General features: G+C 49.4%; 2 long non-coding RNA genes and 2 other non-coding genes across 6 annotated transcripts; 1 reads left to right on the top strand and 3 right to left on the bottom strand.

The window, feature by feature from the left end:
* Positions 1–18405: 18405 nt before the first annotated feature.
* On the bottom strand, positions 18406–20849 carry LOC119961361. The gene is made up of 3 exons (XR_005459648.1): positions 20732–20849; positions 19951–20057; positions 18406–18466 (listed from the first exon to the last, which is right to left on the bottom strand). It is a non-coding gene; the product is annotated as an uncharacterized LOC119961361 (long non-coding RNA).
* Positions 20850–23763: 2914 nt separating this feature from the next.
* trnar-acg lies at positions 23764–23836 on the top strand. Its single transcript has one exon. It is a non-coding gene; the product is annotated as a tRNA-Arg (tRNA).
* A 1703-nt stretch (positions 23837–25539) lies between these two features.
* trnap-ugg lies at positions 25540–25629 on the bottom strand. Its single transcript is given in 2 exon segments — positions 25540–25575; positions 25594–25629. It is a non-coding gene; the product is annotated as a tRNA-Pro (tRNA).
* A 371-nt stretch (positions 25630–26000) lies between these two features.
* On the bottom strand, positions 26001–35775 carry LOC119961356. Of its 3 annotated transcripts, XR_005459647.1 has the most exons (8): positions 35675–35775; positions 32440–32553; positions 30600–30723; positions 29628–29723; positions 28226–29511; positions 27794–28140; positions 26654–26948; positions 26001–26508 (listed from the first exon to the last, which is right to left on the bottom strand). It is a non-coding gene; the product is annotated as an uncharacterized LOC119961356 (long non-coding RNA). The 3 variants fall into 3 exon arrangements; XR_005459646.1 differs by having other exon boundaries at positions 27794–29511; positions 32433–32553; XR_005459645.1 differs by having other exon boundaries at positions 27794–29511.
* Between the last annotated feature and the right edge of the window lie 31790 nt (positions 35776–67565).

The following is a 67565-nucleotide window of genomic DNA, read 5'->3' as shown; positions in this document are numbered from 1 at the left end:
CTCATCCGAGTGTCCAGCTCCTCGAAGCGGCTCTGCCACTTCATGTGGAGTGCCTCGTGCACCTCCACCTTTGCCCCGATGACTGTGGCCTCCTCCTCCCTCGCGGCCATCTCCTGCTGCAGATCTTAATCGACGCCTCTTGGATCGCCTGGGCTCCCACCAACCTGGTGGCCGTCGCGTTCATGGACTCTAAGAGTTCCACTTTCATCTCCGTGAAAAAACGGAGGAGAGCGGCCTGCTGCTCCTCCGCCCATTTCTTCCACTCCTCCGGTGCACCGCCGGCCGCCATTTTGATTTTCTTCCCCGCTTTTTTTGGGGAGCTGCTGCCGTTTTTCTTGCCGCTCCACTCCGGGTACCGACCATAAAATCGGTCTAGTTCTCCTCAGGGGACCTTCCCCCACCGGGATTCGTTTTTTCAGCGCCGTTGGGGCCCTCCAATTGGCCCAAAAACACCTTTGTTGCAGGAGCTTCCAAATGTGCGGCTTAGCTAGTCATAGCCGCAACCGGAAGTCCGTTTCCGGGTGGGTTTGTCTGTTGGGTATGGGTGTGGGGAACGTTGGGGGTATGTGCTTTATATGTTCTCTTCTGTACGGGGCTGGGGGTTGGGGTGAAACTGGATTTTGAGGAGCTGTGTCAGAAGGGTGGGGTGTGGCAGTGTGAAAGCACGGGCTTTCCTCTGGATGTCCGCGCTGCGGGGCGGGGGGGCGGAGCTGGAGGTGGGGGCGTGGCCTTCACTGGTTTTCTTTCCCCCGCTGAAGCAGTGCCAAGGAGGTGTGGCAAGAGGGGGATGACCCCATGCCGGGAGGAGATGGGTTTTGGCGGGAGCTGCTGGGTCAGCAGAAGTCAGCTGACTCATGGAAGTACCATGGAGGGTGTGTCGCGGCTAGGAGGGGTCCTAGCGTGGGGGGGTGGGGGGGGGGGTACCGGGTTGCTGCTGGAATGGCCAGGAAGGAGCTGGTGTGGGCCGGGTGGGGTAGAAGAGAGGCGTTATCGCCATGGGGAACGGGTCAGGCGGGGCGAGCTGGCCTGGGACGAGCAGTCGATAAGCTATGGCTAGCCGGCAGGGGAGAGGGGCAGGTTGCCCTCTGATCCGGCTTGATTACCTGGAACGTGAGGGACTGAATGGGCCGGTTAAGAGAACTAGGGTATTTCTCATCTGAAGGGGCTGAAGGCGGACGTGGCTATGCTCCAGGAGACCCACTTGAAGGTGGCGGACCAGGTTCGTCTGAGGAAGGGGTGGGTGGGGTAGGGTTTTCACTCAGGATTTGATGCGAAGAACCGGGGGGTGGCGATTCTGGTGGGGAAGAGGGTGGCGTTCGAGGCGGCTGAGGTGGTGTCGGACAAGGAGGGCAGATATATTATGGTGAAGGGTAGGCTGCAAGGAGAGAAGGTGGTGCTGGTTAATGTATATGCCCCGAATTGGGATGATGCCGGCTTCATGAGGCGCTTGTTGGGCCGCATTCCGGACCTGGAGGCGGGGGGCCTGATCATGGGGGGGAGACTTTAACACAGTGCTGGATCCCCCACTGGACCGGTCCAGTTCAAGGATGGGTAGGAGACTGGCGGCGGCCAAAGTGCTGAGGGGGTTTATGAACCAGATGGGAGGGGTGGATCCCTGGAGGTTTGGGAGACCGAGAGCGCGGGAGTATTCCTTTTTCTCCCATGTCCATAGGGTCTATTCCCGAATAGATTTTTTCATCTTGAGCAGGGAATTGATCCCGAAGGTGCAGGATGCAGAGTATTCGGCCATAGCGATTTCAGACCATGCTCCGCACTGGGTTGATCTGGAGATGGGGGAGGCGTGGGACCAGCGCCCGCTCTGGCGCCTGGATGTGGGGATGCTGGCTGATGGGGAGGGTGTAGGAGGGTCCGGGGAAGTATTGCAGGGTACCTGGATACCAACGACACGGGGGAGGTCCGGGTGGGGATGGTCTGGGAGGCTCTGAAAGCAGTGATCCGGGGGAGCTGATCTCCATCCGGGCCCATAGGGAAAGGAGGGAGAGGAAGGAGAGGGAGAGACTGGTGAGGGAGCTCCTGGATGTGGACAGGAGATACGTGGAGGCACCGGAGGAGGGGTTGCATGGTGGAACGGCGCAGTTTGCAGGCCAAATTTGACTTGTTGACCACCAGAAAGGCGGAGACACAGTGGAGGAGGTCACATATTGAGTATGGGGAGAAGGCGAGCAGGATGTTGGCGCATCTGCTCCGCAGGCGAGATGCGGCTAGGAAAATTGGTGGAGTGACGGATAGGGGTGGAATGTAGTGCAGAAGGGGACAGAAGTAATGGGATCTTTAGGGACTTCTACGAGGAACTGTACCGGTGAGAACCTCCGATGGGGAGAGGGGGGATGGAGAGCTTCATGAACAGGCTATGTTTCCCAAGGGTTCAAGAGGAGCTGGTAGAGGGGCTGGGGGCGCCGATAGAGTTGGAGGAGCTAGTCAGGGGGATTGGACAAAGGCAGTCAGGTAAGGCGCCGGGGCCGGACGGGTTCCCGGTGGAATTTTATAAAAAGTATGCGGATCTGGTGGGCCCCGTGTTGGTGCGAGCCTTCAATGAGGCATGGGGGGGGGGGGGGGCTTTTGCCCCCGACGATGTCGCGGGCACTGATCTCTCTGATCCTGAAGCGGGATAAGGACCCCTTGCAGTGTGGATCATACAGGCCTATCTCGCTCCTCAATGTTGACGCTAAGTTGCTGGCGAAGATCCCGGCCACCAGGATAGAGGACTGTGTGCCAGGGGTGATACACGAGGATCAGACAGGATTTGGCAAGGGACGGCAGCTCAACACGAATGTGCGGAGACTGCTAAATGTTATTACGATGCCGGCAGTGGAGGGGGAGGCGGAGATAGTGGTGGCGCTGGATGCGGAGAAAGCGTTTGATAGAGTTGAGTGGGGGTACCTGTGGGAGGTGCTGGAGCGGTTCGGATTCGGGGAGGGATTCATCAAATGGGTGAGGCTGCTCTACGAGGCTCCGATGGCAAGTGTAGTTATCAATGGAAGGAGATCGGAGTACTTTAGACTCTACCGTGGGTCCAGGCAGGGGTGCCCCCTGTCCCCCTTGCTCTTTGCACTGGCGATTGAACCTTTGGCTATGGCGTTGAGGGAGTCAGGGAGATGGAGGGGTCTGGTGCGGGGTGGGGAGGAACATCGTGTATCGCTGTATGCGGGCGACCTGCTGTTGTATGTGGCAGATCCAGAAGGGGGAATGCCGGGGGTGATGGAGCTGTTAGCGGAATTTGGGGGCTTCTCGGGCTATAAGTTAAATTTAGGCAAGAGTGAGGTATTTGTAGTACACCCGGGTGATCCGGAGGAGGGAATTGGGAGACTCCCATTTAAGAGGGCCGTGAAGAGTTTCAGATACCTGAGGGTGCAGGTGGCCAGGAGTTGGGGGACTTTCCATAAGCTTAATTTTACCAGGCTGGTGGAGCAGATGGAGGAGGAATTTAAAAGGTGGGACATGGTACCGCTATCGTTGGCGGGAAGAGTGCACTCCGTCAAAATGACGGTTCTCCCGAGGTTCTTGTTCCTTTTTCAGTGTTTGCCCATCTTTATCCCTAGGGCCTTTTTTAGAAGGGTGACTAGCAGCATCATGAGCTTTGTTTGGGCGCATGGGACCCCGAGGGTGAAGAGGGTCTTCTTGGAGCGGGGTAGAGATGGGGGGGGGGGCTGGCGTTACCCAATCTCTCGGGGTATTATTGGGCGGCCAATGTGTCGATGGTGCGCAAGTGGGTAATGGAGGGGGAGGGGGCAGCATGGAAACGGATGGAGAGGGCGTCCTGTGGAGATACAAGCCTGGGGACCCTGGTAACGGCGCCGTGGCCGCTCCCTCCTACGAGGTATACCACGAGTCCGGTGGTGGCGGCTCCCCTCAAGATTTGGGGGCAGTGGAGGCGACATAGGGGAGAAGTGGGGGGCTCGATGGAGGCTCCGTTAAGGGGGAACCATAGGTTCGTCCCGGGGAACATTGATGGGGGATTTCAGGGTTGGCACAGAGCGGGCATCAGACAGCTGATGGGAGGTTTGCGAGCCTGGGGGAGTTGGAAGAGAAATTTGGGCTCCCCCGGGGAACATGTTCAGGTATCTGCAGGTAAAGGCATTTGCTAGGCGGCAGGTGGAGGGATTCCCTTCGCTTCCCGCGAGGGGGGTGAGCGACAGGGTGCTTTCGGGGGTCTGGGTCGGAGAGGGGAAGATATCTGATATCTACAAGGTTATGCAGGAGGCAGAGGAGGCATCAGTAGAGGAGCTGAAAGCTAAGTGGGAGGGGGAACTGGGGGAACAGATCGAAGACGGGACATGGGCTGATGCTCTGGAGAGGGTTAATTCTTCCTCCTCGTGTCCGCGGCTTAGCCTCATCCAATTCAAGGTGCTGCACCGGGCCCACATGACTGGGACGAGGATGAGTAGGTTCTTTGGGGGTGAAGACAGGTGTGTCAGGTGCTCGGGGAGTCCAGCGAACCATGCCCATATGTTCTGGGCATGCCCGGCACTGGAGGAGTTCTGGAAGGGGGTGGCGAGGACGGTGTCGAGGGTGGTGGGATCCAGGGTCAAGCCAGGATGGGGACTCGCGATTTTTGGGGTTGGGGTGGAGCCGGGAGTGCAGGAGGCGAAAGAGGCTGGTGTGCTGGCCTTTGCGTCCCTAGTAGCCCGGCGAAGGATCTTGCGACAATGGAAGGATGCGAGGCCCCCAAGCGTGGAGACCTGGATCAATGACATGGCGGGTTTCATTAAGCTAGAGAAGGCCAAATTCGCCCTGAGAGGGTCGGTACAAGGGTTCTTTAGGCGGTGGCAACCTTTTCTCGACTTTCTAGCTCAACGATAGGGTACAGGGACAGTAGCAGCAGCAACCCGGAGGGGAGGTGGGAGAAGGGGGGTGGGGGGGGGGGGGGGGGGGGGGGGCTGAGGGAGCTGCCGTTCCGGTTAGTTGGGGACAGTTTCAGGTACCTGGGAATACAAGTGGCGCGGGATTGGGGTCGACTGCACAAGCTGAACCTGTCCCGGCTGGTAGATCAAATGCGAGGGGAGTTCCGAAGGTGGGATGCGCTCCCGCTGTCGTTAGCTGGGAGAGTACAGACAGTTAAAATGACGGTCCTCCCGAGGTTCTTATTCGTGTTCCAATGTCTCTCCATTTTCATTCCACGTTCCTTTTTTAAGAGGGTAAGCAAGATCATTTTGGGCTTTGCATAGGCGGGCAAATCGTCGCGTGTGAAGAGGGTGATGCTCGAGCAGAACCGGGGGGGAAGGGGGGCTTCCACTGCCGAATTTCAGCAACTATTATTCGGCGGCTCACGTAGCCATGATAAGGAAGTAGGTGGTGGGGGAGGGTTGGCTTGGGAGCGGGTGGAGGCAACCTCGTGTAGGGGTACCAGTCTGGGGGCGTTGGTGACGGCACCTCTGCCGTTCCCGCCAGCGCGCTTCTCCACCAGCCCCGTAGTGGTGGCGACCCTTCGGATCTGGGGACAGTGGAGGAGGCACGTGGGAGCAACGGGAGCATCGGTCTGGTCCCCGATATGTTACAGCCATCGGTTTGCCCCGGGGAGGTTGGACGGGGGTTCTGGGTATGGCAGAGGGCTGGGATTGAGCGGATGGTGATTTGTTTTTGGAAGGGAGCTTCCCGAGCTTGAGGGCGCTGGAGGCCAAGTTTGGGTTGACGAGGGGGAATGAATTCCGGGATATTCAGATGTGGGACTTTTTGCGCAGGCAGGTGCCATCTTTTCCACTCTCGCCTCTAAAGGGGATCCAAGATCGGGTAGTGTCGAGAGGATGGGTGGGGGAGGGAAGTGTCTCGGATATTTACAAGGAGCTCATGGGGGCGGAGGAGATGCAGACCGAGGAGCTGAGGCATAAATGGGAGGAGCAGTTGGGAGGGGAGATTGAGGAAGGCCTGTGGGTGTACACGCTGAGCAGGGTTAATGGGACTGCAACATGTGCCAGGCTTGGCCAGATTCAATTTAAGGTCGTCCACCGGGCCCCACATGACAGTGTCCCGGATGGGCAGATTCTTCGGCATAGAGGACAGGTGTGTAAAGTGGCTGAGAGGACCGGCAGACCATGTCCACATGTTTTGGGCATGTCCAAAACTGAGGAGATACTGGCAGGGATCCGAGGGCATCATGTCCAGAGTATTTAACACGAGGTTGGCAATGAGTCCAGAGGTGGCGATTTTTGGGGTTTCAGGGGCCCCGGAAGTCCAGGGGGAGAAAGAGGCCGACGTTTTGGCCTTTGCTTCCCTGGTAGCCCGGGGACGGATACTTCTAGCTTTGAGGGACTCAAAGCCTCCGAGGTCGGAAGGCTGGCTGTCAGATATGGCGAGTTTCCTTGGCTTAGAGAAAATCAAGTTTGCCTTGAGAGGGTCGTGGTTAGGGTTCGCCCGGAGGTGGCAACCATTTATTGACTTATTTGCGGATAATTGATCGTCAGCAGGGCGGGCGGGGGGGGGGGGGGGGGGGGGGGGGGGGGGGGGGTTAGGGTAATGTGTATAGGGGGTCATTTAGGCAGATCTGGGTGGGGTGGACTACGGCAATTGCACTATGTACTTTGTTTACTGCACAGCCCTTTTTTTTCATGTTCTGTAATTCTACTGTTTCGAATGCTGGAAAATACCTCATTAAAATTGTTTGTTTAAAAAAATGTTTCAACACACTGCGTATTTAACACAAATCTAATTTATTTGACTTTTAGCCAGAATATTAGCCCCTGTAAATGGGCCGGAGTTTGTTATCAGCAGAAAGAGACTCATATAAACATGGCTCAGTCCTGAATGTGAGGAACAGCAAAACCCAAATCATTATGGTTACTTGTGGCTTCGTTGGTGTCTCCGCAGGGAGGATGACTGAGTGAATCCCTTCCCACACTGGGAGCAGGCGAATGGCCTCTCCCCAGTGTGAATTCTCTGATGTACAGCGAGGTGAGATGAGTGTCTGAACCCAGTCCCGCAGTGAGAGCACCTAAACGGTCTCTCGTCAGTGTGAATACGTTGATGGCTCATTAGATTCCCAGAACCTTTGTTGCACTTCCCGCAGTCTGGACATTGAAACGGTCTCTCGTCAGTGTGAACCCGCTGGTGTCTCAGCAGGTCCGATGACTTAGTAAATCCCTTCCCACACTGGGAGCAGGTGAACGGTCTCTCCCCAGTGTGAACTCGCTGGTGCTGCTGCAGAGCGGATGACTGAGTGAATCCTTTCCCACACTTGGAGCAGGTGAATGGTCTCTCCCCAGTGTGAACTCGCTGGTGGGTCTGCAGAGCGGATGACTGAGTGAATCCCTTCCCACACTTGGTGCAGGCAAATGGCCTCTCCCCAGTGTGAATTCGCTGATGGACAGTGAGGTGAGATGATTTTCTGAACCCAGTCCCACAGTGAGAACACCTGAACAGTCTCTCCTCAGTGTGAACACGTTGATGGTGCATCAGATTCCCAGAACTTTTATAGCACTTCCCGCAGTCTGGACATTGGAACGGTCTCTCATCAGTGTGAACCCACTTGTGTGTCTGCAGGTGGGATGACCGAGTGAAACCCTTCCCACACTTGGAGCAGGTGAATGGTCTCTCCCCAGTGTGACTGTGTTGATGAGTTGCCAGCTGGGATGAGGAAGTGAATCCTTTCCCACAGTCCACACATTTCCACGGTTTCTCCTCCGTGTGACTGCATTTGTGGCTTGTGAGGCCTGATGATTGACTGAATCCTCGTCCACACACACACGTGTACGGTTTCTCCCCACTGTGAACGATGCTTTTTCCTTCCATGTTTAAAGTACGATGATATTCAGGATATGATAAATTGAGGACTCTGTCAGATCCTGATGTGATGCTTGGTTTGAGTTTTCGGACTTTGAAGCCTCCCTTTCGAACACCCTGTGAAACTGATTAAAAAGAAAAAATAGAGAGTGAGAGAGAACCCACAAAAACACAAAGGCAGGTTGTGAAATTGAGCTGAATGAATCTCATCATTTGTGGGGCCGGCTCTGGGAAAAAGCGACCATGAAAACTGCTGGATTGTTATAAAAACTGAACTGGCCTCTTTGGGAGGAGAGAGAAAGAGGTGAAGAGGGATTTTGTATATCTACAAGACATATTAAGAGAGGAGTTGGCAAAGCAAATTCGATCTGAGCTTCATCAAGTGTAATATCGATAGTGGAACTATGCACCTGGTGGCACGGTGATTAGCACTGCTGCCTCACAGCGCCAGGAACTCGGGTTCAATTCCGGCCTTGGTGACTGTCTGTGTGGAGTTTTCACTTTCTCCTCGTGTCTGTGTGGGTTTCCACCCAGTGCTCAGGTTTCCTCCAGCAGTCCAAAGAAGGGAATGTTAGGTGGATTGGCCTTGATAAATTGTCCCTTAGTGTCCAGGGATGTGCAGGTTAGGTGGGGCTATGGGGTTACAGGGACAGGGTAGGGGTTTGGGCCTAGGCAGGATGCCCTTTCAGAGAATCAGTGCAGACTTGATGGGCCGAATGGCCTCCTTCTGCACTATAGGAATTCTATGGTTCTAATTCTATTCTGTGAATCTTTATAAAGCTCGGGTGTAGAAGTCAACTATTTCCTAACACACCTAATAGGTAAAAGATAGCTATTTAGGATAAATATTAAGCCCCAGTTTTACCCATTGAGGAAATGAAGAATTTCAACATTCTCATAACCTCAGGTCATCTCAAAACATCCAGCTTACAAAACAGAATCCTTTTTACTGTCCTAATGGTTTTCCAGTGACCCAAAATTAATATCTTTACTGTCCTAATCACGTTCCGGAGTCACACAAATATTTTTTACTGTCCCAATGATTTCCCAGACACCCAGGTATGAATCTCACCAAGGCAGAAGGTAAAATTTGAATTCATTGAAAGTTTACTGATGACCATGAAGCTATTGTTGGTTGTTGTAAATATCCACCTGGTTCACTCCTGTCCTTCAGTGAAGGAATATCAATGATCTAGACGTTGGTGTACAGGGAACAATTTCAAAGTTTGCGGATGATACAAAACAAAAGTACTCAGTATCCTGGGATTTATTATTCTGCTGCACAGTGGTTAGCACCGCTGCCTCACAGCACCTGGGACCTGGGTTCAATACTAGCTTTGGGTGGCTGCCTGTGTGGAGTTTGCATGTTCTCCCGTGTCTGCATGAGTTTTCTCTGGGTGCTGCGGTTCCCAAAAATATCCATTGACCAGTCCTCTCTGTTTCCTATTACTCGGCCAATATTGTATCCATGTTGCTCCTGTTTCTTTTATTCCATGAACTATAGCTTTGCTCACAAGTCTTTTGAAAGTCCATGTACACCACATCTGCAGCATTACCCCCCCTCAGGGGCTGGTTTAGCTCACCAGGCTAAATCGCTGGCTTTTAAAGCAGACCAAGCAGGCCAGCAGCACGGTTCGATTCCCATACCAGCCGCGCCGGAATGTGGCGACTAGGGGCTTTTCATAGTAACTTCATTGAAGCCTACTTGTGCCAATAAGCGATTTTCATTAACGCCTTTTGTTAGCTCCTCAAAAAACTCCAGCAAGTTAGTTAAACATTTTTAGAATGAACCTAAAGAAGGGAAAGCGCAGGTTAGGGAGAAGGTTAATACTGTCAACATTCAGAACAACACAGACATTAAAGGAATAATTAATCTCAAAGACTATCTCTTGTAGTTTGTGTGACGGGGTTTGCTGACCCAAGTTTAAAGAACTTAAATGGTACCAGTTTTTTAACTTAAATAATTCTACTTAAATCTGGATTGACTGGGAGGATTTGGATCAGTGTGACAGTATTTCAGAACCAGTGTTCAGTCTACTCAGCAGCAGCAGGCTAAATCTCTCCTCAAAACCCACATTGAAATCTGCATGTTCTCCCCGTGTTTGCGTGGGTTTCCTCCGGGTGCTCCAGTTTCCTCCCACAAGTCCCGAAAGACGTGCTGCTCGGTGGATTGGACATTCTGGATTCTCCCTCAGAGTACCCGAACAGGCACCAGAATATGGCAACTAGGGCCTTTCACAGTAACTTAATTGCAGTGTTAATGTAAGCCTACTTGTGACAATAATAATAAAGATGATAAAAGTCCGCTCCCATTCCCTATACCAACGACCCTAACCTAAGCATGTTTTCTGAGCACTAAGGGGCAATTTAGTGTGGTTAATCCGGTCTTCGGCTGATCAGTTACCATACAAGCTGTGATGCAGTAAGATAGGTTGCTTTCTGTGGTGCATCTGTAATAATTTATAAGAGTCAATGTGGATGGGGTGGCACAATGGTTAACACTGCTGCCTCATGACGCTGAGTACCCAGGTTTGATCCCAGCCCTGGGTGTTTGCACATTCTCCCTGTGCCTGTGTGGGTTTCACCCCCACAACACAAAGATGTGCAGGGTAGGTGGATTGGCCACAGTAAATTGCCCCTTAATTGGAAAAAAAACAATTGGGTACTCTAAATTTTAAAAAAGGACTCAATGCGGACTAACCAAATGTACTTAGTTGCCTGTGGAATATATGAAGTACATCTAAAGTTCATCATTTCAGTATTTCACTGAGGACCAGAACCATGTAAGGATTTGACTGTCTGTATTATTGCTGCGCTGTAAATAAAATTAGTAAAAGACGATTTATTGTTGGCAGTTTGATTATCTAGTATCTGAAAGCCACAAGATTCAATATTTAGTCAACAAGGTGAATAAGGAAACATATCAGGGCCCAATACTCCAGCTAGATATTCACAGGAGAAAGGCTGTTATCAAACACCTCGAATGGACAGGACAGAGAAAGATCCCAACTGTAAGAAACACTCAAATCATTTGTAAATATCTTTCAAATGCTGACAAGTTGCAGCTGTCAGTTTCCATCACATGGAAGTTAATGGAAGGTTAGAGAACGATTATTCTAGAACTAAAAAACACGAGTTAGATCACAGCGAGAGTACTGAGTACAGTTCTGGTCACCACATTACAGGAAGAATGTGATTGTACTGGAGAGAGTACGGAAGAGATTACTCTGGATGTTTCCAGGGTTGGGGAATTTTAACTGAGGAAAGATTGGATGGACTGGGATTGTTTTCTGTGGAACAGAGGAGGCTGAGTGGACATTTAATTGAGGCGTATAAAATCATGAGGGTCCCAGATATAGTGGATCAGAAGGCAGAAGGACCTATTTCATTAACAGACAGGTCAGTAACCGGGGGGTAGAGATGTAGTATCTATTGGAAGGATTAGAGGGGAATTGAAGATTTTCTTCACCCAGGAGTGAGGTAGGGGTCTGGAACTCTGAAAGGGAGGTAGAGACAGAAACCCTCATCACATTTAAAGACACCCTGATGTGGAGTTTCTGTGACTTGCAGGACTACAGACCAAGAGGCAGAAAGTGGACTGGATAAACCATTTTCAGCTAACACAGACACAATGAGTTGAATGGCCTCCTCTGTGCTGTAAATTTCTAGGATTCTGTGATGACAAGTGATCCTCGAGTTTTTATCCAAGACAGACCTCAGCCCAGTCAGTTCCGCCAAGTGTTGATGTGATGGATCAAGTTAAGAGGTGTCAGGTACCAGGAGCAGTGATTCAAATGGAAATATCAGTAAATCCTGATATAGTTTATCTGTATGTGGTTCCATTTTAATAACTTCTCCAGAATGTGATCGTCACCCTGGTTTTCATTTGATTTGATTTATTTCTAATAATCTTTATTGTCACAAGTTGGCTTACATTAACACTGCAATGACGTTACTGTGAAAAGCCTCTAATCCGCCACATTCCGGGCCTGTTTGGGTACACCGAGGGAGAATTCAGAATGTCCTAATTACCTAATTGCACGTCTTTCGGGGTTGTGGAGGAAACCAGAGCACCCGGAGGAAACCCACACAGCACAGGGAGAACGGGAAGACTCTGCAAAGACAGTGGCCCAAGTCAGGAATTGAACCTGGTGGTGTGACGCAACAGTGCTCAGCACTGTGCTGCCCACACTGCTGGCCTTGCTTTGCATCATATAAAAATTGTCAATACATCTGGTTCAAAACAGAATTTCAGGTCTTAATGTCTTGTTTGATTTTACTTTGCTGTGTTTAAATCCTCCCCTTGTAACCTCCTGTAAAAGGAGTTTCCAGAATCTATTACTGTCAGCCCTGCTGAGTGGACAGGGATCACCGCGCATGCTCCCTGCTGCACCATATGAGGATGGTGGTGGTTAACTGGGGAAAGGCTTTGCAGGAAAACCTTCCCACTCGGTGCAAACTGGGGAGCAGTAATTTCTTGTTTTAGCTTTGAGGCCCACACTGGGTGTGTGAAGCCTCCCCTCCCACCCACTGCCCCTAACGCTGCCTCCGCCTATCCGCCTCCTTCCCGCCTGAAGATGAGACAATCAAGCGTATGTCCCTGGACATGAGCCGCACTGCGCATGCTCCACATCACAATGCCCTGGGGAGTGATTGACGGCAGGTCCAGACCAATAGGAAGAGGGGGCGTGACTGGAGGACCGAGCAGGAACGGCTGGTTCGCCAACCAATCAGAGTGAATAAGGGGCGGGGCTGATCGTGGACCTCCCTTATTGGCTGAGACTCCGCATAATTTTTTCTTCCTGTTGGCCACGTGAGGTGGGTTCCAGAATCTCATTTCCTGCGTGAGAGGTGTTGACCAATGGGAAGACTTGGAGGATCGGATGGACTCTGGTCCTCCAGCCAATCAGACTGTGGGCTTTGAGTGATTGAAGATTGAGCTTCACACAGACTAAAACTTCTTCCTGAGTCAAACTTTTGAATAAAACAGTTTCTTTCCACTTCAATGGACTTTTTTTAAGAGTCCATTGACCCTTCTACAGAACTCTTACAACAAGGAACAACAAACGTTAACTCTGTTTCACTCGCCACAGATGTGGCATGGTCGCACAGTGGTTAGCACTGCTACATCACAGCACCAGCGACCTGGGTTCAATTACAGCCTGGTGTGACTGTGGCATTTGCACGTTCTCCCTGTGTCTGTGTAGGTTCCCTCCGGGTGCTCCAGTTTTCTCCAAAGATGTGCAGGTTGGGTGGATTGACCATGCTAAATTGCCCGTTAGTGTCCAAAAAAAGGTTAGGTGGAGTTACTGGGTTACCGGGATAGAGTGGAGGCATGGTCTTAAATAGGGTGCTTTTCCAAGGGCCGATGCAGGCTCAATGGATGGAATGGCCTCCTTCTGCATTGTAAATTCTCTGGTTCTGGAGGATTTTCTCTCACAGTTTGATCCGATGTGTCTGTCTGCTGGTATTTTCCGGCAGTAGCAAAGTGGTTAGCACTGTTGCTTCACAGCGCCAGGATTCTGAGTTAAATTTGCGTTGGGTCTGCACGTCCATCCTCGTCTGTGTGGGTTTCCTCCAGGTGCTCCGGTTTCCTCCCACAAATCCAGAAAGATGTGCTTGTTAGGTAATGTGGACATTTTGAATTCTCTCTCCGTGTACCCGAACCGGCACCGGATTGTGGCGACTAGGGGCTTTTCACGGTAACTTCATTGCACTGTTAATGTCAGCCTACTTGTGACAATAACAAAGAATATTATTAATACGTGTTTGGGTATTTTAGAGAGCAGCTAGACCCTCCTTGGTTCTACCTGTTATCCCCTCAGCTATTCCATCTGTTTTGGTTAATGTGTCTGGACTCTGAGTTCTTCCAGTCTGTCTCCAATTCTCCTTCCTGTCTCGTGTACAGGGCCGGCTCAAGGCACCGGCAACTCGGGCAGTCGCCCGGGGCGCCATGTGCTAGGGGGCGCCAGACTCGGGTCCCGCGCATGCGCAGTTGGGCCGGTGCCAACCAGCGCATGCGCGGTGGCCGCCCTCCCCCAGGGCGGCCCCGCCCCCCCGCCACCCCCTCGGGTCCGCCCCCCACCTCGGGTCCGCCCCCCCGCCCCGCCCTCGGGTCCGCCCCGCCCTCGGGTCCGCCCCCCCCGCCCCCGCCCTCGGGTCCGCCCCGCCCTCGGGTCCGCCCCGCCCTCGGGTCCGCCCCGCCCCGCCCTCGGGTCCGCCCCGCCCTCGGGACCGCCCCCCCTCGGGTCCGCCCCCCCCTCGGGTCCGCCCCCCCAGGCCCCCATTCGGGTCCGCCCCCCCTCGGGTCCGCCCCCCCCCCGTCCCCCCTCGGGTCCGCCCCCCCCCCTTCGGGTCCGCCCCCCCGCCCCCTCCTCGGGTCCTCCCCCCCCATGCCTCCCCCTCGGGTCCGCCCCCCCGCCCCTCCTCGGCCCCGCCCCCCGCCCCTCCTCGGCCCCGCCCCCCCCGCCCCTCCTCGGCCCCTCCCCTCCTCGGCCCCCCCCAATGCCCCCCCATGGCCCCGCCCCTCCTCGCCCCCCCCCCATGCCCCCCCCCCATCCCCCAAGGGCGCCGAAGTTCAGCTTGCCCGGGGCGACAGCAACCCTAGGGCCGGCGCTGCTCGTGTATATGGGTCCAGGTAGCTTGGTGTTGTCATTTGTGTTGTCTAGTTGTCTGTCTGACGCCAGCAGGTATTGTTGTCTCTCGATAATGACTGTGCTGCTACCCTTGTCTTCTGGTTTTATGAACATATCCGTGTTGGATCCAAGCCCACGAATTGTCTGCCTTTCTCTCTGGGTAAGATTCTGTTTGTCTCTTGTATTTCACTGTGACAGGGCAAAGACCTGATTGAAGGGATTCAAACATGGGAGTTCTGGGAAAGATGGGCAAGGATTTGGGAGGTGACAACATGTTCAAAGAATTTGGAGAGGAGAGGGAGGTTGAAGATGGGGCAGTAATTTGTAAGGATGGCATGGTCAAGGGTTTGTTTTATTGAGGAGGGGGTGATGATGGCAGATTTGAAGGACAGAGGGATAGTACCTGGAGAGAGAGAAATATTGACAATATCCGTGGACACAGGGTAGTTGGCTGATCAGTAGCTTAGTGGGAATAGGGTCGATGGAGCAGGAGCTGGGTCTCATGGACAAGATGAGCTCGGAGAGGGCATGAGGGGAGATGGGAGAGAAAGTAGTGAAAGATGTGAGTTCAGGACTCGGGAAAGGATTACTTTTGAGACAGTTTGGTCCGGTGGGCTCGTGGAAGGGAGGGAAGCAGCAGAGGCAGTTGATCGGATTTACTCGATCTCAGTCACAAAGAAGCTCCACACGCTCCTCACACTTCTTGCTGGAGGTGAGGATGGAAGAGACAGGGGAGAGCGAGAGAACTTCAAAAGGAACTAACTTGTGTCAGAATAATTAAAAAGTTTCAACACACTGCGTATTTAACACAAATCTAATTTATTTGACTTTTAGGCAGAATATTAGCCCCTGTAAATGGGCTGGAGTTTGTTATCAGCAGAAAGAGACCCAAATGAACATGGTTCAGTTCTGAATGTGAAGAACAGCAAAATCCAATCACTGTGGTTACTTGTGGCCTCGTTGGTGTTTCAGCAGGTTGAAAGACTGAGTGAATCCCTTCCCAAACTTGGAGCAGGTGAACGGCCTATACCTTGCGTGAATTCGCTGGTGCATTTGCATGTTGGATAACTGAGTGAATCCCTTCCCACACTTGGAGCAGGTGAATGGCCTCTCCCCAGTGTGAATTCGCTGATGTGCAGTGAGGTCAGACGATCGCCTGAACCCAGTCCTGCAGTGAGAGCACCTGAATGGTCTCTCGTCAGTGTGAACACGTTGATGGCTCATCAGTTCCCCAGAACTTTTATAGCACTTCCCGCATTCTGGACATTGAAACGGTCTCTCATCAGTGTGAACTCGCTGGTGACTCAGCAGGTTGGATGACCGAGTGAATCCTTTCCCACACTGGGAGCAGGTGAATGGCCTCTCCCCAGTGTGAACTCGCTGATGTTCAGTGAGGTCAGACGATCGCCTAAACCCAGTCCCGCAGTGAGAGCACCTGAATGGTCTCTCGTCAGTGTGAACACGTTGATGGAGCATCAGTTCCCCAGAACTTTTATAGCACTTCCCGCAGTCTGGACATTGAAACGGTCTCTCATCAGTGTGAACTCGCTGGTGATTCAGCAGGTTGGATGACTGAGTGAATCCTTTCCCACACTGGGAGCAGGTGAATGGTCTCTCCCCAGTGTGAATTCGCTGATGTTCAGTGAGGTCAGATGATCGTCTGAACCCAGTCCCGCATTGAGAGCACCTGAACGGTTTCTCATCAGTGTGAACACGTTGATGGCGAATCAGATCCCCAGGACTTTTATAGCTCTTCACACAGTCTGGACATTGGTACGGTCTCTTATCAGTGTGAACCCGCTGGTGACTCAGCAGGTGGGATGAAATAGTAAATTCCTTCCCACACTTGGAGCAGGTGAATGGTCTCTCCCCAGTGTGAACTCGCTGGTGTCTCAGCAGGTGGGATGAATTAGTAAATCCCTTCCCACACTTGGAGCAGGTGAATGGTCTCTCCCCAGTGTGACTGCGTCGATGAGTTTCCAGCAGGGATGGGTAAGTGAATCCTTTCCCACAGTCCGCACATTTCCAGGGTTTCTCCTCGCTGTGACTGCATTTATGGCTTGTGAGGCCTGATGATCGAGCGAATCCTCGTCCACACACACAACACGTGTACGGTTTCCCCGCACTGTGAAAAATGCTTTCATGTTCCATGATATTCCGGATATGATAAATTGAAGTCTCTGTCAGATCCTGATGTTATGCTTAGTTTGAGTTTCCGGACTTTGAAGCCTCCCCTTCGAACACCCTGTGAAACTGATTTAAAACAGAAAATAGGGAGTGAGAGAGAACCCACAAAAACACAAAGGCAGGTTGTGAAATTGAGCTGAATGAATCTGGCCATTTGTGGGGCCGACACTGGGAAAAAGTGACCATGAAAACTGCTGGATTGTCATAAAAACCCAACTGGCCTCTTTGGGAGGAGAGAGAAAGAGGTGAAGAGGGATTTTGTATATCTACAAGCCAGATTAAAGAGAATAGATGGCAAAGCAAATTCGATCTTGAGCTTCATGGACAGTAATATTGATGCCAAAACTATGCTTCTGGTGGCACGTGGTTAGCACGGTTGCCTCACAGTGCCAGGGACCTGGGTTAAATTCCGGCCTTGATGACTGTGTGGAATTTGCACTTTCTCCCCATGTCTGCGTGGGTTTCCACCCGGTGCTCAGGTTTCCTCCAACAGTCCAAAGAAGGGCAAGTTAGGTGGATTGACCTTGATAAATTGCCCCTTAGTGTCCAGGGATGTGCAGGTTAGGTTGTGCTGTGGGGTTACAGGGACAGGGTAGTGGTGTGGGTCTGGACAGGCTGCCCGTCCAGAGAGTCGGTGTAGACTCGATGGGCTGAATGGCCTCCTTCTGCACTGTAGGAATTCTATGGTTCTAATTCTATTCAATGAATCTTTCTAAAGCTCTGGTCACCACTCTTCAGGAAGAATGTGAAGGTTCTTGGAGAAGGGGCAGAAAATTGCCAGAATGGTTCCAACAAAGGAGGTTGAGGGGAGATTTGATTCAGGTCCACAAGATTACGCGAGGTTTCCATCGGGTGGACAAAGAAACTCTGTTTCCATTCACTGATCGTACGAGCACTAGGTAGACAGATTTAAAGTTTTGGGTAAAAGCTGGATTGATCTATATAAGATCCTGAGGGGTCTTGACAAGTTTGATGTGGAGAGGATGTTTCCTCTTGTGGGAGAATCGAGAACGAGGGTATCACTGTTGCAAAATAAGGAGTCACCCATTTCAGATGGAGATGAGGATTTTTTATTCTCGAGGGTTGTAAAACTTTGGAAATCACGTCCTTAAAAGGCAGTAGGAGCAGAGTCCTTGAATCTTTTTAAGGCAGAACTGGATAGATTCTTGATGAGCAAGGGGGTGAAAGGTCATCAGGGGTAGGCAGGAATGTGGAACTGAGGTTAGAATGAGGTCAGCCGCAATCTTATTGAATGCTGAGTAGGCTCGAGGGGCCGAGTGGCCTGATCCTAGTTTGTATGTGAAAGGTACAGGAGATATGAGGTGATATGAGATATATGTTTTTACACAGCGAGCGGCAATGACCTGAAACTTGCTGCCGATCAGGGAGTTTGAAAACAGACACAATGAATGATTTGATTTGTAAAGGAAATTGGATTTGAGGGAAATAAACCTGCAAGAATAAAGGGATAGAGCAGGAGAATGGCACTGACTGGATTGCTCCAGTGAGCTAGCATGGATTCAATGGGCCGCATGCCATTCTCTGTGCCATCATGTCTCTGACTCGTTTGTGTCATCTAGTTTTGTAATTTAACCCCAGAGGGTTCAGATATCACTCAGGTAAATCTGTGCTACACTCCCTCCGAGGCCATTCTATCCTTCCTCAGGCTTGTTGCCTGGAACTGAACACAGTTCTCCAGGTTTGGTCTAACCAGGGTTTGTGAATCTCGGGGCTTTTCCAGTCACACTGAGACCTGAAATCTTCCCTCACAGACAGAACAGACAAACCTTTTACCTTCCACACCCAGATGCTGCTGAAATTCAGTTTCTAATGAATCGAGTGACTCTGTCAGATCACGATGTGACGTTTGGTTTGCGTTTCCCGTCTGTTAAACCTCCTCTTCCAGTATCCTATAAATTTACAGAAACCTCACTGTCAGTTTAGGATAGAAATTCACAACATTCTCTCCTCGCCAACTTTGATTAAATGTATTCCTGGAGGTTTGATCACATGACCTGTCCCCATCCTCCAGCCATTAATCGGTCAACACATCCATCCTTGTGACACACTGCCTTCCTCGGCCAATTGGGAAGCAAAAGGACTCATTACCTTACAGGACAGTGATTGACTGTCAGCCAATCAACCTTTATCCCATTTTCAATATCTGAAGAGAAATATTCAAAAATCTTCTTTACTGTCCCAATGATTTTCTCGACACCCAGGTATGAATCTCACCAAGGCAGAAGGTAAAATTTGATTTCATTCAAAGTTTACTGATGACAATGGAACCATTGTCGATTGTTGCAAAGACCCATCAGGTTCACTCCTGTCCTTCAGTGAAGGAAATCTTCTATCCACACCTGGTCTGGCCTACATGTGATTCCAGATCCACAGTCAGCTGGTTGACTCTTAAAATGCTCTGAGATGCACTCAGTTCAAGGGCAATTAGGGATGGGCAGTGAATGCTGGCCCAGCCAGCGACACCCACATCCCGGGAATGAACAGAAAAGAAAATCTGCCATCCTTACCTGGTCTGGCCGACATGATTCCAAACCATAGCAATGTGGTTGACTCTTTAAATGCCCTCCGAGATGGCCAAGCCAGCCACTCGGTTTGAGGGAAATTAGGGATGGGCAATAAATGTTGGCCCAGCCAGTGACTCCCACAAATGAATAAAATACAATCCTGGAGACTCCAGTCAGTCAATCCGGGCTAATTGGCATCCGGTCCAGACTCGCAGCGCATAATAATAATAATAATCATGTATTGTCACAAGTAGGCTTCAATGAAGTTACTGTGCAAAGCCCCTAGTCACCACATTCCAGCACCTGTTCAGGGAGGCTGGTACGGGAATTGAACACGCGCTGCTGGCTCTGTTCACATTACAAGCCAGCTGTCTTAGCCCACTGTGCTAAACCAGCCCCTTCCCTGCGGCGCATTGTCCTCTGTAAAGATGGCGGCTGGTAACCCGGGTCTGTTACCGCTCAGCTCTCACTCTGTTCAGTGCCGTCTCAGAAATTTTTTTTTAAACCATTAACATTTTATTCGGGGGTTGAAGCCTCCCGGCTCACTCTGCAGCTTCTATTGCTCCCCGGCAATTGATTCTTGGAGGAGACTTCAATTGTGTTCTGGGCCCTAAATGGACTGGTCCAAGCTGATTCAACCACAACAAAAACATGAAAAAGGAATGAAACCAGACGGACCACCCAGCATCGACCCAGGCACCAGAAACAACAACGGCAAACCCAGCAAAAGATTTTTAGAAACTGTTTCCATCAGTAGATTGTATAAGGATTACGGGACACAGATTTAAGATTGTGAACAAGAGCTACAGGGGAGATAGGAGGTAGACATTTTATACAGTGAGTGATAATGATCTGAACTCAATGCTTACACACAAAGGTTGATAATCTCCAGGTCCCGGTAACTCAAACAGTGGTGTTAGAATTTGATGTGAGGATTGGTTGTGAGTTTCCTGTCTGCGAATCTCTTTCTAAGCCCCTGTGAAAGAAGTTTACAAAGGCATCACTGTCAGTCCAGAAATAAAATTCAGGAAAGATAAATATTTCTCCCGGTTTGAATTTGCTGTGTGTAAATCCTCACCTACTAATCCCCTGTAAAAGGAGTTTACAAAATTAATCACTGTTAGTCCAGGATAGAAATTTACAACATTCTCCCCTCCTGCTTATGGGTCCAGGATGACCGCTCATACCCCCCGCTGCGCACTGACCCTCGTTATCATCAGCAGTCCCTCGATTTGTGGGTGACGTCTACTACTCAGGGTTGTGAATTTCTATCCTGGGTCTTCATGTGACTGAACAGAGCCGCAGAGCTTTGGACACATGGGACAGGATTTCTCATAAGACAATGGAATCTGGAGAGCAGGATTGGCTTCCTTTTCTTTCCATCTCTGCCACCGTTTTGCATCATCAATAAGACATTGGGACTCAGAGACTAATCCAGTTTGATGGACAAGTTGTCTCCATTCTGAACAATGGGGAACAAGCTCCTCCCACTCATTGAAACATCGCCCCGACAAAGATGAGAAACGCGCATGCGCCCTGATGCACATCTAAGAAAGATGGCGCCCGTTAACCCGAACTGAAATGAGGAGCTGCAGCTCCGCTCTGTACAAAGGGGGTCCTGGAAACTGTTTTCCGAGGATTGCAGCTTACAACAGCTTGACACAACGTTTCCGCCCACCCCCGCGATCTCTCGCTGCCTCCATATTGTTAAACGCCTGTTAACAATTTCGAATCTGAACAACACGTTCGTCTCCTTCGCCAATACCCACACTGCGCATGCGGGCAGCGGGCCCCGCACCACATTCATTCCGATTGGTTGGACGACCAGCCGCTCCCGGTCGGGCCTCTACTCCCGCCCCTCATCTTCCTATTGGTCGAGAGCTGCCGTCAATCACCCGGGCATTGTGACGCTTCCAGATGGTGAGAGCGGCCACAGGCTCAGGCTGACTCGCTGATTGTCCAATAATAACAGTGAGAGTCTCAGTGGGACAATCAGACAATAATAGTGGAGATGGGGCCCAGAGGAGAAACAGCAAAGGATTCACTCACTTTGAGAGTAAAAAAGACAGTGTCTGTTGCCATAATCAGAGTCAGGCTGCAGTGTGTGAGTGAACACATCTTTGGATCCAGTGTAGAATCATAGAATCCCTACAGTTCTGAAGGAGTCCATTTGGCCCAGTGAATCTACCTCTGAAAGATCACCCTCCCTTGGCCAATCCCCCACCCTAACCCCGTAACCCCACCCAGGGATAATTTAGCACAGCTTTGGACTGTGGAAGGAAATCTTCGCAGCCACGGGAAGAATGTGTAAACTCCACATAGACACTGACCCAAGGTCGGAATCAAAGCCAGGTACCTGGTGCTTATGGCAACAGTGCTAACTACTGAGCCACCCCCGTAATTCTGTCATGATTAGACAATAACCTACCTGTTATTCCAATTCTAGTGAACGCTCCTCTGTCACTATTATTATTAGACAATAATAGGAAGGCAAGATGCAAGGTAAATAGAACAAAGGAAACAAACTTAGGGAAAAAGCAAAAGGGCCGCTCCAGTTTGAGGCATTGCCCGAACATTTCCTTTGTTCTATTTTGCTGGTGGACCTCAAAAGAGTGGCCAATCCACCTAGCCTGCACATCTTTGAGTTGTACGGGTGAGACCCACGGAGACACGGGAGAATATGCAAAGCCACATGGCAGTGACCCGGGGCCAGGATCGAACTGGGTCCTCAGCACCATGAGGCAGCAGTGAAAATGAAAAAATGAAAATCGCTTATTGTCACAAGTAGACTTCAAATGAAGTTACTGTGAAAAGCCCCTAGTCGACACATTCCGGCGCCTGTTCGGGGAGGCTGTTACGGGAATCGAACTGTGCTGCTGGCTTGTCTTGGTCTGCTTTCAAAGCCAGCGATTAGCCTTGTGAGCTAAACAGCTAACAATTGCCACCATGCCACCTTTTGTCATAATGTTTCCATTCCTATTTTATCACACCTCCCAGTGACACTCATTGTAACACAGATACTTCAAAATATTATTGCTACCTTGCATCTCGCCCTCCTGTTAGTGTCTAATTATAAGAGTAACAGAGTAACACACACCAGAATTGCAATATCAGATACGTTGTTGTCTAATAATAATAGTGACAGAATAACGTACACCAGAATTGGAATAACAGGTAGGTTATTGTCTAATAATAACGAAAATAGAGTAACACACACCAGAATTGTGATAACAGGCAGGTTATTGTCTAATTGTGACAGAGTTTCGGGGGTGGTTCGGCAGTTAGCACTGTTGCCTCAAGAACCAGGTACCTGGGTTCGATTAAGACCTTGAACATAGAACAGTACAGCACAGCACAGAACAGGCCCTTTGGCCCTCGATGTTGTGCCGAGCTTTGTCCGAAACCAAGATCAAGCTATCCGACTCCCTGTAATTGTGGTGTGCTCCATGTGCCTATCCAATAACCGCTTGAAAGTTCCTAAAGTGTCCGACTCCACTATCTCAGCAGGCAGTCCATTCCACACCCTATCCACTCTCTGAGTAACCACTCTCACCAGTGTCATGTACAGTTGCAGCATGACACCACAGCTCTTGAATTCAAGCCCCCCTTCGTAAACGCTGACACACTATAGGCCTTCTTCACGGCTCTATCCACGTGAGTGGCAACCTTCAGAGATCTGTGGACATGAACCCCAAGATCACTCTGTTCCTCCACATTCATCAGAACCCTGCCATTGACCCTGTAATATGCCGTGCAGTAGCATTGTGGTTAGGATAATTGCTTTGCAGCTCCTGGGTCCCAGGTTCGATTCTGGCTTGGGTCACTGTCTGTGTGGAGTTTGCATATCTTCCCTGTGTGTGTGTAGGGTTTCCTCTGGGTGCTCCGGTTTCCTCCCACAGTCCAAACAAGTGCAAGTTAGGTGGATTGGCCATGATAAATGCCCCTACTGTCCAAATTGCACTTAGTGTTTGGTGGGGTTACTGGATTATGGGGATAGGGCGGAGGTGTTGACCTTGGGTAGGGTGGACTTTCCAAGAGCCGATGTAGACTTGCTGGGCCAAATGGCCTCCTTCTGCACTGTAAATTCTATGAAACTTCATCTGCCATTTTTCAGCCCAGCTCTGCATCCTGTCAATGTCTCTTTGCAGCCTACAACAGCCCTCCACCTCATCCACTACTCCACCAATCTTGGCATCATCAGCAAATTTACTGACCCACCCTTCAACCCCCTCCTCCAAGTCATTGATAAAAATCACAAATAGCAGAGGACCAGCACTGATCCTGTGGCACACCGCTGGTAACTGGTCTCCAGTCAGAGTGGGCCAATGTAAATCAATCCCGCCGTCAGCATCGCAAACCATTCACAATGTCTAACCTGGAGTAAAGGGCCTGTCCTGGATTTAAACCCACGACCGCTCCCATGGGTATTGATTGAAATTAAAATTCAATTTAAAATCCCTAAATCCATACCTTGGGACCAAAGTGCACACATTTAAGACCGAGCTTAAGCAAAATATAACACGTGAAAGGTCCCCAGCCCGAAACCGGCAGAAACATCTCGTACTTCTAGTTTAGTCTGTTGCTGAATATTACCTCAATCTCGTAACTGGTCTTCATCGATGAGGAATACCAGAAGCCATGCACCGTTATGGGCTAGTGATGCTATGGGCCAGTGACGCTATGGGCCAGTGACGCAATGGATAACGCGTCTGACTACGAATCAGGAGATTCCAGGTTCGACTCCTGGCTGGCTCGCAGTTCCTAGTTTTGGCGTCCCCTTTAGTTCAGTGGGTTGGACAGCTGGTTCCCGATGCAGAGCAAAGTGAGCAGGGCATCATCAATTCTCGTTTCAGCTGTGGTTACTTATGAAAGCCCTGCCTTCTAAATTTAACTTCCACTTCAAGCAAAACACAACTTATCTTCAGGTCAGTAAAGTTCGATATCTGATGGTTTTATCAGCTGAGACATCCGTTTTAAAGGAACGGCTGTCTTCTTGAAATAAGTGACATGGCCTCTCAGCGGAACCATTAGAAGCTGCAGCAACACAGTGAGGTTAAACATTACACACGTCCACTGATTGCGGAACTCCCAGCGATTTCTGTAGTGTAGTGGTTATCACATTCCCCGAACACGCGAAAGGTCCCATGGTGGATACCGGGTAGACACATCAACTGCTTCTCATGTTGAGTGAGGAAAGTTTGCACAATGCACTTGTGTTCCCCCATCTCGTGAAGCACAAATTTCAAACCGAGCCGATGCTAAGCATAACTTATATTAAGTTCGACATCTCATGGTTTTATATGTTGAGACATCTGTTTTTTTGAAAGAAAAAGCTGTTGTCTTGTAATAAGTGACCAGGTCTCTCAGCCTCACCATTAGAATCTGCAGCACGGTGAGGTGGTACATTTCGCACGTCCATTGATAGCCAGCGGTTTCTGTAGTGTAGTGGTTATCACATTCGCTTCACATGCGAAAGGTCCCCGTTTCGAAACCAGGCAAAAACATCAAACATTTAGCAATTCCTGGAGGAACGTTTGCACAAAATACGTCTGATCCTTAATATTGCCGGAGTCTCGGATGATGGAGGAAAATGAGATTTCGCCTCACGTGAGCCACTAAAATTAAGTCACAAGTACTAAATTTTCGACAGGCAATGAGAGGAAAAGGATCTTCCAATTTTGGCTCATTTCGGTATTAGCAGCAAGTTCATCCACAACAGAGTTTCATCGATTTCCAAATGCAGATGAACATATTTAATTCCCATCCCAAACATAAATGAACGACAAATGCAACTTACTGCGGATGCTTCAATCGGAAACAAGAACACTGGACAATCTCAGCAGGTCTGATAGCCTCTGGGGAGCGAGGTAGCAGCTGATGTTTCCAGTCAAGTTGACTCTTTGTCAAAGGTGGAGAACGGGAAATAGGGTTAGACTCAGACTATTGTGGCTGGGGCGGGGGTGGCGGGCCCTATTGGGCCTCGATAGAGTGTCAGCAATAGATGGGGGTGTGGGGTGGGGGTGTGGGGTGTGGGGTGGGGGTGGGGGTGGGGGGGTGTGGGGTGGGGGTGGGGGGGGCAATGCTGAGGGTAAAACATATCAATGGATGGGGGGGGCAATGCTGAGGGTAAAGCATATCAATGGATGGAATGAAAATAAGGTGATGGAAATGAACAGGTGGTGGAGGGGGAGGAGAGAGTTCACAGTCTGAAATTGTTGAACTGATAAAATAAAACGGACAGAGAGCTGTCTGAGTCCACCAGAATGAGTCAATAGATATGTGAATGTCCACACATCGACAAGCTTTGCCAAAATTTCTCGATTTTCTCGGGAACGCCTTGGTTCCATGCAGTGTGAGCTCAGCTTCTCAAAGCAAACACAATGTGAATGAATCCCGCCGTCTAAGCCGCAAAGAAATGAAGAAAACATGTTGCTTGACCAACGGAAAACGTCATCAAAGGGCTCGTCCGGGATTTGAACCCGGGACCTCTCGCAAATTCCGACAGCAAGACACCCAAAGCGAGAATCATACCCCTAGACCAACGAGCCCCGCGAAAGGAGCAGAAGCATACTGTCATTGCCATCGAAAATCAATCTAACATATGGGGAGAACGCCGAAATTACTGCAACAACTCAGGGAGTCAGGCGGCATTCATCGACAGGACAACAAAGCTCGTCTTTCACCGTCACCTTTTGTCACCACACGAGGTCAGTTCAGTTCATAAGAAGGTCATCCAGAAGTCTGGTAACGGCGGGGAAGAAACGGTTTTTGAATCCAGCTTGTAGACCTGCTGCTGCGGCTGCATTAACTTGTGTTACTTCCTGTAACCGCTACATCACATCGTTAAGTATTATTTTCATTTCTTTCTCAACATCGTTCATTTACAAAAAGGTACAAATGCTCCAAACACTTCTTTTCATTCTGTCTAGAATGTATTTAATGTGAATGGAATGGAACAGAACTTTCCCAATGCAGCTTTATACTTATACTTTCGGCTTTATACTTATTTCAATATTTTCAAATTACAACAATCTGCAGGTTTATGTCCCAATCTGTACCCAGTTCCATTCACAGTGTCACACTGCGACAGTGATTTTGTACCAGACTCCCTCTAGTTGCTGTCTCTCAGTCCGCAGTACTACACCGCGCTGTCAAACAGCAGCAGTTCCCGGATGTTGAAATTACCCTCACTCCTCGAACTGTCCAAAGATGCAGAAAATCGACTCCCCACACCCACTGCTCTGGAAAATATCTCCGTAATTAGGAATGTAGATCAAGAATATGAGGGCTTCGTCCCGGTCCTGACGGTACAATTGCAAATAATATGTACCAGCGGTGGTCGAATAGCTGAAATCAAGTTATCGATTCTCCTTCAAACTTTGTCGCTGTAACCGGTTCATGTGAAACCGAATCTGCACCGATAACACCTGCAAAAAATAGAAATCCGAGCTTAAACTTTGTATTACTTTGTTAGAAATCATGCAATCACGGAATTGTATATATTACAGTTAAGGGTGGATCACAATGTAAGTATCGCGAGCTGTCTGGAAATTGTGCCCCTTGGGAACTTACCAGTTAAGTGAGTTGCAGCTGTGATGAAAATGTAAAAGGTGATACACAACATGTTCAGAGATGGTAGTGGATTTGAACTCAGTGAGTTGCAGCTGAATTGTTGCAGTCCAGAGTTCAGAAGATGTGAGTAATATCCGGCCTCACTACCGATTGGTTCATTCCCGACAGAGCCAGCAGGAGACACCCAATCAGCTCAAAGCTCCTGTGTCCTACATTTCATCCAATTAGATCCGTTTCTTTGTTACGTCAGAGCGAGGAGCCCGGAACCACTTGCACCTGTTTTCAGAACAATGAACTGAACACAAGAACATCAGATGATGAGGAGCAGGATCTGCAGTGGACGATTTGCCCCTTCACATGGGGGTGCTCTGCAATTGTACAGATCATAGTTGTTCGACCTGAAATCTACTTTCCTGCACCACCTTCATGTCCCTTATTTATGGGCAGCACGGTAGCATGGTGGTTAGCATAAATGCTTCACGGCTCCAGGGTCCCAGGTTCGATTCCCGGCTGGGTCACTGTCTGTGTGGAGTCTGCACGTCCTCCCCGTGTGTGCGTGGGTTTCCTCCGGGTGCTCCGGTTTCCTCCCACAGTCCAAAGATGTGCGGGTTAGGTGGATTGGCTATGCTAAATTGCCCGTAGTGTCCTAAAACGTAAGGTTAATGGGGGGATTGTTGGGTTACGGGTATAGGGTGGATACGTGGGTTTGAGTAGGGTGATCATTGTTCGGCACAACATTGAGGGCCGAAGGGTCTGTTCTGTGCTGTGCTGTAATGTTCTATTTCCCCGCATATCCCCAAATCCAATATATGTCTCGAAACAACTAAACGACGAACAAATGTCGCTCTCTGACACAGAGAGGGCGTGAAAGCGAATGTTAGTCCTGATACTGAGCGTATCTTTGAGACAGGGCACAGATGGATGCTATTTAGTGTTGTCATGACGATGGCATTTGGAGAGCTGCTCGCAAAACACAGAAACTACTATAAAAATGGATTTAGCAGACAATGATACACGTTCAGCACTACAGAAAGAAATAATTAGGGCTAGCTGCTCTTTATGATATTGCTTTGTTTACATAAATAGTTCACAATCCAGGTGAAAGATCTAATTCAGTGAATCGAGGTGAGAGTGCTTTACCGGTTTTTGTACGGGTTGAGAGTCCCTCTGTAACAGTGTGGGGCTCAGCACACAGAGATACACGGCAGAGTCAGAGACACGGACCCCGGTGATATTTAAAGGAATCGTTTTCTTATCCTTGTCTAAATCAGCAGAAAACCGGTCAGGGAAATCTGAAGACCTTTCTCCCTTCCCCGCGCTATATTTCTTTAGTAGATATCTCGGAGCTTCCCCTGGATACTGGATGTACCAGAAGAGATTCTGGTCAGTATATTTTGCTTTGTAACTGCAGTTCAATATTGCTGTCTGTCCTTCCTGAACCGGTAATTCAGGCGGCTCCTGGGAAACCGAATCTTGGCCACTGGTTCCTGTAACAACATATAGAATGTGTCATAAATTTGTGAGTAAATATAACCCATGAAACACAGGAGGAGGATTTGAGCTCAGACTCACCGGGCAGCAAGACCATTATTATCAGTAAAGCACACAGGGAGCACATGGTTCCTGATTGAGCAGTAAAAAGTGACACTGTTTTAAATATGTTCATGCTTCTAGTCTCATATCAAAGTGCAAACCCAGATCAGTGGCAAAGAGTAAACGTAGATCAATTCATGGGAAATTGAGGGACGTTTGTCAGTACTACGATTGCCTGGTTTATCAGCTCTGACGTCAGCTGAGGGCCAATCACTGTTAGTTGAGCGTTTATTAATGCGGGTTCTCTCCAATCACATTCCACCCCTGGCTGTGTCTTTCTCGCTCCCTTCCTCACATTGTCGTCATTCTGTCTCTTTCTCGGTTAAAATCGCTTTCCTTCGACCTCAACTTTCACATCTTTCCTCAGGTAGATATTCCTCCCCACAAAATATGAAAGATAAAATAAATATTTTAAAATCAGCCTCACACACAGATGTTAACGAGGCCATTCAGTGCACGAACATAATTAATAATTACTGTTTTAAAGGTACCCGGGATAAATAGTCATCCAATTCTAGACCAAGATGCGCTTCCATTGGGGTCTCTTGTACCGGTAAAGTACTTATTTCAGTCAGTCATCATGTGCACCCCAGGAATTTTAAACAGTGATAACTCTGATATTTGATCACTTTTAAAAAGTGCTGCATGGTAGATTACCACCTGATCAAGAAGTTTCACAAATACAGATTGATGAAATGATTCTCCGAGATCGGCAGGTTTATATAAATGGGATCGGGAAATTATGGAATTTGATTCTGGGGTAATATGACCGCCAAATGTCAAATGGCCCAACAGTGAGAACCATTGACCTCATTGAGGGAAAACCATTCAGATGGAGCTGGATTGTCCCGTTTATTATCTGTACATTTGCTGTGCAATGCAACTCCTTGTGCTTTCTTGTTAGGGAAATGGCGCCAGTTTGTGTATGAGCCCCGCCGGGCCCTCATTCACTGTGGGTCTCAGCGCGCAGTAATACACGGCGCTGTCTGTCATCTTCAAATCTGTCATGGACAAGTGAAAAGTACTTTGTGTCGGGTTGAGTTTCCCGCTGAAGTGTTCAAACCCGGGAGCCGTCTGGTTAAACCCATAACTATCGGCTCTGAGCAGATACTGAGGAGCACGGTGTGGATACTGGCGATACCAGAACAGGCCATAGCTTGCAGCTGAACTCGATACCGAATAACTGCAGGGTATGGCTGAATCTTCACCCTCTTCTGCGTCGACTCGTTGTTCTTCCTGAGACACCGAGTCTCCCTTACTCATCCCTGAAAAGAAAAAGCTGGTTAGAAGGAGAATCATGAGGAGGATGAGCACCCGAAGATGGAAATCAGAACCCATTTGGGAATTGGAGGATTCAGTACAGAAGTTCAATATAACCAACCTATCATCAGGACAATAACCAGAGACAGGCAGAGTATCAGCCCCATGGTTCCAATCTGAACTCCAGAAACAGACAGTTGCACTGACTGGACCAGCCCTGTAATAGGCGGAGATAAAACAATTAGCGAGATGTTATGAGGTCGAATTCGATTTCTTCGCTCCGCCCACCTTCACGTCTTAAAGCGGTCGCTTCCTCTGGAACGGGGTGGTTATGTTGGATACGTGACCAGAGAGCGCCCTCCTGTGGACAGCACAACCGCCTATTGGAAACACACACGGCCACGTGCAACGACATGTACGAAAACATCCATCCAGATATGCACAGACACTGCAATAAATTCCAACATTCGTTGACATGATTTTTGAGTGCACATTAGTCTGAGTTGCTAATGGTGAAAGTAAGTGAATATGTCCATCTCCCAGCAGCCTCGTTTACACCACAGAATCAGCACAAACATAGACACAGAGACAGTAAAAATAGTGATCGACTCACAAACTGATCTCTCAAACAGACACACAGACACCCATTAAAGTAAACAAGGAACCAGATTAACACAGCTATAGAAACATAAACGAGAAATTCCGTCAGAGACACTTTCAAAAACCTTGGACTTGTCCGAGCGAGCTTTCTGGGATGGAAATCCCCGAGGTTGTGTCAGTGCGGTAATATCATGTTGGATATTCATTGCGATCAAACTGTACATGTTTGCAGCATGAACATCCCGGAATGTATTTCCCATTAACCGTGAGGGTCGATTTATAAAAACGACCAGCCTTTGTATTAAGTCATAAATTGTATTAAGTTAGGGTTGGTTCACCCAGTCTCTCCATTAGTCCACCCGTCCGACGAGTTCTTAAAAAAGATAAAATGCTATCAGCTTTAATATTAATTCCATCTGTCTGTCTATCTACGTATCTATCTATCGAGCAATCGATTGATATATCAATCTAATATATCGACGCAACCACCAACCTTTTCTGCCCCGGTGTTTATCCATGTCAAATGTTTAAATATTCAGGAGGAACAACGTTTATGTTGAAACCCGATCAAGCCCCTCGTCCGGAGCCTCAGCCACAGGCTCCAGCTGGTGTGTAACCTGTAACCAGATCCCAGCAGGATTAAAACAAGCTGACAAGCGGCAGTAGCTCCTTGTACAGTGAAAGCTGCTCCCGGACCGTCAGCAGATACAGGACCGAAGAAGACCCTCAAGTTCTTCGCCATAAATATGAAGCTTATGAGGTAATCACGATTTTCAGTCAAATATATTCAATCCCTCCCATCTCTCTCTGTACCCCGAAGCCCGCCCTTGCATAGAAATTTAGGAAAGATACAGAGGCGTTTGTGGGAACGAAGTGAAGCAACAAGAGGGGATGACGATGTGGGGGGTGGGGGGGGAATGTTATGGAGGGTAGTGGAGAGGGTCCGAGAGGGAAGGTGGACAAGGCTGTGTCATGGGGACAGGTGCGGGGTGGGGATTCCAGAGAGGATCCAGTCCGGGGCGGGGGGGGGGGGGGGGGGGGTCCTAGAGGCCCCGAGGAAGTTACTGAAGAGTGGGGGAGATCACCCACACCAAAACGTGATGGGGTCTGGGGGAAAAGAGTCGAACTGCAGAATCCCTACAGTGCAGAGGGAGACCATTCAGCCTATCGGTTCTGCGCCGACCCTGTGAAAGAGCACCCGAATCTAGACGCACTTCCCTGTCCCCGCCCCGTAAACCCGGGACAAATACGTGGTCCAAAGGAGAGGTGCTGGTGGTGTTCGGGACATAGAGGATCCTGTGGGTGTCTGGGGAAAGGGGTTCCTGTGCGCGCAGGCGTTTGGGGGCAGGTGGGGCACCCTGTGTCTGGGGCTGGGGGGGTCCTGTGCTGTCCTGTGTGTGTGTGTTTGTGGGGGGGGGGGGGTGTCCTGTGTATGGGCCGTGGTGTCCTGTGTGTGGGTGTGTGTCTGCGGGGAGGTGTCCTATGTGTGGGGGAGGTGTCCTGTGTGTGGGTGTCTGGGGGCTGTGTCCTGTGTGAGGGTGCGTGTCTGGGGGAGTTGTCCTGTGTGTGGGTGTTTGGGGGCTGTGTCCTGTGTGGGGGTGCGTGTCAGGGGACGGTGTCCTGTGTGTGGGTGTGTGTCAGGGGGCGGTGTCCTGCGTGTGGGTGTGTGTCTGGGGGAAGTGCCCTGTGTGTGGGTGTGTCTCTGGCAGTCCAGCTCACCTCATTGACCCCCTGTTGTGTTTGTTTTGCAGGCCGGGGGGCAGGAATGTTGAGGTGAGAATGAGATCAGCCACAATCCAATTGAATGCTGAGCAGGCTCGAGGGGCCGAGTGTCCTGTTCCTAGTCTGTATGTAAAAGGTACAGGAGATATGAGGTGATATGAGATCTATGTTTTTACACAGCGACCGGCAACGACCTGAAACCTGCTGCCTATGAGTGAGTTTGAAAATAGACACAATGAATCGTTTGGTTTCAAAAGGAAATTGGACAGACATCTGAGGGAAATAAACCTGCAAGGATACAGGGATAGAGCAGGAGAATGGGACCGACTGGATTGCTCCAGAGAGCTAGCATGGACTCAATGGACCGAATGCCCTTCTTTGTGCCATCATGTCTCTGACTCGTTTGTATAATCTAATTTTGTAATTTAATCCTCAGGTAAATCTGTGCTACACTCCCTCCGAGGCCATTCTATTCTTCCTCAGGTTTGTTGCCCAGAACTGAACACAGTTCTCCAGGTTTGGTCTAACCAGGATTTGTGAATCTCGGGGCTTTTCCAGTCACACTGAGACCTGAAATCTTCCCTCACAGACAGAACAGACAAACCTTTTACCTTCCACACCCAGATGCTGCTGAAATTCTGGTTCTGACTAATCGAGACTCTGTCAGATTGCGATGTGACGTTTGGTTAGCGTTTCACGTCTGTTAAACCTCCACTTCCAGTATCCTGTAAATTTACAGAAACCTCAGTTTAGGATAAAAATTCACAACATTCTCTCCTCGCCAACTTTGATTAAATGTCTTCCTGGAGTTTGATCACATGACCTGCCCCCATCCTCCAGCCATGAATCGATCAACACATCCATCCTTGTGACACACTGCCTTCCTCGGTCAATTGGGAAGCAAAAGGACTCCTTACCTTACAGGACAGTTACTGTCCTGATGATTTTCCAGACATCCAGGTATGAATCTCACCAACACAGGGAGGGGAGTTGGTGTGAACTCGGGCAGGAGGAGCTTCGGAACAGTAAATATAAATAACTTACCTCAGAGTAAAGCTGATTGGCTGGTTGGGAATCTGTTCTAAATTTGAGAAACTGGAGTAATTAACTAAGTAGGGAGTAACTCGGATTTCAGTAACTAGGAGATTAGTAACACGGAGATTGCTGTTTGTATCTATATCAACGATTTGGATGAGAATGTACAAGGCATGGTCAGTAAGTTTGCAGATGACACTAAAATAGGTGGTATTGTCGGCAGTGACAAAGGTTATCAAAAATTGCAGCAGGATCTTGATCAACTGGGGAAGTGGGCCGAGAAATGACAAATGGAGTTCAATACAGATAAGTGTGAGGTGTTGCATTTCAGAAAGTCAAATCAAGGTCGGACTTTCACAGTGAATTGTAGGGCCTTAGGGTGTATCATGGAACAGAGGGATCTTGGAGTTCATGTGCACGGTTCTTTAAAGGTGGAGTCACAGATAGACAGGGCAGCACGGTAGCATAGTGGTTGGCACAGTTGCTTCACAGCTTCAGGGTCCCAGGTTTGATTCCCAGCTGGGTCATTGTCTGTGTGGAGTCTGCACGCTCTCCCCGTGCCTGCATGTGTTCTTTGCTTTCCTCCCACAGTCTAAAGATGTGCGGGATAGGTGGACAGGCCATGCTAAATTACCCTTAGTGTCCAAAAAAAAAGGTTAAGTGGGGTTTACTGGGTTACAGGGATAGGGTAGATAAGTGGGCTTACGTAGGATGCACTTTCTAAGGGCTATCCAGCTCTGGAAGACTCGACGGGCTGAATAGCCTCCATCTGCACTGCAAATTTTCTGAAGAAGGCTTTTGGCATGCTGGCCTTCATCAGTCAGGGCATTGAGTATACAAGTTGGGAAGTTATGTTGCAGTTGTACAGAACGTTGGTGAGGTCGCACCTGGAGTATCGTGTTCAGTTTTGGCTGCGTTGCTATCGGAAACATGTTATTAAACTGGAGAGAGTGCAGAAGGGATTTACAAGGACGTTGCCAGGACTCAAGAGACTGAGTGAAAGGGAGAGATTCGACAGACCAGGACCTTTATCTTTGGAGCGTAGGGGACTGAGGGGTGATCTTATAGAGGTGTATAAGATCATGAGAGGCATGGATAGGGTGAATGCACTCAGTCTTTTTCTCAGGGTTAGGGAATCGAGAACTAAAGGGCATATGTTTAGGTTAAGGCGGAAAAGAATTAAGGGGAATCTGAGGAGCAATGGTTTTACACAGAGGATAGTACAGAATGAGCTGGCGGAGGAAGGAGTTGAGGCAGGGCCATTGCCAACACTGAAAAGGCATTTGGACAGATACATGGATAGGAAAGGTTCAGAGGGATATGGGCCAAATACAGGCCAATGGGATTGACTCAGATGAGCTTTTTGGTTGGCATGGACCAGTTTGGGCTGAAGGGCCCGTCTCCATACCATAGATTCTATGAACCCCAAGTCTCTTTGGACACCCACTGTACTGAACCTGTTTCCATTTAGAAAGTACTCAGTTCTATCCTTTTTCAGTTCAAAACAGATAACCTCACACTTGTGTATAATGCCACAATCTTGCCCATTCACCTTGTCTGTCAGTCAATATCTTCTTGCAATTTAATGCAATCATCTATGCAGTCTATGATGGCACCAAACTTTGTATCATCAGCAACTCAGAGGGGCTGGTTTAGCACACTGGGCTAAATCGCTGGCTTTTAAAGCAGACCAAGGCAGGCCAGCAGCACAGTTCAATTCCCGGACCAGCCTCCCCGAACAGGTGCCGGAATGTGGGGCTTTTCACAGTAACTTCATTTGAAGCCTACTTGTGACAATAAGCGATTTTCATTTCATTTCATTCACAGTGCAAAAGAGGCCCTTCCGTCCATCAAATTTGCACCGACACGTGATAAACGTGACCCACCTACCAAATCCCATTTGCCAGCACTTGGCTCATAGCCTTCAATGTTATGACTTCCCTGTCTTCATCCAGGTACTTTTTTTAGAGGATGTGAGGCAACCCGTCTCTGTCACCCTCCGAAGGCTGTACATTCCAGACCGTCACCACCCTCTGGATATAAATATTTTTCCTCAGTACCTGTGTCAATGAATCTAATCCCCACTCTCTGCTGGTTAGCCAATCCTCTATCCGAGCTAATATATCATCTCTCAACCCCGTGGGATTTTACGTTGATTATTACCTTTTGTGTGACACCTTATCAAACATATTCTGGGAGTCCAAATACATCTACAGGACCCCATTATCCACTTGGCTTGTTACATCTTCCAAGAACTGCAAGAAATGAATCAAACACAATCTACCCTTCACAAAACCACACTCACTCTGATGGAGAGAAGTCGGAAGTGACGATCAGTGAGAGTGGAGAATCTTCATTGTTCGGCACTGGGGATTAGTAAACCCCGCCCCCCAACACCGACCTCTCACCTGACACCGACCTCTCACCTGACACCGACCTCTCACCTGACACCGACCTCTCACCTGACACCGACCTCTCACCTGACACCGACCTCTCACCTGACACCGACCTCTCACCTGACACCGACCTCTCACCTGACACCTCACAATGCCCGGCAATGATTGACGGCATCGCGCGACCAATAGTGGAGTCGGCGGGTTCGGGCGTACATGGCGGGAGTGACTGGTCCTCCAAGAAATCGGAGTGAATCAGGGGCGGGACTGAACCGAGTGAAAAGGTTCTTTCTCGGATCCATAATCAGTGACGGTGGGAATGGCGGGTCGGACGGAGAGCTGGATCATGCGGGTTGATAGGCACGCTTCGCAAACATGTTATGTAAACCGAACATCTGACAAAATAAACCACTGATACCTGGGGATTTGAGCAGAGGTTGCAGCTTTGTTACGGAAAAGACTATGCAGCCGCCATCTTTATTTGGTGCTCGCAACGCTACGCATGCGCCCTCGGCATCATTATTTGGCTCACTCGCGGCAGTGCGCACGCGCACCCACCATCTTTATTGGGGCACGAGCAGCAGAGCGCAGGCTCAGTCGCCATCATTGTTGGGGGCAACATTTTTTAAACGTGTCTTCCTGACAGACTGTTTCACTCTGACTTACAAATTCTTATTTATGGGGCAGAATATATGTCGAGGGCAGTGACCATAATTCGAATTTATATTATGACTTGAACAGAATACAACTTTTAAGACTTTCAGAGAAACGTCACAAAATAACAATTGACGCTGAGCCACATGAGGAGATATTAGGTTTTAAGGAGAATCTTAATGGAGGACATTGAGTCAGAGAGTGGGAGAGTTTTAAGGAGGAAATTCCAGAAATTGAGGCCTTGGCAACTCAGTAATGGTTTAGAGATTAAAATCAGGAATTCTCAAGTGGCTGGAATTAAATGAGTGCAGAGATCTCAAAGAGGTGTGTGTGGAGGAGATTACAGTGATCTGGCTGATCACTACCATGGAGGAAAAGAAGAATGAGAAATTAAAACTTTTTTGTGCCTTTTAAAAGGAAACATTTGCAGATCAGTGGGACAGGGGCAGGTATGAGTAAGCACTTGGGTAGCAGAGTTTGGGATGGGATGGAGGGGGTTGTTTAATGTTGGGGTCCGACGGCGAGTGCGTTGGAATAATTTGGTTGAGAGGTAACAGAAGAATGGATGATGGTTTCTGCAGCAGATGAACAGAGACTAAGGTGAAGTAGAGCTATGTTCCTGAGGTGGAAATCGGCAATCTTGGTGATGATGTGGATATGTGGTTAAGAGCTCATCTAGGGGTGAAACATTTGACAGGAATGAAATTGGTAACAAGGGAGTGGAGTTTGTAGAGGGGATGAAAGGGAATGGGTTCAGTCTTCTCAATATTTAAATGGAGGAAAGTTCTGCTCATCCAGCACTGAATGTCGGACAAGGTCAGAGAGTGTGTGGCTTGGAAAGGAACTTGCAGGTGGTGATGTTCACATACATCTGCTGTCCTGCTCCATCCAGGTGGTGGAGGTTAAGTGTTTTGGAGATTCTGTCAAATTGTGATTCAGTTGTTGCTTCATTGCTTCCTGTTACCCTCACTCCGTTCTCTCTCCCTTTCCATCAATCTATTTGATTCCTCTTTCCCACTACTCACTCTCTTTCTCTCTCACTCTGTTTCTCACAAATAATTATCTAGCCCAGAGGGTTGTGGATGATCATAATAATCATTATTTTCACAAATAGGCTTCCATTAACACTGCAGTGAAGTTACTGTGACCATCATTGAATATATTTAAGGCTGAGATGGTGAGATTTTGGTCTCTCAGGAAGTCAAAGGATATAGAAAGCTAACAGGAAAGTAGAATTGAAGACTGAGATCAACGACAATCGTGTTCAATGGCAGAGCAGATTTTACGGGCCGAATGGTCTACTTGTGCTCCTATTTCTTGTGTTCTTGCAGAAGCTCGAATCTTGTGTGGGTTCAGTCCGGGTGGCAGGTTCCCTTCCCTGAAGGACATTAACAAACTGGTTCACTTTTCACAAAAGATTCAACAGTTTTCGCGGTCACTTTTTCCCAGTGCTGGCCCCACAAGTGACCAGGTTCATTCAGCTCAATTTCACAAGCTGCCTTTGTGTTTTGTGGGATCTCTCTCACTCCCTTTTTTCTGTTTTAAATCAATTTCACAGGGTATCAGCAGGGAAGGATGTGCAATTGAAAAACTCCAACCAAACACCACATCAAAATTTGACAGTCGTGTAACTGATCGGAACCTGAATATCATCAGATTTTGAACATGGAAGGAAAAAGCACAGTTCACAGTGGGGAGAAACCGTACACATGTTCTGTGTTGGACGAAGCTTCAGCCGATCATCTGGCCTGTCCATACACAAGCGCAGTCACAGCAGGGAGAAACCATGGGAATGTGGGGACTGAGGCAAGGCATTCAATTACCCATCTGACCTGGCAACCCATCGACGCATTCACAATGGGGAGAAGCCTTTCACCTGCCCCGAGTGTGGGCGTGGATTCACTCAGTCCTACAGCCTGTCGATGCACCAGCGAGTTCACACTGGGGAAAGGCCTTTCACCTGCCCCGAGTGTTGGTGTGGATTCACTCATTCATCCCAACTGCTGACACATCAGCAGATTCACAATGATGAGCGACCTATTAAATGCGGGAAGTGCTTTAAAAGTTCTCGGGATCAGGTGTCCCATCAAAGAGTTCACACTGACGAGAAACTGTTCAGCTGCTCCGACTGTGGGACTGGGTTCAGATGATCGTCTCCAGCGCCGGCTCTAGCGTTGCTGGCGCCCCGGGCAAGTTGAACTTCGGCGCCCTTGGGGGGGCGGACACGCGGGGGGCGGGCGGACACGCGGGGGGCGGGCGGACCCGAGGGCGGGGCGGGGGGGCGGACCCGAGGGTGGGGCGGGGGGGCGGACCCAAGGGCGGGGCGGGGGGGCAGACCCGAGGGCGGGGTGGGGGGGCGGACCCGAGGGGGGCGGGGGGGGGACCGAGCGGGGGGGGGGACCGAGCGGGGGGGGGCGGACCGAGCCGGGGGGCCGCCCTGGGGGCGGGCGGCCACCGCGCATGCGCTGGTTGGCACCGGCCCAACTGCGCATGCGCGGGACCCGAGTCTCTGGCGCCCCCGAGCACGTGGCGCCCCGGGCGACAGCCCGAGTTGCCGGTGCCTTGAGCCGGCCCTGATCGTCTCCACTCACTTTACACCAGCAGCTTCACACTGGGGAGATTGCATTCACCTGCTCCCAGTGTGGAAAGGGATTCATTCACTCAGGCAACCTGCTGAGACACCAGCGGGTTCACACTGAGGAGAGGCCATTCACCTGCTCCCAGTATGGAAAGGGATTCATTCACTCAGGCAACCTGCTGAGACACCAGCGGGTTCACACTGATTAGAGGCCATTCACCTGCTCCCAGTGTGGAAAGGGATTCATTCACTCAGGCAACCTGCTGGGACACCAGCAGATTCACACTGGGGAGAGGCCATTCACCTACTCCCAGTGTGGAAAGGGATTCATTCACTCGGGCAACCTGCTGAGACACCAGCGGGTTCACACTGGGGAGAGGCCATTCACCTGCCGAGAATGGTTCAAGCTGGCACTTGTACTCAGATTCCCCAGTACAGACACCCTTCACTTTAAAAATTACATTTCATTCAGACATAAGAGAAACCATCACCGGTTCCCTCGCTGTCCGCCGCAACCCCCCCCCCCCCCCCCCCCCTCCGCCTCACCGCACACACACACACAAATACCCCGCAGGCCCAGAGAGACAGTGGGAGTCCAAAACATTGTTGTACAGTCTGATTGATATTTCATATGAGCTTTTTTCCGTTCCATAGAATCCCTTCAGTGCAGAACGAGGCCATTCGGCCCATCAAGTCTGCACTGACCCTCCAATACGGCACCCCACTCCTCCACGCTATACCCTGAGACCCACCTAACCTTTGGACACTCAGAGGAAATCTTTTTAAATGGCCAATCCACCTCACCTGCGCTAACCACAGTCTTTGGACTGTGGGAGGAAACCGGGGCACCCGGAAGGAACCCATGCAGACACAGGGAGGAAGTGCAAACTCTACACAGTCACCCAAGGGCGGAATCAAAACCCCCTCCCTCTGATCTCCAGTCAGCATCTGTTCGAATGAAAACAGCCCCAGTTTCTCTAATCCCTCCTGGTAACTAAAGCCTCTCTTCCCTGGGATCATCTCATTGAATCTCTTCTACACCCTCTCCATGGCCTTGACATCCTTCCTGGTGTAAGATCCCCCAAAACCTGATCTAATATTCCAACTGCAGCCGAGCCAATGATTTGTACAGATTTACATGACCTCTGTCCTTTTGTACTCCACACCCAGAATTATAAAACCTTGGATCCCATGTGTTTTTTAAACTCTTTATCAACTTGTCCTCTCATACTTCAACATTTGAGTATCTGAACTACTTTTAGGGTTTTGGAGATATTAACATAACATGGCTGAAATACATTGACATCCAATGTCTGATATAATGTGTGTTATGGGAGAGAGAAGTTTAGTCTCTGTTAGAAACTCAAGCAGGCGCTTCACTGCAGACAGGTCACCGTGGAAACGCTGATAAGACATTCCATTCCACAGAATCCACTTATTGGAAACTCTAATCGGATTGGGGAGAGGACAGAGTTTGTCTGTTATTAACCTCAACATAAACTTAAACCAGAGTGAATAATGGAACAGATTAAATTCTTTTTTTTTTTTAATTTAGAGTACCCAATTATTTTTTCCAATTAAGGGGCAATTTAGCGTGGCCAATTCACCTAATCTGCACATCTTTGGGTTGTGGGGGCGAAACCCACGCAGACACGGGGAGAATGTGCAAACTCCACACGGACAGTGACCCAGGGTCGGGATTCGAACCCGGGTCCTCAGCGCCGTAGGCAGCAATGCTAACCACTGTGCCACCGTGCTGCCCTAAACAGATTAAATTCTAATGTGTAATATTTATAGCTACAGTAATGGAATTAACAGTAATAATAGAATTAACAGGCAGGGTAGTTTAGGGAAAATGAGGAAATTACTGCAGAAACGTAACTGCTGGGAACCAAGAATGTGTCCTTGTAAATCACAGATTAGAGAAATTCCTGCTGTCTTTTCCTGCATGAACTGTGTTCTGTACTGGCCACCAAATTTCAGGAAAGATACATTGCACTTGGTAACAGTCCTGTACAGATTGACCACGATGAAGTGAGGCTGCTGAACTGAGTAAATCTCTTCCCCCACACACGGAGAACATTAACGGTCGCTCCTCCGTGTGAACATGTCGATGAATCTTCAAGTCTGATTAAATCTATTCCACAATCCCCAGATTTCCAAGGTTTCTTCCAGCGTGACTACATATCGTTCAAAAGGTCAGACCATCGGCTAAAACATCATCCACATTCCGAACACGGGAACTGTTTCTCCCACATTGAACAGGGTCTTTGAACAAAGAACAATACAGCACAGGAACAGGCCCTTCAGCCCTCCAAGCCTGTACCGGTCATGATACCAACCTTTGCCAAAACCTTCAGCACTTCCTTGTACCGTATCCCTATACCAATCTTATCCATGTGTTTGTCAAGATGCATTTTGAACGCCGTTCATGTATCTGCTTCCATAACCTCTCCTGGCAATGCGTTCCAGGCACTCACCACCCTCTGCGTAAAAAGAATCTGCCTCGCACATCTCCTCTAAACTTTGCCCCAGGGACCATAAACCTATGCCCCTGGTGACTGACCCCTCCACCCTGCCTGCCCATCCCACTCTATCCATGCCCCTCATAATCTTGTGGACCTCTTTCAAATCACCACTCTTGAATACGATGGGAATAGAGGGATACGGACCCAGAAATTGGAGAAGATTTTAGTTTAGACGGGCAGCATGGTCGGCACTGGCTTGGAGGGCCGAAGGGCCTGTTCCTGTGCTGCACTTTTCTTTGGCTTTGTATCAACAGCTTCATGAGTGACTGAAGAGACTGGATTCTGCTGTTATTGCTGCTGTTAATCACATACAAGATCGATAGTCTTACAATATTTGGTTTATTTCTGCTGATATCAACAACCCCTATAACTGGCTGCAGTTTAATATTCTGGATTTGTCATTGATTTTGGGGCTGCAGTGTCTCTTTTTAAAAACATCTTTCCTCTTTATTCAAGATCTTTCCCAGGAACACACTTGCTATAGCATTGTGAACTTTTAATTTAATCTGAAATAGTTTTTGGTGAAAAATCTATAATTCAGTTTCTGAAACATTCTACTAATTTCCAATTGGTAAATGCTGATTAATCCTTGCTGACAATTCTTTCTGACTTACACATTCTTCACTATAACACCACCATTATGAAATTAAATTATCAACATGAAATAAAATTGTAAAATATTTCACAGGTTCATGAATAGAAACTTAATCAATCAACATTATCATTGATGAAGTTTGGAAGTTGCTGAATTGAATCATTTCTGACACAGCAGCAGCAACATTTGGTAAAGGTGGAACCCACAACAAAGACTGGTTTGAGACCCACTCAGCAGAGATGACATCTGTCATTGAAGCAAAAAGCAAAGCCGACCCGATGTCCAACATAAACCCAAGAGCTAGAACAGTGCATCACTTGGGACTTGAACATTGCCAAAACCATGATGTAAATGATGGAGATGCTGTGCAAATAAACACTGGATCAGCCTGCATCAAGGAATCTGAAACCAAAGATGGTTTCATATTTCTTTTGGTTTCAGATTCCAGCATCTGCAGTAATTTGCTTTTATCAAAGAATCTGAACTGTCTTTGATTATGGATTATTAGTTTTTTTAAATTTAGAGTAGCCAATTCATTTTTTCCAATTAATGGGCAATTTAGCATAGCCAATCCACCTACCTTGCACATTTTTGGGATGTAGGAGCGAAACCCACGCAAACACTCCACATGGACAGTGACCAGGAGCCAGGATCGAACCAGAGACCTCGGCGCTATGAGGCAGTAGTGCGAACCACTGTGCCATCGTGCTGACCTGATTATGGATTGTGGTGAAGTTCTCACCAACAAATGTAAATATGTCCCGCTTGGGTTGAACACAATTGTGAGCTGTACTCCTGTGAGACGGACACCTCCCAGTCTCTTTTACTCTCCTGTAGCTTCCTGTCATGGTTGAGTTGGACAAGGAATCCTCATCACTTGAATTGGGAAAGGCCATTGATTGTTGAGAAGGCAGAAAGGCACCCGGCAAGGATGGAATTCCAGCTGAACTGCTCAAACACAGAAAGTACCATTGACTGTCACACCTTCATGACCTGCTCCTCCTCTATTGTTAGGTTGTCGGCTGCTCCTCATTTCAAGGATGACATCTACTCAGTCATGTGTTTCTCTTGTGGTCTATCTGCGATTAGAGAAGGTGTGTCTCAACCCACAAATCTTTGGCAGAGATCCCTCTCTGCCTCTTCATTGAGGCGTTGGAAATCAAAAGTAATAATAATAATAATCTTTGTTATTGTCACAAGTAGGCTTACATTATCACTGCAATGAGGTTACTGCGAATATGCCCTAGTCGCCATACTCCGGCGCCTGCTCGGGTGAATTTAGAATGACCTATTTACCTAACAAGCTAGTCTTTCAGGGAGAATGAGCAGACTGCACAGACAGTAACCCAAGCAGGAATCAAACCTGGGAAGCTGGCGCTGTGAAGCAACAGTGCTAACCACTGTGCTACCATGCCATCAAAATGATGCAGTTTGATTGGCACGCTGTCACGATAGTGACTGATTGGCAGCATACTCTTGCCAGTCATTATGGTCAATGCTTATTACATAAGTAGGGAATGAACAGCAGTGGAGTAAATTCAGAGACAGAGAAGGCAGCACCCTTTCAGCATTGTTTCTCCAGAGTTATTAAAGCTTCGATTGTCTCACATGAAAGAAACACAGGTTCAGGTGCTGATGGAGATCCTAGTGCATCCTCAGCCACCAACAGTAATTCTATATAAAATCGAGGACTTGAAATATGTGAAGATGTGATTGATAAGGTTGCAGATGGAAAATCATTGGTGTGGCAACTAGCGAGGACAAAATCCTTAGATTAGGGGATGATACAGATGGGCTAGTCGTGTGCAGAACAGTGGCAAATGGAATTTAACGAGGAAAAGTGGTAGCACTTGTCCAGAGTCAGTGCAGACATGATGTGCCGAGTGACTTCCACCTGTACTGGATCATTCTAGAAAACACTGAACCTTCAGTATCACGAGCAAAAGAGAAGATGGAGGATTTACTGATTCTGCGATGCAACTCAGCAAGAGTTTGCGTCTTCTGGGGAAGAGAGAGGAAGGACCCATTGGGGTCTGAATTGTTCCAAGGGAGAGCAGCATTCAATCATTTTGACATCGACAATCATTTGCGAGAGTATTTTGATCCCTCGGTAATCAAGTTATTTTGTATTTACTGTTTACAGTTTCAATGGTGCGGGTATTACCCGTCATTCCATGCGGCTGTGAATGTGCCCTATTCACTCCACAGGAGCACAGTGCGCAGACGCAATACTGGGCTGTATCTGGAGCATGCGCAGTGTCACTTTACTGGGAGGTTTGCGAGTGCAGGAGCGGCTGTTTGGGGCGGTGAGAGTCGGTGAGGCGGAGGGAGGAATGGAGCCGGGAGTCGGGGTGGGGAGGGAGTGAAGGCTTCATAAACACCCCCTGCTGCTCACAAGGCCGGAATAAGACCCTGCAAATCCCGAGTTTGCAGCTGCGGAGCTTTTATCCGGTATCAGGCCCAGTTTCCCGGCCGCCATCTTTGTTTAGCGGAGCGGCTGAGGAGCCATCTCGATGACGTAACAGAGGCGGTGCTTCAGCATCCCGGTGACCAGGAGAGAAAATCATTGTGTCGATGATTGACAGGCCCCTCCAGAGGGGAAAGGTGCTGCTGCCATGTATGGCAATCCGAAGAACAGAAGAATAATAACATCAGAATTAGCAGCAGGGACTGGCCATGCGGCCTATTGACCCTGCTCTGCCATTCAATAAAGGCATGGCTGATCCGAATGTGCCCTTAATTACATTTTCCTGCCTTCCCCCAGAAACCTTTGACTCCCCCGTAGATTAAAAAAAGACTAAATTAGCTTTGAGTATATTCAGTGACCCAGTGCCACTACTCTCTGGGAAAGAGAATTCCAAAAACTCAGTTTTGACAAAGAGTCATCCAGACTCAAAACGTTACCTCCCCTTCCTCCCCACAGATACTGTCAGACCTGCTGAGAGTGTCCAGTATTTTCTTATTTTGTTTCACATTCCAGCATCTGCAGCAATTTGCTTTTCTCCACAGACTGATGACCCTCTGAGGGAAGACATTTCTCCTTATCTCAGTGTCAAATTGGAGAACTCTTATCTTTAAACTGTCCCCCTTAGTTCTTGAATCCCCATGTGGGAAAATATTCTTTCATCAAAATCCCTCAGAATCTTAGATGTTTCAAGAAGATCACCTCTCATTCTTCTAAACTCCATAGGGTACAGACCAAACAGGCTCAATCTTCCCCCATAAAACAAACTCTCCCATCCTAGGAATCAGACTAGTGAAACTTCACTGAACTGCCTCCAAAGCAAGTAAAACCCGTATTAATTAATTCTGGGACATTAGCACTGCTGTCTCACGCACCGAGGTCCCAGGTTCGATCCCGGCTCTGGGTCAGTCAGTGTGGAGCTTGCACATTCTCCCCGTGTTTGGGTGGGTTTCATCCCCATGAGCCAAAGATGTGCAGCGTAGGTAGATTGGCAAGGCTAAATTTTTGCCCCTTAATTGTAAAAAATGAATTGGGTACTCTAAATTTATTTTTAAAAAAGTAATCCTGGGACTGGCAACAAGGGAAGAGAACGTTTGGAACTTCTATCCTCTACTCGTAGAGTGATGGATTTTGGAAACTCCTTTTACCGGGGGTTAGAAGGGGAAGATTTAATGCCAGCAAACCCAAACCAAGATAAATGTTTGTCTGATCTTAATTTCTAACCTTGACTAACATTTCTGACCATTGTAATGTCCTTTTACAGGTGCTTCCAAAGCTTCTGATATCTTTCCAGCCGAAGGTTGCAGCAGGAGATTGTAAACTTGAAAACACCAAAATTGTGACAGAGGTGAGGATTATTATTATTATTATTATTATTATAATTATAAATTTAGACTACCCAATTATTTGTTTCCAATGAAGGGGAAATTTAGCATGGCCAATCCGAAGCTGGCTCCCCCAGTGCAGACTTTGGTGTTGTGAGGTTGTTGCTGTAGTGGAGTGTGGCTGCTGCTGATGTTGCTCTCGCTGTGATGCTGCTGCTGAGTTTGCTGCCTGTTTCCAGTGCTGGTTGTTGCTGAGCTGCCTGGAGGAAGGAGAGGTGAGAGAAGGACAAAAACAAGGTGGGAGTAAAGCCCTTTGGACTGCTTGTTTGCTGGGCCCCTCCCGGGTTGAGGGCCCGGCCCAGTCTTCCCAACTGATAACATCTGCCTTCAGCAAGGACAAAACCTTCCTTATTCGATCCGGTGTGCTTGATCCGGGGCAGGGGGATCGAGTGGACAGTGTGTTTGCTGAGCCCCCTCCCAGTCTGAAAACTCCACACACCAGCAGGGAGGAGGTGGATTCCAATGGGTGGTTGTTCCAGGGTGGGAGCACGGACTGTGTTTTTGCTGAGTCCTACTTGGGCCGAAGACCTCGCAAACCAGCTCCACTTACCTCCTTGTGAACCTGCTCTGGGCCTGGCGAAGTGTGTCATTTATAGCTTCAGGCAGCGGGCGACCGAGGGGGTCATCCGACCAGACTGTATGCCCCTTTCGCAGCTGGGTGTCCCTAGAAAGGGAGCATGCAGTGTCCATGGGCACCATCGAGACCTTCCATGCGCGGTGGGCACCGCAAGGGTTGGGGTGCTTTATTGTCTCCTTTAAATGCACTCTCATTAGATGTTTTTAAGTTTCTGCTGATCTTTGTTACGTTCGGGTAGTGACATTAACTGGAGCGGCCCTTTTTGCTTTGTCCCTAAGTTTGTTTCCTTTGTTCTATTTTTTTGGTGGACCTCAAGACTGGCCAATCCACCTACCCGCACATCTTTGGGTTGTGGGGGTGAGACCCACGGAGACACGGGAGAATGTGCAAACTCCACACGGCAGTGACCCGGGGCCGGGATCGAACCTGGGTCCTCAGCACTGTGAGGCAGCAGTGCTAATCACTGCCACTGTGCCACCCTTTGTCATGATGTCTCCATTCCTATTTTATCGCACACCTCCCAGTGACACTCATTGTAACCCAGAAACTTCAAAATATCATTGCTACCTTGCATTTATTTTGCCCTCCTATTATTGTCTCATGATAACAGTAACAGAGTAACGTACACCAGAATTGGAATAACAGGCAGGGTATTGTCTAATCGTGACAGAGATATGGGGCTGGCTCGGTAGTTAGCACTGTTGCCTCAAGCACCAGGTACCTGGGTTCGATTCCGACCTTGGGTCACTTGGGTCTGGAGTTTGCACATTCTTCCCGTGGTTGCAAAGATTTCCTCCCACAGTCCAAAGATGTGCCGATTAGGTGGATTGGCCAAGATAAATTGTCTCTAGGTGGGGTGACGGGTTTATGGTGGGGGATGGGCCACGGTAGGATGATTGTTCAGAGGTCGGTGTAGATTTACTGGGCCGAATGGCCTCCTTCAGCACTGTAGGGATTCTATGATTCTACATTGGATCCAATGATGCGTTCACTGACACACTGTAGCCTGACTCTTATTGGAACAGACATTGTGTTTGTTACCCATAAAGTGAGTGAATCCCCCCCGGGTTGCTACTGCTGGCCTTATTCCTACCGTTCTACCAGGAAATCCAGGAATGGTTGCCACCTCCTGAAGAACCCCTGCACTGATCCCCTCAGGGCAAATTTCACCCCTTCCAATTTAATAAACCCCGCCATACCATTGATCCAGGCCTCCACGCTTGGGGGTCTCGCATCCTTCCACTGAAGAAGAATCCTCCGCTGGGCTACTAGGGACGAAAAGGCCAGAATGCCGGCCTCTTTCGCCTCCTGCACTCCCGGCTCCTCTGCAACCCCAAATATTGCGAGCCCCCAGCCGGGTTTGACCCTGTATCCAACTACCCTTGACACTGTCCTTGCTACGCCCTTCCAAAATTCCCCCAGCGCTGGGCAAGCCCACAACATATGGGCATGATTTGCTGGGCGCCCAGAGCACCTAATACACCTGTCCTCGCTCCCAAAGAACCGGCTCATCCTTGTCCCGGTCATGTGAGCCCTATGCAGCACCTTAAACTGTATGAGGCTAAGCCTCGCACAAGAAGAGGAGGAGTTCACCCTTCCTGGGGCATCCGCCTACGTCCCCTCCTCAATCTCCTCACCCAGCTCCTCCTCCCATTTACCCTTCAGCTCCTCCACCGAGGCCTCGTCTACCTCCTGCATCACTTGGTACGTTGCAGAGATCCTCCCCTCCCCAACCCACACCCCCGAGAGCACCCTGTCCTGGACCCCACGCGGCGGCAACAGAGGGAACTCCACCACCTGCCGCCTAACAAACGCCCTTACCTGCATGTACCTAAAGGCATTCCCCGGGGGGAGCCCGAACTTCCCTTCTAGCTCACCCAGGCTCGCAAACTTCCCGTCTACAAACAGGTCCCTCAACCTCCTCAGACCCGCCCTGTGCCAACTCAGGAACCCGCCATCAATTCTCCCCGGTACAAACCGGTGGTTCCCCCGTATCGGGGACCCCATCGAGGCCCCCACCTCCCCCTGTGCCGTCTCCATTGCCCCCAAAGTGTGAGGGTAGCCGCCATCACCGGGCTCGTGGTATACCTCGTTGGAGGGAGCGGCAGCTGCGCCGTTACCAGCGCCTCCAGGCTCGTGCCCACACAGGACGCCATCTCCATCCTCTTCCACTGCTGCCCCTTCCTCGTCCATTACCCACTTACACACCATCGCTGCATTGGCAGCCCAATAATACCCACAGAGGTTGGGCAGCGCCAGCCCCCCCCTATCCCTGACCCGCTCCAAGAACACCCTCCTCACCCTCGGGGTCCCGTGTGCCCACACAAACCCCGTAATGCTCCTGTTAACCCATCTGAAGAAGGCCTTCGGGATAAGGATGGGGAGGCACTAGAACAGGAACAGAAACCTCGGGAGCACCGTCATCTTGACTGATTGCACCCTACCTGCCAGAGACAGCGGCAACATGTCCCATCTCTTGAACTCCTCCTCCATTTGCTCCACCAGCCTTGTGAGGTTAAGCTTATGCAAGGCCCCTCCAGCTCCTTGTCACCTGGACCCCCAAGTACCTGAAGCTCCTCTCCACCCTTTTTAGTGGGAGCCTACCAATCCCCCCCTCCTGGTCCCCCGGGTGTACCACAAACAGCTCGCTCTTCCCAAAGTTGAGCTTGTACCCTGAGAAATCCCCAAATTCTCTGAGAATCCTCATCACCTCCGGCATTCCCCCCACCGGGTCCACATACAGCAAAAGGTCATCTGCATAGAGCGACACTCGGTGCTCCTCCCCACCCTGCACTAACCCCCTCCAGTTCCTCAACTCCATCAGCGCCATGGCCAAGGGTTCAATTGCCAGCTCAAAAAGCAGGGGGGACAAGGGACACCCCTGCCTAGTCCCTCGGTATAACTGAAAATACTCCAACCACCTCCTATTCGTGGCCACGCTCGCCATCAGGGCCTCGTATATCAGCCTCACCCATCTGACAAACCCCCCCCCAAACCCGAACCTTTCAGCACCTCCCACAAGTACACCCACTCAACCCTATCAAAGGCCTTCTCCACGTCCAATGCCACCACTATCTTCGCCTCCCCTTCCACCGCCGGCATCATTATAACATTCAAGAGCCTCCGTATGTTAGTGTTCAGCTGCCTCCCCCTCACGAACCCCGTTTGATCCTCGTGGATAACCTGCGGTACACAGTCCTTTATCCTCGTGGCCAAAATATTCGCCAACAGCTTGGCGTCCACATTTAAGAGTGAGATCGGCCTGTATGACCTACACTGCAGGGGATCCTTGTCCCGCTTAAGGATCAAGGAAATCAGCGCCCGAGACATCGTCGGAGGCAGAGCCCCCCCCCTCCCTTGCCTCGTTGAAGGTCCGAACCAACAGGGAGCCCAACAGGTCTGCATACATCTTGTAGAATTCGACCGGGAACCCATCCGGTCCCGGCGCCTTCCCCGACTGCATGCTCCCTATCTCTTTGACCAGCTCCTCCAGCTCAACCAGCGCCCCCAGTCCCTCCACCTGTCCCTCCTCCAACCTCGGGAATTTCAGCCGGCCCAAAAAGCGCCCCATTATACCCTCCTCCACTGGGGGTTCGGACCGATACAGTTCCTCATAAAAGTCCCTGAAGACCCCAATAATGCCTTCCCCCACTGCGCACCACATTTCCTCCCCTATCTTTAACTCCACCAATCTCCCTGGCCGCATCACGCTTACGGAGCTGGTGCACCAGCATCCTGCTCGCCTTCTCCCCATATTCATACACCGCTCCCTGTGCCTTCCTCCACTGAGCTTCCGCCTTTCTGGTGGTTAGCAAGCTGAACTCAGCCTGGAGACTACGCTGCTCCCTCAGCAATCCCTCAGCAATCCCTCCTCCGGAGCCTCCGTGTATCTCCTGTCCAACCTCACCATCTCTCCCACCAGTCTCTCCCTCTCTCTCTGCTCTCTCCTCTCCCTGTGGGCTCGAATGGAGATCAGCTCCCCCCTAACCACCGCCTTCAGCGCCTCCCAGACCGTCCCCACTCGGACCTCCCCATTGTCATTGGCCTCCAGGTACGTCTCGATACATCCTCGAACCCGCCCGCCCACCTCCTCGTCCGGCAGCAGCCCCACCTCCAAGCACCAAAGCGCGCACTGGTCTCTCTCCTCCCCCAGCTCAAGGTCCACCCAGTGCGGGGCGTGGTCAGAAATGGCTATCGCCGAATACTCAGCATCCTGCACCCTCGCAATCAGCGCCCTACTCATAATGAAAAAATCAATCCGGGAATAGGCTTTATGCACATGGGAGAAGTATGAAAATTCCCTGGCCCTCGGCCTCGGAAACTTCCATGAATCCACCCCTCCCACCTGGTCCATAAACCCCCTCAACACCTTTACCGCCGCTGGCCTCCTACCCGTCCTGGACCTGGATCGATCCAGTGGTGGATCCAGCACCGTGTTGAAATCCCCCCCCCCATTATCAGGCCCCCCACCTCCATATCTGGAATCCGGCCCAACATGCGCCGCATGAAACCCGCATCATCCCAATTCGGGGCGTATACATTGACCAGCACCACCCGCTCCCCCTGCAGCTTGCCGCTTACCATCACATACCTCCCGCCGCTGTCTGCCATCACATTCGAAGCCTCAAACGACACCCTCTTCCCCACCAGGATCGCCACCCACTGATTTTTTGCATCAGCCCCGAATGAAACACTTGGCCCACCCACCCCTTCCTCAATCTAACCTGATCCGCCACCTTCAGGTGCGTCTCCTGAAGCATGGCCACATCCGCCTTCAGCCCCTTCAGGTGCGCGAACACGTGGGCCCGTTTAACCGGCCCATTCAGTCCCCTCACATTCCAGGTGATCAGCCGGATCAGGGGGCTACCTGCTCCCCTCCCCCGTCGACTAGTCATCATCCTTTCTTAGTCCGCCACGTGCCCCCAGCTGAGCCCGTTCCCCACGGTGACAGACCCCCATCCCGACCCCCTCTACATGCTCCAGCTCCTTCTCGGCCATTCCAGCAGCAACCCAGTACCCCCCCCCCCCAAGCCTCCCCACCCCCAAGCAAGGGCCCCCCATAGCTGCGTAACCCCTTCCATTGTACTTCCGTAAGTCAGCCGACAGCTGCTGACCCCGGCTGCTCCCACCACCCCAATGACCCTCCCCAGTGCAACACACCCACTGCGCCCCCCCCCCCCCCCTCCCCAGTGCCGGCCCCGCCCACTGCTCCTCCAGTGCGGGAGAGAAGCCTGTGCTTCCATCCCGAGACCCGCCCCCCCGACCCAACACGTGGGAAAAGACGGGCATATGACCCAACAGGACCGCGAACCCCACCCAAACTCTCAACCAGTGAAAAACAAAAACAGACGTGACAAAACGCCCAAGTAAACAGATAACAGTCCCAAAAAAGCGAAAAAGCAGAACAGCAAAAAGCCATCATCAAATAGAACAGATAAAAGCGAAACGGATACCAAGGAGGACAAAGCCTCCGGGCCGTGTACACCGTTCCCCAGTCCTCAGTTCAAGTCCAGCTTCTCTGCCTGGACGAAAGCCCAGGCCTCCACTGGAGAGTCAAAGTAGAGCTGGCGGTTTTTATAAGTGACCCAGAGGCGTGCCGGCTGTAACAGGCCAAACTTGACCCCCTTCTTGTGGACCACTGCCTTCGTCCGAATAAAACCAGCCCTTCTCTTTGCCACCTCCGCACTCCAGTCCTGGTAGATCCTGATCACCGCATTCTTCCACTTGCTACTCCTCTCCTTTGCCCATCTCAGCACACACTCGCTGTCGACGAATCGGTGAAAACGGACCAGCACCGCCCGAGGCGGCTCATTTGGCCTGGGTTTCCTCAGCAGCACCCGATGGGCATCCTCCAGCTCGAAGGGTCCCTGGAACGACCTCGCACCCATTAGCGTGTTCAGCATCATAGCCACATAGGCCCCCAGATCCGAACCTTCCAGCCCCTCTGGGAGGCCCAGAATCCGCAGGTTCTTCCGACGGGCCCGGTTCTCCATCTCCTCCAGCCTCGCTGACCACTTCTTATGGAGCGCCTCGTGCGACCCCACCTTCACTGCCAGGCCCAGAAGTTCATCCTCGCTCTCCGAGGCCTCTTGCCGAAGCTCTCGGATTTCCGCACCCTGAGCCGTCTGGGTCGCCATGACCTTGTCCAGGGAGGCCTTAAGCGGTTCATAGATCATCGAATTTACAGTGCGGAAGGAGGCCATTCGGCCCATCGAGTCTGCACCGGCTCTTGGAAAGAGCACCCTACCCAAGGTCAACACCTCCACCCTATCCCCATAAGCCAGTAACCCCACACAACACTAAGGGCAATTTATCATGGCCAATCCACCTAACCTGCATATCTTTGGACTGTGGGAGGAAACCGGAGCACCCGGAGCAAACCCACGCAGACACGGGGAGGATGTGCAGACTCCACACAGACAGTGACCCAGCCGGGTATCGAACCTGGGACCCTGGAGCTGTGAAGCAATTGTGCTATCCACAATGCTGCCGTGCTGGTTCCAGAATCTCTGCCTTCAGCTCCTTAAAGGAGCGCTGAAGCAGTTCCTGCTGCTCCCGTGCCCACTGCTGCCACGCTGCTGATTCCCCGCCCGCCACCATCTTGCCTCTCCTGCCTCACACCTTTCTCTGCTCCAAAACCGATTTTTTGATCGCTCTGCTCCTGGTCCAGGCCATCCACCAGCGGAGAATCTTAGAGGAAGTGTTCCCACACGGGAAAAAGTCCAAATAGTACTGCTGCGGGCCCTTAAAAGTGTCCAAAAGACCGAGAATAGCGGGAGCTACTGAACGTGCGGCTTTGCTCCACATCACCGCAACCGGAAGTCCCTCACATCAAATTCTGACAGCACTGTTTGAGTTACCAGCACCTGGAGATTATCGACCTTTGTGTGTCAGCATTGAATTCAGATCATTATCACTCACGGACTAAAATGTCTATCCCCTATCTCCCCTGTAGATCTTGTTCACAATCTTAAATCTGTGTCCCGTAATACTTTTACAATCTACTGATGGGATCGGTTTTTAAAAATCTGTTGCTGGGTTTGCCGTTGTTGTTTCTGGTGCCTGGGTCGATGCCGGGTGGTCCGTCTGGTTTCATTCCTTTTTCATGTTTTTGTTGTGGTTGAATCAGCTTGGACCAGTCCATTTAGGGTCCAGAACACAATTGAAGTCCCCTCCAAGAATCAATTGATCTGGATCCAGGTCTGGGATGGAGTCGAACAATCTTTTTACAAAGTTTGTATGAGATTCCCTCATTAAAAAAAAGATAGAGAAGCAGAATTAGGCCATTCAGCCCATCGAGTTTGCGCTGCCATTCGATCATGGCTGATATGTTTCTCATCCCCATTCATCTTGTAGTTCTCTTGAAATGAGTGCGAACGCTGCATTTGCCTTTCTAACTGCCAACTTTCCTTTATTTGTTCTTGGGATGTGGGTGTTCCCTTGGCCCAATTTGGCTAATTGTAATTAGTTCGCAAAGCATAATTTATATCAAAAATATCCATTTCAGTGGCGGGTTTATTACCCAACATGCGTAGCAGCTGGGAATGTGCTCTATCCACATGACAGAAGCTCCGCGCACATGCGCCGTTCGGGCTCTGACCAGCGCATGCGCAGTTCAGGTTGTCGCTGACAGTGCGAGGAGTGGGAAAGAAACAATCGATCGGCTTTCAGGATTGGAGCCGGTGGGTGGCCGGGGAGCGATAGAAGTTGCGGAGAGAGCCGGGGGGCTTCATAAATACCCCATGGAGGCTTCAACTCCCGAGTAAAATGTTAACAGTCCCGTCTTAATCTGCACCGAACAGAGTGAAAGCTGAGCTGTGACAGACCCGGGTTACCGGCCGCCATCTTTACAGAGGACAATGTGCCACAGGGAAGGGGCTGGTTTAGCACAGTGGGCTAAGACAGCTGGCTTATAATGCAGAACCAGACCAGCAGCGCGGGTTCAATTCCCGTTCCAGCCTCCCCGAACAGGCACCAGAATGTGGCGACTAGGGGCTTTTCACAGTAACTTCATTGAAGCCTACTTGTGACAATACGTGATTATTATTACAATGCGCTGTGAGCCTGGACCGGATGCCAACTCTCCCGGATTGACTGACTGGAGTCTCCAGGATTTGATTTTAATCATTTGAGGTGGCCACTGGCTGGGCCAACATTCATTGCCCATCCTTAATTTGCCGAGAACTGAGTGGCTGGCTCGGCCATCTCACAGGGCATTTAAAGAGTCAACCACATTGCTGTGGTTTGGAACCGTGTCGGCCAGACCAGGTAAGGATGGCAGATTTTCTTTTCTATTCATTCACGGGATGTGGGTGTCGCTGGCTGGGCCAGCATTCACTGCCCATCCCTAATTGCCCTTGAACTGAGTGCATTTCAGGGCATTTTAAGGATCAACCAGCTGACTGGAATCACATGTGTAGGCCAGACCAGGTAAGGATTGAGAAGGACATGAGTAAACCAGATGGGTCTTTATAACAATCGACAATTGGCTGAGCAAGCCAGTCAGTTTAAGGGAAATTAGGGATGGGCAATAAATGTTGGTCCAGCCAGTGACCCCCACAGATCAATAAAATAAAACCCTGGAGTCTCCAGTCAGTCAATCCGGGAGAGTTGGCATCCGGTCCAGGCTCGCAGCGCATGCCATCATGGTCATCAGTAGACTTCCAATCAATTAAAATGTTACCTTCTGCCTTGGTGAGATTCATACCGGGGTCTCTGGAAAATCATTACAACAGTAAAAAAGATTTTGGGGTCTCTGAAAAAAATAGTTGGCCCCTTGAGTCTGCTCCTTACACACAAACTAGGAGTCGGCCCCTCGAGCCTGCCCCTTACATACAAACTAGGAGTCGGACCCTCGAGCCTGCTCCTTACACACAAACTATGAGTCGGCCCCTCGAGCCTGCTCCTTACACACAAACTAGGAGTCGGCCCCTCGAGCCTGCTCCTTACACACAAACTAGGAGTCGGCCCCTCGAGCCTGCTCCTTACACACAAACTAGGAGTCGCCCCCTCGAGCCTGCTCCTTACATACAAACTAGGAGTCGGCCCCTCGAGCCTGCTCCTTACATACAAACTAGGAGTCGGCCCCTCGAGCCTGCTCCTTACACACAAACTATGAGTCGGCCTCTCGAGCCTGCTCCTTACACAATTCTACATTCCTGCTGGCCCCGATAACCTTTCACCCCCTTGCTTATCAAGGATCTATCCACCTCTGCCTTAAAAATATTCAAAGACAGAGCAGCACGGTGATGCAGTGGTTAGCACGGCTGCCTCACAGCGCCGAAGTCCAAGGTTCGATCAAGGCTCTGGGTCTCTGTGTGGAGTTTGCACATTCTCCCCGTGTTTGCGTGGGTTTCACCCTCACAACCCAAAGATGTGCAGGGTAGGTGGGTTGGTCACGCTAAATTTCCCCTTAATTGGAAAAAATGAATTGGGCACACTAAATTTATTTTTAAAAGAATATTCAAAGACTCTGCTTCCGCTGCATTTTAAGGGCGGAAGTTCCAAAATCAGAGAATCTCTGCAAAAGGAGCCCATTCAGCCCATCAAGTCTGCACCAACCCTCCAAAGAGCACCCCGGCCCACCCCATCCCACCCACTCCGTTCTCATAACCCCACCCAACCTGCACATCCTTGGAGACAAAGAGGCAATTTAGCATGGCCAATCCACTGAGTTTGCACATCTTTGAACTGTGTGAGGAATCCGGACCACCCGGAGGAAACCCACATAGACACAGGGAGAACGTGCAAACTCCACACAGTTACTCAGGGTCAGAATTGAACCTGGGTCCCTGATGTTGCGAGAGAGCAGTGCTAACCACTGTGCCACCTCCTGTCTTGCAACCCTCAAGAGAAAAATAATCCTTATCTCCATCTGAAATGGGTGCCCCCTTATTTTGCAACAGTGACCCCCTTGTTCCAGATTCTCTCACAAGAGGAAACATCCTCTCCACATCCACACTGTCAAGACGACTCAGCATCTTATATAGTTCAATCCAGGTGTTAGCCAAAATGTCAAGTCTGTGTCCCGACTGCTTGTACGATCAGTGAATGGAAACAGTTTCTTTGTCCACCTGATGGAAACCTGGCATAATCCTGTGTCCCTGAATCAAATCTCCCCTCAACCTCCTTTGCTGGAACCATTCTGTTAAATCTCCTCTGCACCTTCTCAAGAACCTTCACATCCTTCCTGAAGATGAACACGCTCGAACATAGTCAAATCAGTTTCTTCCCCGCCGTTACCAGACTCCTAAACGACCCTCTTATGAACTGTCCTGATTAACACTACACCCTTGTATGCTTCATCCGATGCCGATGCAGTTACATTGTGGACCTTGTGTTGCCCTATTATGTATTTTATTTTCATGTACTTAATGATCTTATAGAAAAATACTTTTCACTGTACCTTGGTACACGTTACAATAAACAAATCCAATCCAATGAAGAGTGGTGACCAGAGCTTTATAAAGATTCATAGAATAGAATTAGAACCATAGAATTCCTACAGTGCAGAAGGAGGCCATTCGGCCCATCGAGTCTGCACTGATCCTCTGAAAGGGCACCCTGCCTCGGCCCAGAGCTCTACCCTGTCCCTGTAACCCCTTAAACCCACATAACCTGCACATCCCTGGACACTAAGGGGCAATTTATCAAGGCCAATCCACCTAACTTTCCCTTCTTTAGACTGTGGGAGGAAACCTGAGCACCAGGTGGAAACCCATGCAGACACAGGAGAAAGTGCAAACTCCACAGAGACAGTCACCAAGGCTGGAATTGAACCCGTGTCTCTGGCACTGTGAGGTAGCAGTGCTAATTACTGTGCCACCAGAAGCCTCGCTTCCCTGTTTCCGTGTCAATATTACTATTTATGAAGCTCAAGATTGAATTTGTTTTGCCAGCTACTCTTAATATGACCTGTAGATGTACAGAATTCCTTTTCACCTCTTTCTCTCTCCTCCCAAAGATGTCAATTGGGTTTTGTAACAATCCAGCCGTTTTCATGGTCACTTTTTCCCAGTGCCGGCCCCACAAATGACCAGATTCATTCAGCTCAATTTCACAACCTGCCTTTGTGTTTTTGTGGGTTCTCTCTCACTCCCTATTTTCTGTTTTTAAATCAGTTTCACAGGGTGTTCGAAGGGGAGGATTCAAAGTCCAGAAACTCAAACCAAGCATCACATCAGGATCTGACAGAGTCCTCAATTTATCATATCCTGAATATCATGGGATTTTGAACATGGAAGGAAAAAGCATTGTTCAAAGTGGGGAGAAACCGTACACTTGTGTGTGCGGACGAGGATTCAGTCGATCATCAGGCCTCACAAGCCACAAATGCAGTCACACCGAGGAGAAACCGTGGAAATGTGTGGACTGTGGGAAAGGATTCACTTCCCCATCCAAGCTGGAAATTCATCGACGCAGTCACACTGGGGAGAGACCATTCACCTGCTCTAAGTGTGGGAAGGGATTCATTCAGTCATCCACTTTGTCCACACACCAGCGAGTTCACACTGGGGAGAGACCATTCACCTGCTTCAAGTGTGGGAAGGGATTCACTGAGTCATCCGCCCTGCGGAATCATCAACGTGTTCACACTGGAGAGAGACCGTTCACCTGCTCCAAGTGTGGGAAGGGATTTCGATTTTCAGCCAACCTGCAGAGACACCAACGAGTTCACATTGGGAAGAGGCCATTGAGCTGCTCCAAGTGTGGGAAGGGATTCAGTGATTCATCCACCCTGCAGAAACATCAGCGTGTTCACACTGGGGAGAGACCATTCACCTGCTCCAAATGTGGGAAGGGATTCAGTCAGTCATCCAACCTGCTGATTCACCAGCAAGTTCACACTGATGAGAGACCATTTCAATGTCCAGATTGCAGGAAGTGCTATAAAGGCTCTGGGCCATTGATGCGCCATCAACGTGTTCACACTGACGAGAGACCGTTTAGGTGCACTGACTGTGGGACCGGGTTCAGACAATCATCTCAGCTCACTGAACATCAGCGAATTCACACTGGGGAGAGGCCATTTGCCTGCACCCAGTGTGGGAAGAGATTCACTCAGTCATCTGCCCTGCTGAGTCACAAGCGAATACACACTGGGGAGAGACCATTCACCTGCTCCAAATGTGGGAAGGGATTCGCTCAGTCATCCAACATGCTGACACACCAACGAGGCCATAAGTAACTACAGTGTTTGGATTTTGCTCTTCCTCACATTCAGGCCTGAACCATGTTCATTTGGGTCTCTTTCTGCTGATAACAAACTCCAGCCCATTTACAGGGGCTAATATTCTGGCTAAAAGTCAAATAAATTAGATTTGGGTGAAATATGCAGTGTGTTGAAACTTTTTAATATCTCTGACACAAGTTAGTTCCTTTTGAAGTTCTCTCGCTTTCCCCTGTCTCTTCCATCCTCACCTCCAACAAGAAGTGTGAGGAGCTTGTGGAGCTTCTTTGTGACTGAGATTGAGTAAATCCGATCAGCTGCCTCTGCTGCTTCCCTCCCTTCCACGAGCCCACCGGACTAAACTGTCTCTAAATTTCATCCTTTCCCGAGCCCTGAACCCACAACTTTCTCTAGTTTCTCTCCCATCTCCCCTCATGCTCTCTCAGAGCTCATCTTGTCCATGAGACCCAGCTCCTGCTACATCCACCCGATTCCCACTGAGCTACTGATCAGCCAACTCTCCTGTGTCCATGGATATTGTCAACATTTCTCTCTCTTCAGGTACTTTGTTATGGGCCTGAGATCACCTGACCTATAACTGTTTATTGATTTTGGTTACAAGAGCTTGCCTATCAGGTGTTATTCAACAGAGTCCTGAGGCGCTTTTAATCAAGAAAACATGTTTCATGCTAAGAATTTAGTTAACATTTGTATAAACACACACAGTAAGAATTATTATCAACTACAAACAGAGACCCCACACAGCTACAGTAATCTATGCATAACTCTTAATGAATTCCCCTTAACTGTTCCAATTCAATAATGTACGATCCCATAAACCAAAAACCCCTTTGTACAAAATCAGCAGGTAACTATAATCATTGGGTTTCTTCCTTGGTATAACTCGTTAAAATTGAAAATAGAGAGACAGGCCAAAATACTTCTCAGTCTGAGTCTACAGCAGCCAAATGTGAAAAGGAAAGTAAAAACTCACAGAGACACAAACCAGCTCCAAAATCCAAAGCAAAAGTCAAACCCAGAGCCACAGCCTAGCTCCACCCATACAATGACATCACTGAAGCCATGTAATAAGACAAAAACATTTCTTAAAGGGACACTCACATGAGAACTGTCCCTCTGTCCTTCAAATCTGCCATCATCACCCCCTCAATAAAACAAACCATTGACCCTGCCATCCTTACAAATTATAGCCCCACCCTCAACCCCCCTCTCCTCTCCAAACACTTTGAACATGTTGTCACCTCCCAAATCCTTGCCCATCTTTCTCCAAACTCCCATGTTTGAATCTTTTCAATCGGGTCTCTGCCCTGTCACAGTGAAATACAAGAGACAAACAGAATCTCACCCGGATCTCACAATCCGGGAGCTTGGATCCAACAGGGATATGTTCATAAGACCGGAAGACAAGGGTAGCAGCAGTCATTCTCGAGAGAAAACAATACCTGCTGGAGACAGACAACTAAACAACACGAATCACAACAAGGTACCTCGACCCATATACCTGAGACAGGAAGGAGAATTGGAGGCAGACTGGAAGAACTCAGACTCCAGACACATTAACCAAAAACAGATGGAATATCTGAGGGGTCAACAGGCCGAATCCAGGAAGTTCTACCTGCTCCTTAATATACCAAACACCCCAACGCATAAAGATTATTATTATTGTCACAAATAAACTTACATTAACTCTGCAATGAAGTTACTGTGAAACGCCCCTGGTCGCCACACTCTGGTGCCTGTTCGGGTACACAGGGAGAGTTCTGACTGTCCAATTCACCCAACAAGTACATCTTTCAGGACTTGTGGGAGGAAACCAGAGCACCTGGAGGAAACCCACGCAGACACGGGGAGAACTTGCAGAATCCGCACAGACAGTGACCCAGCGGGATTTGTACTCGGGACCCTGGCACTGTGAAGCAACAGTGCTAACCACTGTGCTACCATCAGGGAAATATTATCAGACAGACCCATTGGATCAGACTGAAAGAGAAAGTCATACAGAATCATAGAATTTACAGTGCAGAAGGAGGCCATTCGGCCCATCGAGCCTGCACCAGCCCTTTCAAAGAGCACCATACTCAAGCCCACTTATCTACCCTATCCACCCAATCCCCGTGACTCAGTAAATCCACCTAACTTTTTTTGGACACTAAGGGACAATTTAGCACAACCAATTCACCTGGGCAGCACGGTAGCATGGTGGTTAGCATAAATGCTTCACAGCTCCAGGGTCCCAGGTTCGATTCCCGGCTGGGCCACTGTCTGTGCGGAGTCTGCACGTCCTCCCCGTGTGTGCGTGGGTTTCCTCCGGGTGCTCCGGTTTCCTCCCACAGTCCAAAGATGTGCGGGTTAGGTGGATTGGCCATGCTAAATTGCCCGTAGTGTCCTAAAAAGTGGGGGGGGGGGGGGTTGTTGGGTTACGGGTATAGGGTAGATACGTGGGTTTGAGTAGGGTGATCATGGCTCGGCACAACATCGAGGGCCGAAGGGCCTGTACTGTTCTATGTTCTAAGGTCCCACATACAGAAATGTGACTGTGACCAGAGAATCTGTTCAGTGATGTTTGTTGAGGGATGAATATTAAGCAGTAAACCAGGGAGAACTCCCCTGCTCTTTGGAATAACATCATGGGAACGTTTACACCCAACTGAGGGCAGATGGGGCCAGAGTTAAAGGTCAGATCTGGAAGACGGGACCTCTGACAGTGCAGTGTTTCCTCAGGACTGCATCAGAATATCAACTTGGATTTGATGTTCATGTTTCTGGAGGTGGTTTTGAACCCACAACCTCCTGACTCAGAGATAAGAATGTAATCACTGAGCCACAACTAACACCTGTAAAATAAAATGGGAAGAATGTCATTTGAAACATGAAGGTCTGATGATCAACCGAAAGGAATATGAGAAAATGCAATGCTTAAAATGATACAGGGAAGTTAAAGCAGAAGTCTCTCAAAGGGTTAACAGCAGACTGCAGACAGTTATTATCACACAGGCTTTGAGATAACAGCTGCTGTAACCCAATACCTTTCAAGTTAGAGAAATTCTAGCAAAGTTAAGTTTTAAGTTACATAAAGGGAACAAGTTCTCCATCCTTTGATAGAAGGTAATTATTTTAGCCAGCAATTGATTGGAGTTGCCAGAATGAAGTTTGAATTACTTGAAATAATGTTTATTTGTGAATGATAGAAACTTAATGATACCAGTTCAAAGTGGAAATGTGGAGATGACAGTTGCCGTCTGTTATCCGTGTGAACCAGTCGGTGTTTAGTGAGGTAGGCTGATCGGGTGAATCCTTTCCCACACACAGAGCAGGTGAATGGTCTCTCCCCAGTGTGAGTACGTTCATGTTCAATGAGTGTCTGTGATCGTATGAACTGCTTCGCACAGTGAGAGCAACTGAATTGTCTCTCGGTGGGAACAACCTGGTGCGTGACCAGGTTTTCGGAGCTTTTAGAGTTGTTATCACAGCCTGAGGGGTTAAAGAGCCTCTCGTCAATGTGAACTCGCTGGTGTGTCAGCAGGTGGGAGGACTGAATGAATCCCTTCCCACATACGGAGCAGATAAATGGCCTCTCCCCAGTGTGACTGCGTCGATGATTTTCAAGCAGGGATGGATAATTGAATCCCTTCCCACAGTCCTCACACTTCCACGGTTTTTCCATGGTGCTGGAATTGTTGTCTCTCCCCAGGTTGGGTGATCAGTTGTGTAACTGGGTAAAACTTTCCACGGTCTGTTCACTGGAACACTGTCACTCGGGTGCGTGTTGTGTGGGTCTCGGTGCTTTTCCAGTCACACTGATGTTTGTCACACTGATGTTTCCACAGTCAGTTCACTGGAACACTCGCACTCGGGTGTGTGTTGTGTGGGTCTCGGTGCTTTTCCAATCACACTGATGTTTCCACAGTCAGTTCACTGGAACACTCTCACTTGGGTGTGTGTGTATCTCAATGCTTTCCAATCACACTGCTGTTTGAAATATTTTCCCACCAATAGAACAGAGAAACATTTCTCCTTCCACATTCTCCGAAGTTATTCAGATTTTGATGTAGTGAATGATTCTGTTACATCTCTGCGTTGTTTTGTTTGAGTTTCCACTTGCAAAATTCTTTCTCCTAATACCCTGTAAAAGAAGTTTACAAACATCATCACTGTATAGCAATAGAAATTCAGAATAGACAATTCCAGTTTCTGTGGACTAATCTTTTATTGCTTGTTACCCCAAATAAGTGGTCCAAACAAACTGAAAGAAGACAAAATTAGCAACAAAATCAAAGGGAAGCTTCCTAACTAAACCAGAATGTTGCTTCCAGTGTTTTGAAAAAATGAAAATCGCTTATTGTCACGAGTAGGCTTCAAATGAAGTTACTGTGAAAAGCCCCTAGTCGCCACGTTCCGGCGCCTGTTCGGGGAGGCTGTTACGGGAATCGAACCGTGCTGCTGGCCTGCTTGGTCTGCTTTCAAAGCCAGTTTTGGAGTTGCTCTGTACCGAGTTTCCCACCAGTTGTGGAAGGTAGCAAGCGTACCAGTGGACACCACTGCTCCCTTTCAATGAAACGTTGTAAGGCAGTCTGACAGGCGCCCAACCTCCAGAGAAACTGCTCATTGAGGTTCAACAAATTTCTGTGTTAACCAGATCCAAGAACAGGTCCAGGAGAAGTACTTCTGATTTACCCAGCCTCCTCCACACTGGACAGCCAAAGATTAGGAGCCTGGGGCTCAAGTGTAACCAAAGTTGAGGAGCAGCCCCTTCAGGAAACTATACAGAGGCTGTAACCTCTCACCCTGAATATATACATGGCTTCATGCACTCTTATCGACTGCAGCCTGGGGATGGGTGAAGTTGGTTAACTTGTTGCCAGAACGATGCTTTTTCGGGCACTAGGACCAGGCCGGGAATAGACAACGAAGCCCCGCCGATTACACACGTTTCCCAGGACAATCAGTGTCCTCTCTCCTACATTACTCTGATGGAGTTCAGAGGCTCAGAGGAGGAAAAAAATGATGACGGTTTTGGACCTGTGGGAAAGACTAGAACAAGGCGACACACTTTAAGAATGAAAGATGGGGAGAACGTGAAGGCTTAAATGAGGATAATTTTTTTGTTTCCGATGTTCATTAGTCTGTGGAATGCACTTACCCAGAGAACAGTGGAGGCTGGGGTAGAGTTGGACAGATTTTTGATAGACAAGGGAGTCAAGGATTCTGGGTGCAGGTGGGTGGTGCAGACAGGCAAGGGGAACTGAGACCACAACCAGATCAACCCTGATATTATTAAATGGTGGAACTGGCTTGGAGGGCTGAATAGCCTGTTCGCCCCAGTCCGATGGGTTAAACCCAGCAGTATCTCCACCATCTCCACTCCAGCCCAAATTGCTTCTGCATCCAATACCCATTCTAACTGAATCCTGCTCATAATTGGTCTGCCCAGACTTTCTGTACCTGCGCATTCCAGTCTTTTTGATTAAGATCGGATGCACTCACATACACAACTGTTTCTGGGTTGAACTGTGCTCCCACTTGGGAGGGGTGTTCTCTCTCTCTCCCTTCCGCCATGCCCCATATCAGTGTGTCCTTTACCAATGGTCTGTGCTGCTCGTTTGGGAGCCTTTCTGCTGATGTGGTGGTGGGCGTGTGCTGGCGTGAAATCTGGTGGTTTTGTTTTCTTGTTGATTATTCATTGGTTTCTGTTTCATAACAATAATCTTTATTGTCACAAGTAGGCTTACATTAACTGCAATGAAGTTACTGTGAAAATCCCTGAGTCGCCACATTCCAGCGTCTGTTCATGTTCACTGAGGGAGAATTCAGAATGTCCAGTTTTGGTGTATTGTGGATGTTTCTACTGTATTGCTGATTGTTTTGTATTCAGCTGTGTTCTTTTGTAATATGGAGTTGTTCATAAACTAAAATATCTGTATTGACCCATGCAGGGAATTCTGGGTAGCATGGTCCACCATTTAAATGTCAGAAAAATGAAAGATGATGTGTCAGAACCATTGAAAAGAAGAATGATATAAAACAACAAACATAATTTGCTTCCATTCTGCATACGTGTCAGACAAAATTAATATATTAATTGCAATCAAATACTGTGACTTAAATCCTTCAGTTTATCATGTTTCTTTAACTGAATTTCTGAATTCAGATTCATGTCCTCTGTCTTTTCTTCCTGAGTCTCTGAACTCCATCAGACAGAGTAATGTAGGAGAGTGGACACAGATTGCCCTGGGAAACAGCAGCAAGAGGAGCCCAGAGGCCAGAAGGGCAAGGGAGCAGTGAGGTCTGTCACCAGACTTGAGGGCTGGAACCCGAGTTGGTCAGTCAAGTGAGTGAATGTCTTTTTTTTATTAGTGTCACAAATAGGCTTACACTGCAATGAAGTTACTGTTCGGGTACACTGAGGGAGAATTCATAATGTCCATTTCACCTAACCTGTGGACTGTGGGAGGAAACCGGAGCACCCCGAGGAAACCCACGCAGACATGGGGAGAGCGTGCAGACTCCGCACAGACAGTGACCCATGCCGACATTCGAATCAAGGTCCAACAATTTATATTTTAAGAATGTCTTCCATCAACTGGGCAGTTGGGTATTTGTCAGTACTTTGATTTCCTGAAGCTCCTGTTTATAGTTTCAGACAATTCTGTGCCAAGTGAGATGTTTAAAGGATTTTTATCTTCCTCTCTGCATATCGATGTTCATTAAGGATACATAAATTGTTCTCCCTGTGTCTGCGTGGATCTCAGCCCCAAAGATGTGCGGGTTGATGGATTGGCCACGTTAAAAAGGATACACAAATTGATTTCCCTCTCATTAGATATCAATTTTCTAATATTAGATGGATAGGGCTTCCCACATCGATGCTACGACCAAGAAAGCATAACAGCGCATATACTTCCTCAGGAAACTATGGAAATCCAGCATGTCCACATTGAGTCTTACGATTTTTACAGATGCAGGAAAACATGATGGGAAAACATCCTATCTGGCTGCATCACAGCCTGCTGTGGCAACTGCTCAGCCCAAGACCATCAGAGACGACAGAGAGCAATGAACACAACCCCAGTCCATCTTGTGCCTTAGGTCCTCAGTGCCTTAGTGATTTATGTATGATTTTTATCCCACTCGCCCAATCTTCACATCATTGCAAACAAAAATCACTATTCACTAATTGGGATGGTCAATGGCGCGTGCATTACCCGGCATTCCTGGCGGTGGTGAATGTCCCCTATCGACACCGCAGGACTCAGTGCGCAGGCGCAATGCCTGGGAGTTGTTGGAGTTTGCGCGGTGTGTGATGGTGCCCGGGAAAGAGACGCTTCTTTGTCTCATGTGAAACGGATAAGGATGCGGAAATCCGGAGGAAGTTATAGAGCCCACTCTGGATGGAGAGAGTTTCTAAACACCGCGTGAAGGCCTTAAACCAGGAATACGTACCTGCAGGTCCTGCGTTTGCAGATTCGGCTCTTTTTCCCGATAACAGGCCCAGTTTCACGGCCGCCATCTTGATTCAGATGGAGCGGCGCGCATGCGCGTGTGCGGTGACGTCGGTAATGGGTGAGGCTTCGGAGACTCACTCGGCAAGGTCCTCGTGCCCGAGGGACTAAAACAACCCATTCAGACCCAGCATTCGTACCCAGGCTGCAGTGTCCCTCAGCTTCATTCATTTTTTGTCTGGCTAAAAGGATGGTCTCTTTCCTAATGTTCACAACTAAAGGGTTGGTTTCCCCAGAATATGGCTCACATTTAAGGGGGCAATAAATTAATATTGAGCAGAGATATATCTAATATCTAGGAGTCGCCCCCTCGAGGCTGCTCCTTACACAAACTAGGAGTCAGCCCCTCGAGCCTGCTCCTTACAGACAAACTAGGAGTCGGCCCCTCGAGCCTGCTCCTTACATACAAACTAGGAGTCGGACCCTCGAGCCTGCTCCTTACATACAAACTAGGAGTCGGCCCCTCAAGCCTGCTCCTTACATACAAACTAGGAGTCGGCCCCTCGAGCCTGCTCCTTACACACAAACTAGGAGTCGGCCCCTCGAACCTGCTCCTTACACACAAACTAGGAGTCGGTCCCTCGAGCCTGCTCCTTACATACAAACTAGGACTCGGCCCCTCGAGCCTCCTCCTTACACATAAACTAGGGGTCGGCCCCTCGAGCCTGCCCCTTACAGACAAACTAGGAGTCGGCCCCTCGAGCCTGCTCCTTGCACACAAACTAGGAGTCGGCCCCTCGAGCCTGCTCCTTGCACACAAACTAGGAGTCGGCCCCTCGAGCCTGCTCCTGACACATAAACTAGGAGTCGGCCCCTCGAACCTGCTCCTTACAGACAGACTAGGAGTCGGCCCCTCGAGCCTGCTCCTGACACATAAACTAGGAGTCGGCCCCTCGAACCTGCTCCTTACAGACAAACTAGGAGTCGGCCCCTCATACCTGCTCCTTACATACAAACTAGGATTCGGCCCCTCGAGCCTGCTCTTCCATACAAACTAGGAGTCGGCCCATTCAAAAATTTCAACCTCAATTCCACATTCCTGCCGACCCGATAACCTTTGACCCCCTTGCTTCTCGAGAATCTATCCAACTCTGCCTTAAAAATATTCAAGGACTCGACGTCCACTACCTTTTGAGGACAGAAGCTCCAAAGTCATAGAATCCCAACAGTGCAGAAGGAGCCCATTCAGCCCATCAGGTCCGCACCAACCCTCTGAAAGAGCACCCCACCCAGGCCCACTCCATCCCACCCACTCCATCCTCATAACCTGGGGCTGGTTTAGCACACTGGGCTAAATCGCTGGCTTTTAAAGCAGACCAAGGCAGGCCAGCAGCACTGTTCAATTCCCGTACCAGCCTCCCCGAACAGGCGGCGGAATGTGGCGACTAGGGGCTTTTCACAGTAACTTCATTGAAGCCTACTCGTGACAATAAGTGATTTTCATTTTCACAACCCCACCTAACAGGCACATCGTTGGAGACGAAGGGGCAATTTAGCATGGCTAATCCACCTAACCTGCACATCTTTGAACTGTGTGAGGAATCCGGAGCACCCGGAGGAAACCCACACAGACACAGGGAGACCTTGCAAACTGCACACAGTCACTCAGGGTCGGAATTGAACCTGGGTCCCTGGTACTGTGAGGCAGCAGTGCTAACCACTGTGCCACCCCCTGTCTTACAACCCTCGAGAAAAAAATATCTTCATCTCCATCTGAAATGGGTGACTCCTTATTTTGCAACAGTGACCCCCTTGTTCCAGATTCTCCCACAAGAGGAAACATCCTCTCCACATCCACCCTGTCAAGACCCCTCAGGATCTTATATAGTTCAATCCAGG

Source organism: Scyliorhinus canicula, unplaced genomic scaffold, assembly GCF_902713615.1.
Source record: "Scyliorhinus canicula unplaced genomic scaffold, sScyCan1.1, whole genome shotgun sequence".
NCBI lineage: Eukaryota > Metazoa > Chordata > Chondrichthyes > Carcharhiniformes > Scyliorhinidae > Scyliorhinus > Scyliorhinus canicula.
This window is presented reverse-complemented; position numbering and strand designations above follow the sequence as displayed.